The sequence below is a fragment of the Pristis pectinata genome, chromosome 4 (genome assembly GCF_009764475.1).
Source record: "Pristis pectinata isolate sPriPec2 chromosome 4, sPriPec2.1.pri, whole genome shotgun sequence".
NCBI lineage: Eukaryota > Metazoa > Chordata > Chondrichthyes > Rhinopristiformes > Pristidae > Pristis > Pristis pectinata.
The window spans coordinates 117,747,761-117,798,866 of NC_067408.1; the positions used below are offsets into that span (position 1 = coordinate 117,747,761).

At 52.9% G+C, this 51,106-nt stretch overlaps 1 protein-coding gene across 1 annotated transcript; it reads left to right on the forward strand.

The window, feature by feature from the left end:
* Nucleotides 1–22,770: 22,770 nt before the first annotated feature.
* On the forward strand, nucleotides 22,771–49,357 carry pwp2h (PWP2 small subunit processome component). Its single transcript, XM_052015241.1, has 21 exons — nucleotides 22,771–22,844; nucleotides 25,386–25,498; nucleotides 26,868–26,962; nucleotides 28,076–28,175; nucleotides 30,356–30,499; nucleotides 31,286–31,421; nucleotides 32,302–32,534; nucleotides 32,906–33,049; nucleotides 33,356–33,426; nucleotides 34,598–34,734; nucleotides 35,796–35,944; nucleotides 36,808–36,955; nucleotides 38,086–38,236; nucleotides 39,578–39,758; nucleotides 40,239–40,386; nucleotides 40,521–40,626; nucleotides 43,177–43,242; nucleotides 44,557–44,775; nucleotides 45,195–45,345; nucleotides 47,688–47,762; nucleotides 48,568–49,357. The coding sequence occupies exons 1-21, from the start codon at nucleotides 22,827–22,829 to the stop codon at nucleotides 48,713–48,715; spliced, it is 2,733 nt and encodes a 910-aa protein (XP_051871201.1). The 5' UTR covers nucleotides 22,771–22,826; the 3' UTR covers nucleotides 48,716–49,357.
* Nucleotides 49,358–51,106: the final 1,749 nt, after the last annotated feature.

A 51,106-nucleotide genomic window follows, 5' to 3' on the forward strand; every position in this document is an offset into this window, starting at 1 on the left:
AATTTCAAATTAATACACGTAACAATAGTGATTCTACACACAGTGCGAAGAGACCGGGATTACAGTAACAACAGTTGGCACACACACACACAAGGAGTCAAATATATAATCTGAACCTCCCAATCTCTTACTAAATGAACATGATACAAAAGAATTTGAAAAGAAATTCGATTATGTGAAAAGAGAACCCCAAAATTAAATAAAAACATAATAAAACAAGAAAGAAAGAAGATAATATTAGTAAACGAAAGCAGACCAAAAACTTCAAAAAAAAACTGGACCGATATTTCTTCTGTTAAAAAACACATCCTTATGTCGTCAGCTCCGCTCCTCTATGTTCAAAGGCTATTGAAAGGGATTTGAGAAAGGTCTGCTTACGTCAGATGGAAATACTGAATAAATGGACTCAAATTGAAGCGAAGGATCAACAGCACCACTCCTGATTTTTTCTAAGTTTAAACATGTTATAGTTTGAGAAAAACCATTGAAATGTTGTAGAGGGTATAGGGTCCTTCCATTTAAATAGAATGGATCCCTTGGCCACTAATGTAACAAAAGCAATCATACGACAAGCAGAAGAGGATAAATGGCCAGAATCCATCACTGGTAACCCAAAAATTGCAGTAATAGGATGGGGTTGTAAATCAATGTTCAATACAGTTGAAATAATATTAAAAATGTCTTTCCAATATTTTTCCAAAGGAGGGCAGGACCAAAACATGTGTGTCAGGGAAGCCACCTCTGAATTACATCTGTCACATCTAGGATTTATATGGTGATAAAAACAGGCTAACTTGTCCTTTGACATATGTGTCCTATGGACCACCTTAAACTGTATCAAAGAGCGTCTAGCACACATTGAAGATGTATTAACTAATTGGAGAATTTTCTTCCACGTCTCTGTAGATAAGAGTCTCTGGAGTTCTCTTTCCCATTCATTCTTAATTTTATCAAGTGTCTCTAGATGTATTTTCATAATCAGATCATGAATTATTGCTATCAAGCTCTTCTGATAAGGATTAAAGCCTAAAATTTTTCCTTTAATTTCAGTTTTATGTGGCACCAGAAAAGTAGGTAAAATAACTTTTAAAAAGTTTCTAATCTGTAAATATCGAAAAAAAAGTGATCCAGGCAAATTGTATTTATTAGACAACTGTTCAAAAGACAAAAGACAGTTATCAATGAATTGATCACGAAAGCACGTTGTTCCCTTCATTTTCCATAAAGAAAAAGCTAAACCAATTCTGGATGGTTGAAAGAAAACATTGAATTGCATAGGACTTGATAAAATGAATTTATTCAATCCAAAAAATTTACAAAATTGAAACCATATTCGTATTGCATGTTTAGTTATTGGGTTAGTTATTTGTTTACTTAATTTAGTAAGTGCAAAGGGGAGCGAGGCTCCTAAAATGGAATCTAATGAAAACCCTTGCACAGACTCATGCTCAAGATACACCCATCGGGGACGTTGAATTATACGTAAATCTTGTGTTCAAAAAATTAAATATCTAATATTAATTGCCCAATAGTAAAATCTAAAGTTAGGCAAAGCCATACCACCATCCTTTTTTAATTTCTGCAAATATTTCTTGCTTAACCTTGGGTTTTTATTCTGCCATATATATGAAAGAATTTTAGAATCAATAATATCAAAAAAGGATTTCGAGATGAAGGTTGGAACCGCCTGGAATAAATACAAAAATATAGGTAAAATAGTCACCTTAACTGCATTGATTCGACCAATCAATGATAGAGACAATGGGGACCATTTAGTAAGCAATTGTTTAACATGATTGATTAAGGGTAAAAAGTTAACTTTGAATAAGTCCTTATGCTCCTTGGTAATTTTAACACCCAAATAACCAAAATAATCAGTCACTAATCTAAATGGTGATTGCCTATAGATTGGGACTTGCATATTTAATGAGAAAAGATCGATCTTATTAAGATTTAATCTATAGCCAGAAAAAAACACTAAACTGAGCAAGCAGTGATAATGCTGCAGGGATGGATTTGTCAGGGTTAGAGGTCTAAAGTAACAGGTCATCTGCATATAGTGAGATCTTATGCGTCCCATTTCCACGAGTGATGCCAAATATGTTAGAAGAATCCCGAAAGGCAATTGCCAAGGGTTCCAAGGCAATATTAAATAGTAAGGGACTTAAAGGGCAGCCCTGTCTAGTGCCTTGAAAAAGCCTGAAAAAAGGGGGATCTCTGCTTATTAGTAAGTACTGAATCCAAAAGTGTATGATATATCAACGTAATTGTGAATATAAAATTTGGACTAGAATTAAATTTCTCAGGCGTGTTAAATAAATATTCCCATTCAACACTATCAAACGCCTTCTCGGCATCTAGTGAGATAACACATTCTGGAATTGTAGATGAAGGGGTATAGACAATATTCATTAATCTCCTAGTATTAAAATGCAAATGCCGATTTTTAATAAATCCCGTCTGGTCATCAGAAATAATTTGTGGAAGTACCTTTTCCAGTCTAGAAGCCAATATTTTGGAAAAGATTTTGGAGTCCACATTCAATGAAGAGATAGGTCTGTAAGATGCACATTCAGTGGGATCTTTATCCTTTTTAAGAATTAAATAGATAGTTGTTTCATAAAAGGATTGTGGTAATTTACCTGCTGAGAGGGCATCTTTAAAAATTTTACCTAACCAAGGAGAGAGAAGATCAGAAAAAGATTTTAAAACTTCAACTGTACACCCATTGGGACCAGGTGTTTTACCTGAATTCATTGAAGACATTGCTTTCTTTATTTCTTCCTCTGAAATGGGTGCATCTAATATTAAATGTTCATTTAGTGATAATTTTGGAATCTTCAATTTCCTTAAAAATTCACGCATTGATGTAGAATCCTCAGGAAATTCTGATTGCTATAGAGAAGTATAAAATTCTTGAAAAGATTTATTAATTTGATCATGGTCAACCGTCCAATTACCATCTTGTTTACGACCTTTAATAACCTGACGTTTAGTTGAAGCAGCTTTCAGTTGGTTGGCTAATAATTTACCAGATTTATCACCATGGACATAAAACTAACTCCTAGTTTTGAGTGGTTGATTTTCAATTGGAGAGGTTAATAATAAACTGTGTTGCAATTGAAGTTCAATTCTCTTTTTATAAAGCTCCAAATTAGGAGCAACAGAGTATTTTTTATCTATTTTTTTAATCTTATCAGCCAATATACGTAATTCATTATTAGTTCATTTTATCAATCCAGCAGAGTATGAAATAATTTGACCCCAGATATAAGCTTTAAGGGTATCCCATAATATCCCACTGGAAATTTCTTCTGTAGAATTAGTTGAGAAGAAAAAGGAAATCTGTTCTTTAATAAAATTAACAAAATTTAAATCGTGAAGTAGAGAAGAATTGAATCGCCATTGTCTGGCACCAGAGGCTCTGTCCACTAATTGGATCGATAGTTTCAATGGGGCGTGATCAGGAATGGCGATTGCAACGTACTTACAGTCAGTAACAGATGGAGCTAATCGAGAGTCGATAAAGGAGTAATCAATTCTGCAGTAGTTGTGATAAACATGAGAAAAGAATGAAAACTCTTTATCATTTGGGTGTAGAAATCTCCAAACTTCTAAAATTCCAGAATCAACTAAAAAGGAATTAATAAAAACAGCGGATTTGTTTGGAAGTACTCGATTCGATGCAGACCTGTCCGTCAAAGGGTTTAAACAACAATTGAAATCTCCACCCATAACCAACGTATAATTCGTTTAAATTAGGAAAAGATGCAAATAAATGTTTAAAGAACTCGGGATGATCGACGTGAGGGGTAGAAACATTAACCATAACAACTTTTTTGTTATGTAGTAAGCCAGTGATTAATAAAAATCTACCATTCGGGTCTGAGATTGTTTCATGATGAATATCATGATTGTGATTGGGAACTGAATGTCCAGGGGTACACAGTGTATAGGAAGGATAGGCGGGTAGGCAGAGGGGGAGGTGTGGCCATGATGGTTAGTAATGATATAAAATCAATAGAAAGGAAGGACATTGGGTCAGAGGAGGTGGAATCCTTATGGGTGGAGCTAAGAAATAGCAAGGGTAAAAGGACAATTGTAGCAGTCATATATAGGCGCCCTAAAAGCGGTCAGGAAGTGGACAATAAGTTGCAGTTCGAGATAGAAAAAGCATGCCAGAGTGACAATGTGAAGATAATTATGGGGGATTTTAACATGAAGGTGGACTGGGAAATCCAGCAAGGCGGTAGAACTCAGGAGAGTGAGTTTGTGGAATGTCTAAGGGACATTTTTCTGGAGCAACTTGTTGAAGAGCCCACCAGGGGATCGGCTGTTTTGGATTGGGTGCTGTGTAATGAACCGGAGGTGATTAGGGAACTAAAGGTAAAGGAACCACTGGGAACCAGTGATCACAATATGATTGAGATCAGTTTCCAGTTTGAGAAGGAGAGGCTGATAACTGGTGTATCGATATTTCAGTGGAACAAAGGAAATTACAATGGTACGAGAGAAGAGTTGGCCCAAATTGATTGGAAGAGTAAGCTAGCTGGAGGGACGGCGGAGGAGAAATGGAATGAATTTCTACAGGAAATAAGGAAAATGCAGGAGAGATATATTCCAAGAAAAAAGAAAGTTTTGAATGGAAAAAAGGCACAAATGTGGTTAACGAGAGAGGTGAAGGCTAAAATAAAAGCAAAAGGGGCGGCGTGCAAAGAAGCAAAAATTAGTGGGAAAACAGAAGACTGGGAAGCTTTTAAAAAGCTGCAGAGAGAAACTAAGAAGTTCATTAGGAAAGAAAAGGTGAATTATGAAAGGAAGTTGGCGGATAACATTCGAAAGGATACTAAGAGTTTTTTTAAATACATAAGAAGTAAAAGAGAGACACGGGTTGATATAGGACCAATTGATAACGGTGCAGGAGGTATTGTAATGGACGATAGAGAGATGGCAGAGGAATTGAATGAATATTTTGCATCGGTCTTCACCGTGGAGGGCATCAGCAATGTGCCGGTTAGTCAGGAGTCTCACGAAATGGAACTGAGTTCTGTTAAGATTACTAGGGAGAAGGTGCTAGGAAAACTAAATGGGCTAAAGACTGATAAGTCTCCCGGACCGGATGAGGTGCATCCCCGGGTTCTGAAGGAGGTGGCTTTAGAGATAGCGGAGGCATTGGCGATAATTTTCCAGGAATCAATAGATTCCGGCGTGGTTCTGGAGGACTGGAGGGTCGCAAATGTAGTTCCATTGTATAAGAAAGGTGGGAGGCAGCATAAAGGAAATTACAGACCTATTAGTCTGACGTCAGTGGTGGGAAAATTATTGGAATCTATCCTCAAGGATGGGGTTACGGAATACCTCGAGGCGCAAGGCAAGATAGGTCCTAGCCAACATGGTTTTGTGAAGGGAAGATCCTGCCTGACCAACCTATTGGAGTTTTTTGAAGAAATCACAGGTAGGGTGGATAAGGGAGAGGCGGTAGATGTTGTGTACTTAGACTTTCAAAAGGCCTTCCACAAAGTGCCTCACAAGAGACTGATTAATAAGATGAGAGGTGATGCAATTACGGGTAGGATGACAGAACCGGTGGAGCATTGGCTGGTTGGCAGGAAGCAAAGGGTGGAAATAAAAGGATCTTGTTCTGGTCGGTTACCGGTTACTAGTGGTGTGCCGCAGGGGTCGGTGCTGGGACCGCTCCTTTTTACCTTGTACGTCAACGATTTGGATGATGGAATAAATGGTTTCGTGGCTAAGTTTGCGGATGACACCAAGATAGGTGGAGGAGTAGGGAGTATTGAGGAGATAGGAAGGTTGCAGAGGGACCGAGACAGTTTAGGAGAATGGGCAAGGAAATGGCAGATGAGATTCAATGTTGAGAAATGTGTCGTTGTGCACTTTGGAAGCAGAAATAAGAAGGCAGATCATTATGTAGAAGGAGAGAAGATTCAAAGTACGGAAGTACAAAGGGACTTGGGGGTACTCGCGCAGGATACCTTGAAAGTTAACCACCAGGTCGGATCGGTGGTAAAGAAAGCGAATGCTATGTTGGCATTCATTTCGAGAGGTATAGTGTATAAAAGTAAGGAAGTGTTGATGAGGCTCTATGAGGCACTAGTGAGGCCTCATCTGGAATATCGTGCGCAGTTTTGGGCCCCACATCTTAGGAAGGATTTGCTGACGTTGGAGAGGGTTCAGAGGAGATTAACGAGGATGATTCCAGGAATGAAAGGGTTTACGTATGATGAGCGTTTGTCGGCTCTTGGACTGTAGTCGCTGGAGTACAGAAGAATGAGAGGGGACCTCATAGTGACATTTAAAATGTTGATAGGAAAGGACAGAGTAGATGTGGCTAGGCTGTTTCCCTTGGTGAGTGAGTCCAGGACCAGAGGGCACAATCTTAGAATTAGAGGGTACAGTTTCAAAACAGAGATGAGGAGAAATTTCTTCAGCCAGAGGGTGGTGAATTTGTGGAACTCCTTGCCACGTACAGCAGTGGAGGCCAGATCAGTGGGGGCGTCCAAGGAAGAGATAGATAGATATCTAAATAGTCAGGGTATCAAGGGATATGGGGATAGGGCCGGAAATTGGGATTAGAATAGGTTTTTTTTCCTCCCCATTCCCCATTTCTTTTTCCCTTTTCCTTGGAGCAGACTCGATGGGCCGAATGGCCTGCTTCTGCTCCCTTGTCTTGTGATCTTGTGATCTTGTGAAATGAAATCGAGGAATCTATAAAAATAGAGACTCCTTTCACCTTTGCTCATGAATTAGAATGAAACTGTTGACCCCTCCAAAATCTAAAAAAGCACTGACTATCTTCTCTCCTGAGTCTTCTGAGCAAAAATAATCTGAGCGTTCAGTCTATGAAAAACTTTAAAGATCTTCTTCTACTTAATTGTATTATTTAAACAGTTCGTATTCCATGAAAAAAAATTAATCATATTATCCATTTTAATAAACTAAAGCATAAGGTATGTAAAGGGTTAACCTTGCTGCACTGGAGGCTCATTAATAGGAAGAGGAAAAAGAGTTCAAAAAGGAGCTGAATATGACGACAATTCAGACATATTTGTACCATAGAACCATAGAAAACTACAGCACAGAAAACAGGCCATTCGGCCCTTCTAGTTTGTGCCGAAACGTTATTCTGCTAGTCCCATTTACCTGGCCCCAACCCATACCCCTCCAGACCTCTCGTCCATGTATCTATCCAATTTACTCTTAAAAGTTAAGAGTGAGCCCGCATTTACCACATCAGATGGCAGCTCGTTCCACACTCCCACCACTCTTTGAGTGAAGAAGTTCCCCCTAATGTTCCCCCTAAACCTTTCCCCTTTCACCCTAAAGCCATGTCCTCTCGTACTTATCTCTCCTAATCTAGGTGGAAAGAGCCTACTCGCATTAACTCTCTCTATACCCCTCATCATTTTGCAAACCTCTATCAAATCTCCCCTCATTCTTCTCCGCTCCAAGGAATAAAATCCTAACATGCTCAGTCTTTCCCTGTAACTCAACCCCTGAAGACCCGGCAACATTCTTTTAAATCTCCTCTGCACTCTTTCAATCTTACTGACATCCTTCCTGTAGTTCGGCGACCAGAACTGCACACAATATTCTAAATTAGGTCTCACCAATGACTTATACAACCTCACCAAAACATTCCAACTCCTATACTCAATACTTGGATTTATAAATGCCAGGATGCCAAAAGCCTTCTTTACAACCCTGTCTACCTGTGACTCTACTTTCAGGGAATTATGTATCTGATCTCCCAGATCCCTTTGTTCCTCCGCACTCTTCAGTGCCCGACCATTTACTGTGTATGTCCTACCTTGATTTGTCCTTCCAAAATGCAACACCTCACACTTGTCTGCATTAAATTCTATCTGCCATTTTCTGGACCATTTTTCCAGTTGGTCCAGATCCCTCTGCAAGCTTTGAAAGCCTTCCTCGCTGTTCACTACACCTCCAATCTTAGTGTCATCTGCAAACTTACTAATCCAATTTACCACATTACCGTCTAGATCATTGATATAGACAACAAACAACAATGGCCCCAACACAGATCCCTGAGGCACACCACTAGTCACAGACCTCCATTCTGAGAAACAATCATCCACAACCACTCTCTGTCTTCTCCCACTCAGCCAATTTCGAATCCAGTTTACAACCTTACCATGGATACCTATTGACTGAACCTTCTGAACTAATCTCCCATGTGGGACCTTGTCAAAGGCCTTACTAAAGTCCATGTAGACAACATCCACAGCCTTCCCTTCATCTACTTTCTTAGTGACCTCCTCAAAAAACTCCGCAAGATTCGTTAAACACGATCTACCACGCACAAAGCCATGCTGACTATCCTTAATCAGCCCTTGGCTGTCCAAATACTTATATGTCCTATCTCTCAGAACACCTTCCAATAATTTACCCACTACTGATGTCAGGCTCACCGGCCTGTAATTACATGGTTTACTCTTCGAGCCTTTCTTAAACAATGGAACAACATGAGCTACCCTCCAGTCCTCTGGCACTGCACCCAAATATATCTGCCAGGGCCCCTGCAATTTCTACACTAGTGTCTCTCAAGGTCTGAGAAAATATCTTATCAGGCCCTGGGGATTTATCTACCTTTATTCACTGTAAAGCATCAAGCACCTCCTCCTTCTTAATCTCTATATGTTCCATGACACTGCTGCTTGTTTCCCTTCCTTCCATATCCACTATGCCATTTACCTGAGTAAATACTGATGCAAAAAAACTGTTTAAGATCTCCCCCATCTCCTGAGGCTCCACACATATACGACCACTCTGATCTTTTAGTTCTGTAGTTTTGGATCAGTCCAGAAGGAAAAAAACTAAACTAAAAACAGCCCCACCCCCCACCCTCAAAGGCCCGAAAACTGGCCAATAGACAATGCTATTTACGAAATCCCTTAACCTCACCTCTTTTGGTGGCAAATCTCCAAGTTAAAAGGAATGCAAAACACCACCAATAGTCAAAACATGGAGATACAAGTACCAAAAGCATTTCAAAAATATAAACTTTGAGACAAAACAGCTTACTGAGAAAATTCTACGCAGTTAAAAATACTAAAAGTCGACATTTAAAAATTACAATCTTACTAATATTTCACATTAAGGGTTTTGCTTCAAAGGTTCACCTGCTGGAACTACTCAGCAGGTCAGGCAGTGTCTGTGGAAAGGAAACCACAGTTCACTAACATAATCTAATCCACCCCTCAGCCTCCTTCACTCCAGGGAAAACAAGCCCAGCCTGTCCAATCTCACACCAGTCCTCCAATCCAGATACTCCACTCTTTAAGGAGGGAGGGAGGCAAAAGACAGGAGATTATAGGCCTGTTAGCCTGACTTCAGTGCTTGGTAAGATGTTAGAGTCCATTATTAAGGATGAGGTTTCAGGGTACTTGGGAGCACATGATAAAATAGGCTGAAGTCAGCATGGTTTCCTTCAGGGGAGATCTTGCCTGAAAAATCTGTTGAAATTCTTTGAGGAAGGAACAGGCAGGATAGACAAAGGAGAGTCAGTGGATGTTGTTTACTTGGATTTTCAGAAGGCCTTTGACAAGGTGCCGCACATGAGGCTGCTGAACAAGATAGGAGCCCATGGTGTTACAGGAAAGGTACCAGCATGGATAGAAGATTGGCTGACTGGCAGAAGGCAAAGAGTGGGAATGAAGAGGGCCTTGGTAGTGTCACGGTTAGCGTGACGCTATTACAGCGCCAGTGACTCAGGTTCAATTCAGGCCGCTGTCTGTAAGGAGTTTGTACGTTCTCCCCGTGTCTGCGTGGGTTTCCTCCGAGTGCTCCGGTTTCCTCCCACATTCCAAAGACGTACGGGTTAGGAAGTTGTGGGCATGTTATGTTGGCGCCGGAAGCATGATGACACTTGCGGGCTGCCCCCAGAACACTCTACGCAAAAGATGCATTTCACCCTGTGTTTCAATGTACATGGGACTAATAAAGATATCTTATCTTTTCTGGTTGGCTGCCAGTGACTAATGGTGTTCCGCAGGGGTCGGTGTTGGGTCCGCTACTTTTCACATTATATGTTAATGATCTGGATGATGGAATTGAGGGCTTTGTGGCCAAGTTTGTGGATGATACAAAGATAGGTGGAGGGACAGGTAGTGTTGAGGAAGCAGGGAGTCTGCAGAAGGGCTTGGACGGGTTGGGAGGATGGGCAAAGCAGTGTTAGCGTTCATTTCGAAAGGACTAGAATATAAAAGCAAGGATGTACTGCTGAGGCTTCATAAGGCATTGGTCAGACCACATTTGGAGTATCGTGAGCAGTTTTGGGCCCCATGCCTGAGGAAGGATGTGCTGGCATTGGAGAGGGTCCAGAGGAGGTTTACAAGAATGATCCCGGGAATGAAAGGGTTAATGCATGAGGAGCATTTGATGGCTCTGGGCCTGTACTCAATGGAGGGGGGAATCTCATTGAAATCTATTGAATATTGAAAGGCCTGGACAGAGCGAACGTGGAGAGGATGTTTCCAGTAGTGGGAGAGTCTAGGACCAGAGGGCACAGCCTCAGAATAGAAGGACGTCCCTTTAGAACTGAGCTGAGGAGGAATTTCTTTAGCCAGAGGGCAGTGAATCTGTGGAATTCATTGGCACAGACAGCTGTGGAGGCCAAGTCATTGGGTGTATTTAAAGCGGAGGTTGATAGGCTCTTGATTAGTAAGGGCGTCATAGGTTACAGGGAGAAGGCAGGAGAGGGAAAAATAAATCAGCCATGATTGAATGGCGGAGCAGACTCGATGGGCTGAATGGCCTAATTCTGCTCCTATGTCTGATGGTCTTATGGCAACCCAACTTGCTCCACAGAGACACATCTCGATTTCCCCTCGCATGAATACACTCACTAGTCAGTAACACACCTCAGCTGTTCACAAAAATATTTCTACCTGTTAAAGTATTAAATTCAACATTGGGATGGTAAGTTACTTTGAGCAATGTCACTGTCTTAAGGCTTACTTCATTCAGACAATATTTTGGATTTTCCACTCACATCTCTACGTTAAATAAATTAATGCTCTGTTAAGACAACAAAGAAATGTCAAACGTATTTATCAAGTGTTTGCACAGGGGGCTCAGGAGTGCAGAGGGATCACGACTGTGCTAACCCCCACTCAGCCGGAATTACTCATCGGACCCAGGGCCCGAAACCTCTCTTGGGAGCTGGTCCCACACAACACGAGCCATCTCGCAAGGATATCCACTGTGCCGTGTCGAGATGAGCCCAGGCAGTTCTGGTACGGGCTGCTCCTGCGCACAGTACACGTCCCCGCCCTCCTCTGCCATCGGACACGCCGCGCCGGTTCCGTTTCACCGATGAGGGAGGTCCCCAGTGGAGGTCTCATTCTGCGGGAGGCCTCCCCCGTTACACTGGGTGCCTGGGTCGGAGGGTGTTGCACAGGTCGGTGCCGGGGAACAGATTCTTTCTTTCTTTTACAATATTTTTATTGAATCCATGAAAAAAATGCAGAATACATGCTTCAAGAAAGAGAATAAAAATACTACTGAATACGTCGTATTAAATCGTACTTAGATCACAATACTCGAAATTAATAATCACATGTAATAGTTAATAAAGGAAGAAAAAATTGAAATATTTTATTATAAAAAATAATCTACTCCCACTACCAAAACCTGAAGCTGTTAGATGGAAAAAACAACAAGGAAAAACTTTTAAAAACGTAACCGTGTCAGCCAATATCTGCGTTTTAGTCACCAAATCAGAGATTTTGAAAATAATTCAAAAAGGGTCCCCACAGGGTTTGAAAGTCTAAGTTAGATTCACAAACTGAACAGCAAATCTTCCCTAGATTCAGGTACAACATAACATCCCGTAAACATTGAGCATGAGCAGGCAGAGTAACCTCCTCCTATTTAAGCAACACAGCCCTCCTGGCTATAAGAGAAATAAAAGCCAGAATGTGTAAATCAGAAGCCTTCAAAGTTGTATCTTTATCTCCAACCATCCCAAATAATGCAGTCAAAGGATTAAGTTTCAAAGTTATTTTAAAAAGTATAGAAAAAGTTTGAAAGACCTCTGTCCAATATTTTTTAAGACTCTGACACGTCCAGAACACGTGAATTAAAGAAGCCTCTCCGTTATTACATTTGTCACAGTAAGGAGATATATCTGAATAAAAACGGGTAAATTTATCTTTAGACAAGTGAGCTCTATGGACCACTTTGAATTGAAGGAGAGAATGACGAGCACATAATGACGAAGTAGTAACCGATTTGAAAATTTCATTCCAAGTTTCCTCAGAAATTGACATCTGTAAATCTTGTTGCCAAGTGTTTTTAATTTTATCTAGTGGCACCTTACTCATTCCTAGTAATCCATCATAAACATTAGATATTGAGCCATCATGAAAGGGTTCCAAATTAAAAATTACATCTAATAAATTTTTATCAGGACTCAAAGGAAAAGAACGTCATTGAGATCGAAGAAAATCTCTAGTTTGTAAATATCGGAAAAAATGAGTTTTTGGTAAATTTTACTTGGTAGACAATTGTTCAGACAAAGAAAGGTTTCCTCCAACAAACGGATCCTGAAAACAAGTCATACCTAATTTGTCCCACTCTTTAAAAACGACATCAGTCATAGAAGGTTTAAAAAAAATAATTAGAGAAAATGGGACTGGACAAAGAAAAACTCAACAGATTCTTAAATCGGTTTATGGACTCCCCGGCTGCCTGTTGTTTCTGCGGGCGGGACGAGTCGGTGTATCATGTACACATGGGGTGTGAGAAGTTGCAGCCCCGGTGAGTATCTGAAGGGGCTGCTCCTCAGGTTCTGGCTGCACTCCAGCCTCATGCTCCGGATCTTCCGTCAGCCGGTGTGGGGTGGGGGGTGGGCGGTGTCGCTCAGGCAGGGTCTCCTGGTCGGCCTTCTCCTGGGCCTGACCAAGATGGCCACTCATGGGTCCGGATGGCAGGCAGTTGGGGGTTCTGGCCCAGCCGTCTGCCGCCCCCTCTTCCAGGGTTACGTCCGTGCCCATGTGTCCCGGGAGAAGGAGCAGGCGGTATTCGGGGTACACTGGGGGATTTCCTGGACCGGTGGGCACCTCAGGGGCTCGAGTGTGTTCTGGACAGTGATGGCCCTATTGTAATTTGAAAGAGTAAATGGTGTGTATAGTGAAGTAGTGTAATGTGGTATTAATGTGATTCTGTAATCACTGAATAAACCTCCTGTCGAAAAGGAAAACAGAAATCAAGTGTTTGAACATTGTAAGGTAGGGTAAGGTTTCTTTATTGGTCACACGTACATCGAGACACACAGTGAAATGCACCTTTTGCGTAGAGTGTTCTGGGGGCAGCCCGCAAGTGTCGCCACGCTTCCGGCCCCAACATAGCACGCCCACAACTTCCTAACCCGTACGTCTTTGGAATACGGGAGCACCCGGAGGCAACCCACGCAGACACACGGGGAGGACGTACAAACTCCTTACAGACAGCGGCCGGAATTGAACCCGAGTCTCTGGCAATGTAATAGCGTTACGCTAACCGCTACACTACTGTGCCTGTGGAATCCAACACAGAACTGGTGTCTCGGCAGTGGCGACCTTTCAATATTCCACAGACGGCACATTTAACCTTTCTCCCCCTTCATTGGCGGTTTGGACGAATCAGCGAATCCCTTCTGAATGCTGAGTGGGGGAAAAGAGTCTCTATCCATTGTGAGTCTGCTGGTGCCTCAGCAGTTGAGAAGAATCACCGAACCTTTTCCCGCACTCGGAGCAGGTGAACGGCCTCTCCCCGCTGTGGGTTGACCGGTGTGTTTCTCTCAGAAATTTGCCGGCTCTTCCCATTTCAGTCAACAATGTAGAATAGAATTGTCTACAGGAAGTGTGTTTAAAAACCCATTAGGACTACAGAGCACTGAGGATGTCTTACATAAGTGAATCATGTTCAAAAAGTAAAAAATGATCATATGTTTCCTCACCACGGCATAGACTATCAGGATGAACTAAATCCAGATGCACAACAGCTTGGTACGGCAACTGCTCTGCCCAGGACCGCAAGAAGCTGCAGAGAGTTGTGGACACAGCCCAGACTATCATCAAACCAGCCTCCCCTCCATGGACTCTGTCTACACTTCCTACTGGTTCAGGCGGCACGGTAGCATAGTGGTTAGCACAATGCTATTACAGCGCCTACGATCGGGGTTCGATTCCTGTCGCTGTGTGTAAGGAGTTTGTACGTTCTCCCCGTGTCTGCGTGGGTTTCCTCCGGGTGCTCTGGTTTCCTCCCACATTGCAAAGACGTACGGGTAGGTTAATTTGGGTTTAAAACGGGCGGTGCGGACTCGTTTGGCCGGAAGGGCCTGTTACCACGCTGTAAATAAAATTTTAAATTTTAAAAAGCAGCCAACATAACCTAAGACCCCAACCACCCCAGACATTCTCTCTTCTCCCCCTCCCATTGGGCAGAAGATACAAAAGCCTGAGAACTTGTACCACCAGGCTCAAGAACAGCTTCTATCCCGCTGTTATCAGACTCTTGAACAGACCTCTCATACGCTAAAGATGAACTCTTGATCTCCCAATCTACCTCATCATGGCCCTTGCACCTTATTGTCTGGCAGCACTGTACTTTCTCTGTAACTGCAACACTATATTCTGCATTCTGATTGCCTCTTGTGCTACCTGGATGTAATTATGTATGGAATGATCTGTCTGGATGGCACACCAACAAATGTGTTTCACTATATTTTGCTACATGTGTCAATGACACACCAATTACCAATACTACCTCAGGCTGTTGTAAGTGAGCTGTGCTTTAATGATGACACATTTGAATGCAATATATACCCAGCAAATCTGATATATTAAAAGGGAGAAATAAGTTTATGTTTGGTAATAAAATGTTAAGTATAACGTCAGGGTCTTGAATCTTAGAACACGGGATTTAATAAGGTGACCATTATTTGTCACTAAACCCAGAAAAATCAGCAAATGCTCTCTGCAATGTCATCTCAGCCACGTTATCAAGGGCGGGGACGTGAGAAGTGATTTTCTGGAGTGTAGTTGTTTGATCTGGTGACAAATTGCAAACGTATCAGTGTCTCTGCAGCGAAGATAATCAAATCATATATGACTCCTTCTGTAACCAAGAAAACAATGGAAATGACCTGGTTCTAATAACTGAATGTTTAGCTGCTAAATTCGCTGATGACTCATCGACAGACAGGAATTTACATTTCGTGATTTGCAGAAGGTGGTTACAAAGGCAACTCGATAGATTATGTGAGTGGCTGGGAAAGATCTGACAAATGGATCATTATGTTTGAATATGTGAATAAAAATATATTATCTGCATAGGAAGAGAGCACAAAGCTCTGAGATGCAGAGGTGTCTGAGTGCCCCAGTCTGTGATTCACAGAAGACTAGTATTCAGCTACGGAAAATAATTTAGGAAAGCTGACAATGTTATTATTTACCACAATGGAAATTGATTCTGAGAGTAAGGAGGTGCAGCTTCAGTTACGTAGAACATTGTTGAGTTCACATCTGGAGTGCTGTGTACAGAATTGTTCCTATTTAAGGAAGGATGTCTTGGCTGGTAGATGTGGAGAGAAGACACAAGAGATTACAGACGCTGGAACCTGGAGCAACAAACAATCTGCTGGGGGAACTCAGTGGGTCGAGCAGCATGTGGGGGAGAAAAGGAATTGTTGACCTTTGCAGTTGAAACCCTGAGATGTGGACAGGATGCTTTCCTTATGGGATAACCTACGATGAGGAGTTACTGTTTACAAATAGGTAGTCACTATTTAAGATAGCGATGAGGCGATTCTTTTTCTCTCGGAGTTGCAAGTCTTTGGAACTTTCCTTCTCAAAGCGATGGAAGCTGGGTCTTTGAATATTTTAAGACCGAGGTGGACAATTCTTAATAATGAAGGATTGGGAAGTTACAAGGGGCAGGTGGGAATGTGGGGTTGAACTTACAACAAGAGCTTGGACCTGATGGTCTGAATAGTCTCCTCTGTGGCGTCATGAGATTTGCTATGATCGTATTCAAAGGGAAGTTAGAAAAATAGAGGGTTATGGGCTGTGTAGGGGAGAAGAGTTAGATTGATCATGGAGGAGGTTTATATAGTTCGGCACAACATCGTGGGCCGGAGGGCCTGTACTGTTCTATTTATATGTCCCCTTTAAATCTTTCCTCTCTCACCTTAAATGCATCACTTTGACATCTCTGAGAACACACTCCAGTCCACATTGAGGGGTCAGCGGCGGAAAGGGTGAGCAGCTTCAAGTTCCTGGGCGTCAACATCTCAGAGGATCTATCCTGGGCCCAACACATTGATGCAATCACGAAGAAGGCACACCAGTGGCTCTACTTCATTGGGAGTTTCAGAAGATTTGGTACGTCACCAAAGACTCTTGCAAATTACTACAGATGTAGGGTGGAGAGCCTTCTGATTGGCTGCATCATCGCCTGGTACGGAGGCTCCAATGCACAGGATCACAAGAGGCTGCAGAGGGTTGTGGACTCAGCCGGCTCCATCACGGGCACAACCCTCCCCACCATCGAGGACATCTTCAAGGGGTGGTGCCTCAAGAAGGTGGCATCCATCATTAAGGACCCTCACCATCTGGGACATGCCCTCTTCTCGTTACAACCAGCGGGGAGGAGGTACAGGAGCCTGAAGACCCACGCTCAACGATTCAGGAACAGCTTCTTCCCCTCCGCCACCTGACCATCGCTGAGACCCTCATTGTCAACATCCTGGGTCACTACTGAGTTTTTAAAAACTCAGCTAGACCAGCAATACAGATAGTGGTTACAGGAGCAGGTCAGAGGCTGGGTGTCCTGTGGGGAGTGACTCACCACCTGTCATCCCAAAGCCTTTCCACCGACTACAAGGCACAAGTCCAGAACGTGACAGAACTCTCTCCACTTGCCTGGATGAGTGCGGCGCCAATAATTTGCGAGAAGCTGATCGCTATCACCAGGATGTTGCCTGGGATGCAGCAGCTCAGTGATGAGGAGAGACTGGAGAGGTTGGGTCCGTTCTCCCCGGAGCGGAGAAGGTTAAGAGTCGACATGATTGAGGTGGATAAAACTATGCTGGGTGTAGATAGGGGAGACTGCAGGAGACTTTCCTTTTACCCTGTACTACCTCAATGCACTGTGTAATGAATTGATGTATACAAATGGTGTGCAGGACAAGTTTTTCATTGTACCTCAGTATAATAAACCAATACCAATACCAATATCAGAGGTAGATAAAACTAGAGGACACAGGTACAGGGGAAGAGATTCAGTGGGGATCTGAGGGGTGAGTACCTGGAGCACACTTTCGGACAGAGTGGTGGAAGCTGGGTCACTGACAGCATTTAAGGAATGTCTAGATAAGCACTTGAATCGCCACAGCATAGAGGACAATGGGCCAAGTGCTGGGCAATGGGGTTAGTACAGAAACGTGCCTACTGGTCGGCATGGACGAGTTGGGCTGAATGGCCTGTTTCATGCTGTATGATTCTATGACTCTATTTCTAACCGGTCCATGAACACTACCTCGTTATTCCTTTTTTATTGCACTATTTATTTTGTAATTTATAATAATTTGATGTCTTTGCCCTGCACTGCTGCCGCAAAACAACACATTTCATGTCACCTATGCCAGCGATAATAAACTTGGTTTTGATTCTGATTTAACGGTGGTGACTCCTCCCAGGTCAGATCTGCTAGATGCTCTACGGAGGCCCAGTGAGATAAGTTTTCAAAACTTTGCAAAGTTTCCTTGTAGATTGGGGAGCGTCTCTGGGCTCCACGGGAAACTTTGGTTTTCGCTGGGCATTGGAATCCTGTTCCTCCTCTATGATCACCTTGCCCCAAAACATAAGAGGAGCAGTTTCCATAGTGACTTGGCATCCTCAGCACATGAGAGTACAGAACACCAAACATTCACAACTCCCTGAAAAAAGTTTTGCATTATCTTGGTGCTGATTTGTATTGAAATGATGCCCCCTGGCTGTAGATTCCTTATTCTCCAGTACCAACCCTCTCAACACTTCTCCATACCGGATACGTTTCAACGAGATCACCTCTCATTCATCCAAACTCCAGAGGGTATTGGCTCAATCAAACCTCATATGTCAACCACTTCATTCCAGGAATCAAGTCAGTAAACCTTCATCGCACTGCCTCCAAGACAAATATATTTTTTAAAATAAGGGGACCAAAACTGTATGTAATCCTCCAAGTGTGGTCTCACAAAAACTTTGTAAAGTTACAGCAAGACTGACTTAACACACACAAAGTGCTGGAGGAACTCAGCAGGTCAGGCAGCGTCCACGGAGGGAAATAAACAGTCGACGTTTGGGGCCGGGACCCTTCATCAGGACTGGAAAGGAAGAGGGCAGAAGCCAGAATAAAAGGGTGGGGGGAGGAGTACACGCAGGCAGGTGACAGGTGAGTTCCAGGTGAGGGGGGAGGGTAGGTGGGTGGGGGAGGGGGGTGAAAGGGAACGGCGTGAGGAGCTGGGAGGTGATGGGTGGAAGAGACAAAGGGCTGAAGGAGAAGGAATCTGATAGGAGAGGCCAGTGACCATGGAATAACGGGAAGAAGGTGGGCAGGTTGTGAGGGTGGGAGGGGGGAAAGAGAAGAGGTGAAGGGGCCACAGGAATGAGGGAAAACAAAGCGGGGGGGGGAAGGAAACCAGAGGGGAGGGGTTACTGGAAGTTAGAGAAACTGCGGTGTGATTTGGTGTAAGTACTTTTTCAAGTTATATTTGGACCAGTATATCACAAACAAAACCATGCTGGAACTTTGATCTGCTCAGTGTATCATCTTGATCTGGATTCACTACGAGCACCACCAATAATGGAACCTACAGTAACATACATTTCACCCAGAGCTCAAAATGCTCCATGCAAAAATGACCCACTGCAATTCACCTATCGGCGAAACAGGTCTACGGCGGATGCCATCTCCCTGGCCCTACACTCAGCTCTGGAGCTTCTGAACAGTAAAGACACCTGAGTTAGACTATTGTTTATTGACTACAGCTCTGCCTTCAATACTGTAATCCCAAGCAAACTTGTCACCAAACTGCAAGACCTAGGACTCAACACCTCCCTCTGTAACTGGATCCTTGACTTTCTAACCAACAGACCGCAATCAGTGAGGATAGGCAGCAATACCTCCGGCACGATTGTACATGGGCTACAGGCAGGCATGGACTGTGTGGTGGTTAGCGTGACGCTATTACAGCGCCAGCGACCCCGGATCAATTCTGGCCGCTGTCTGTAAGGAGTTTGTACGTTCTCCCCGTGTCTGCGTGGGTTTCCTCCGGGTGCTCCGGTTTCCTCCCACATTGCAAAGCTGTACGGGTTAGGAAGTTGTGGGCGTGCTATGTTGGCGCTGGAAGCGTGGTGACACTTGCGGGCTGCCCCCAGAACACCCTGCGCAAAAGGTACATTTCACTGTGTGTTTCGATGTACATGTGGGTAATGAAGAAATCTTTCAGTGCCCTGTGCAATGAATGGACCTGTACGATCCGTTTGTAGGAGAAGATCTTCACTGTACCTCTGTACAAGTGACAATAATAAATGCGCCCCCTCTCCTGCACACCCCTGCCCCCCTCTCCTGCCCCCGCCCCCCTCTCCTGCACACCCCTGCCCCCCTGCACCCCTCTCCTGCCCCCTGCACCCCTCTCCTGCACACCCTTGCCCCCCTGCACCCCTCTCCTGCCCCCCGCCCCCCTGCACACCCCTGCCCCCCTGCACCCCTCTCCTGCACACCCCTGCCCCCCTCTCCTGCCCCCCGCCCCCCTCTCCTGCACACCCCTGCCCCCCTGCACCCCTCTCCTGCCCCCTGCACCCCTCTCCTGCACACCCTTGCCCCCCTGCACCCCTCTCCTGCACACCCCTGCCCCCTCTCCTGCCCCCCGCCCCCCTCTCCTGCACACCCCTGCCCCCCTGCACCCCTCTCCTGCCCCCTGCACCCCTCTCCTGCACACCCTTGCCCCCCTGCACCCCTCTCCTGCACACCCTTGCCCCCCTGCACCCCTCTCCTGCCCCCCGCCCCCCTGCACCCCTCTCCTGCACACCCCTGCCCCCCTCTCCTGCCCCCCGCCCCCCTCTCCTGCACACCCCTGCCCCCCTGCACCCCTCTCCTGCCCCCTGCACCCCTCTCCTGCACACCCTTGCCCCCCTGCCCCCCTCTCCTGCACACCCCTGCCCCCTCTCCTGCCCCCCGCCCCCCTCTCCTGCACACCCCTGCCCCCCTGCACCCCTCTCCTGCACACCCTTGCCCCCCTGCACCCCTCTCCTGCCCCCCGCCCCCTGCACACCCCTGCCCCCCTGCACCCCTCTCCTGCACACCCCTGCCCCCCTCTCCTGCCCCCCCCTCTCCTGCCCCCCGCCCCCCTCTCCTGCCCTCCTGCCCCCCCCTCTCCTGCCCCCCTGCCCCCCTGCACACCCCTGCCCCCCTCTCCTGCCCCCCGCCCCCCTCTCCTGCCCCCCTGCCCCCCCCTCTCCTGCCCCCCGCCCCCCTCTCCTGCCCCCCGCCCCCCTCTCCTGCACACCCCTGCCCCCCTGCACCCCTCTCCTGCCCCCTGCACCCCTCTCCTGCACACCCTTGCCCCCCTGCACCCCTCTCCTGCACACCCCTGCCCCCTCTCCTGCCCCCCGCCCCCCTCTCCTGCACACCCCTGCCCCCCTCTCCTGCCCCCTGCACCCCTCTCCTGCACACCCTTGCCCCCCTGCACCCCTCTCCTGCACACCCTTGCCCCCCTGCACCCCTCTCCTGCCCCCCGCCCCCCTGCACACCCCTGCACCCCTCTCCTGCACACCCCTGCCCCCCTCCCCCCTCTCCTGCACACCCCTGCCCCCCTGCACCCCTCTCCTGCCCCCTGCACCCCTCTCCTGCACACCCTTGCCCCCCTGCACCCCTCTCCTGCACACCCCTGCCCCCTCTCCTGCCCCCCGCCCCCCTCTCCTGCACACCCCTGCCCCCCTGCACCCCTCTCCTGCACACCCTTGCCCCCCTGCACCCCTCTCCTGCCCCCCGCCCCCTGCACACCCCTGCCCCCCTGCACCCCTCTCCTGCACACCCCTGCCCCCCTCTCCTGCCCCCCCCTCTCCTGCCCCCCTGCCCCCCTGCACACCCCTGCCCCCCTCTCCTGCCCCCCGCCCCCCTCTCCTGCCCCCCTGCCCCCCCTCTCCTGCCCCCCGCCCCCCTCTCCTGCCCCCCTGCCCCCCCTGCACACCCCTGCCCCCCTCTCCTGCCCCCCGCCCCCCTCTCCTGCACACCCCTGCCCCCCTCTCCTGCCCCCCGCCCCCCTCTCCTGCCCCCCTGCCCCCCCCTGCACACCCCTGCCCCCCTCTCCTGCCCCCCGCCCCCCTCTCCTGCCCCCCCCTGCACACCCCTGCCCCCCTCTCCTGCCCCCCGCCCCCCTCTCCTGCCCCCCTGCCCCCCCCTGCACACCCCTGCCCCCTCTCCTGCCCCCCGCCCCCCTCTCCTGCACACCCCTGCCCCCCTGCACCCCTCTCCTGCCCCCTGCACCCCTCTCCTGCACACCCTTGCCCCCCTGCACCCCTCTCCTGCACACCCTTGCCCCCCTGCACCCCTCTCCTGCCCCCCGCCCCCCTGCACACCCCTGCCCCCCTGCACCCCTCTCCTGCACACACCTGCCCCCCTCTCCTGCCCCCCGCCCCCCTCTCCTGCACACCCCTGCCCCCCTGCACCCCTCTCCTGCACACCCTTGCCCCCCTGCACCCCTCTCCTGCACACCCCTGCCCCCTCTCCTGCCCCCCGCCCCCCTCTCCTGCACACCCCTGCCCCCCTGCACCCCTCTCCTGCACACCCTTGCCCCCCTGCACCCCTCTCCTGCACACCCCTGCACCCCTCTCCTGCCCCCTGCACCCCTCTCCTGCACACCCTTGCCCCCCTGCACCCCTCTCCTGCACACCCCTGCCCCCTCTCCTGCACACCCCTGCCCCCCTCTCCTGCCCCCCGCCCCCCTCTCCTGCACACCCCTGCCCCCCTGCACCCCTCTCCTGCACACCCTTGCCCCCCTGCACCCCTCTCCTGCACACCCCTGCCCCCTCTCCTGCCCCCCGCCCCCCTCTCCTGCACACCCCTGCCCCCCTGCACCCCTCTCCTGCACACCCTTGCCCCCCTGCACCCCTCTCCTGCACACCCCTGCACCCCTCTCCTGCCCCCTGCACCCCTCTCCTGCACACCCTTGCCCCCCTGCACCCCTCTCCTGCACACCCCTGCCCCCCTCTCCTGCACACCCCTGCCCCCCTCTCCTGCCCCCCGCCCCCCCTCTCCTGCACACCCCTGCCCCCCTGCACCCCTCTCCTGCACACCCTTGCCCCCCTGCACCCCTCTCCTGCACACCCCTGCCCCCTCTCCTGCCCCCCGCCCCCCTCTCCTGCACACCCCTGCCCCCCTCTCCTGCACACCCTTGCCCCCCTGCACCCCTCTCCTGCACACCCCTGCACCCCTCTCCTGCCCCCTGCACCCCTCTCCTGCACACCCTTGCCCCCCTGCACCCCTCTCCTGCACACCCCTGCCCCCCTCTCCTGCCCCCCGCCCCCCTCTCCTGCCCCCTGCACCCCTCTCCTGCACACCCCTGCCCCCTCCTCCTGCCCGACCAGGAGTTTTCCCAGAACTTTAATCGTTTCTGTTTCCGGTCCAGGTTCCTGCGCCCTCTGACCCCAGGAAGTGGGGAAGGAGCGGGGCGGAAGTGCCGGCGGGGAGAGCGGGGCGGAAGTGGGTCTCTGGGACCGGAAGTGCGGGTGTCGGAGCGGCGCGTGTGTGGAGCCGGGATGAAGTTCGGTTATCGGGTGAGGGGTCACCGGGGGTCACCGGGGCACCGGGGGGGTCACCGGGGGTCACAGTCAGAGAAGGGGAACGGGTGGTTGAGGGGGAACCGGGGTCGGGGGGGAGCTCAGTCTGCGCTAAACCCCCTCCCCCTCCCCCCCTCCCCCCTCCCCCTCCCCCTCCCCCCTCCCCCCTCCCCCTCCCCCCCTCCCCCCCTCCCCCCCTCCCCCCTCCCCCTCCCCCCTCCCCCCTCCCCCCTCCCCCTCCCCCTCCCCCCTCCCCCCTCCCCCTCCCCCTCCCCCTCCCCCTCCCTCCCTCCCTCCCTCCCCCCCTCCCCCCTCCCCCTCCCCCTCCCCCCCTCCCCCCTCCCCCCCTCCCCCCCTCCCCCTCCTCCCCCTCCCCCTCGCCCCTCCCCCTCCCTCCCTCCCCCCTCCCCCTCCCCCTCCCCCCTCCCCCCTCCCCCCTCCCCCTCCCCCCTCCCCCTCCCCCTCCCCCTATCCCCTCCCCTCCCCCCTCCCCCCTCCCCCTCCCCCTCCCCCCCTCCCCCTCCCCCTCCCCCCCTCCCCCTCCCCCTCCCCCTCCCCTCCCTCCCTCCCCCCTCCCCCTCCCCCCTCCCCCTCCCCCCTCCCTCCCCCTCCCCCCATCCCCCTCCCCCCTCCCCCCTCCCCCCCTCCCTCCCCCCTCCCCCCTCCCCCCATCCCCCTCCCCCCTCCCCCCCTCCCCCTCCCCCTATCCCCTCCCCCTCCCCCCTCCCCCCTCCCCCTCCCCCCATCCCCCTCCCCTATCCCCTCCCCCCCTCCCCCCTCCCCCTCCCCCCTCCCCCCTCCCCCTCCCCCCATCCCCCTCCCCTCCCCCTCCCCCCCTCCCCCCTCCCCCTCCCCCATCCCCCTCCCCCCCTCCCCCCTCCCCCTATCCCCCCTCCCCCCTCCCCCCCTCCCCCCTCCCCCTCCCCCCTCCCCCCTCCCTCCCTCCCCCATCCCCCTCCCCCCCTCCCCCTCCCCTATCCCCTCCCCTCCCCCCTCCCCCCTCCCCCTCCCCCCATCCCCCTCCCCTATCCCCTCCCCCTCCCCCCCTCCCCCCTCCCCCTCCCCCATCCCCCTCCCCCCTCCCCCTATCCCCTCCCCCTCCCCCTCCCCCCTCCCCCCTCCCCCTCCCCCCTCCCCCTCCCCCTCCCCCTATCCCCTCCCCTCCCCCTCCCCCCTCCCCCCTCCCCCTCCCCCCATCCCCCTCCCCTATCCCCTCCCCCTCCCCCTCCCCCCATCCCCCTCCCCTATCCCCTCCCCCTCCCCCCTCCCCCTCCCCCCCTCCCCCCTCCCCCTCCCCCATCCCCCTCCCCCCCTCCCCCCTCCCCCTATCCCCTCCCCCCTCCCCCTCCCCCTCCCCCCCTCCCCCTCCCCCCATCCCCCTCCCCCTCCCCCCCTCCCCCCTCCCCCCTCCCCCTCCCCCTATCCCCTCCCCCTCCCCCTCCCCCTCCCCCTCCCCCTCCCCCCATCCCCCTCCCTCTCCCCCTCCCCCCTCCCTCTCCCCCTCCCCCCTCTTCCTCCCCCCTCCCCCCTCTTCCTCCCCCCATCCCCCTCCCCCTCTCCCTCCCCCCATCCCCCCTCCTCCCCCCTCCCCCCTCCCCCTCCCCCCCTCCCCCCCTCCTCCCCCTCTCCCCCTCCCCCTCCCCCCCCTCCTCCCCCCCTCCTCCCCCCCTCCCCCCCTCCTCCCCCCCTCCTCCCCCTCCCCCCCTCCTCCCCCCCTCCTCCCCCTCCCCCCCGCCTCCTCCCCCTCCTCCCGCTCCCCCCTCCCTCTCCTCCTCCTCCCGCTCCCCCCTCCCTCGCCTCCTCCCGCTCCCCCCCTCCCTCTCCTCCTCCCGCTCCCCCCTCCCTCTCCTCCCCCTCCCCCCTCCCTCTCCTCCTCCTCCCGCTCCCCCCTCCCTCTCCTCCTCCTCCCGCTCCCCCCTCCCTCTCCTCCTCCTCCCGCTCCCCCTTCCCCTCCCCATCCCCTCCCCCTCCCCATCCCCTCCCCATCCCCAACCCCATCCCCTCCCATCCCCTCCACCCCCTCCCTCCCCCACCCCCCTCCTCCCCCTCCCCTTCCCCTCCCCATCCCCTCCCCCTCCCCATCCCCAACCCCTCCCCCTCCCCATCCCCAACCCCATCCCCTCCCATCCCCTCCACCCCCTCCCTCCCCCACCCCCCTCCTCATCCACCCCCTCCCTCTCCCCATCCCATCCCTGAAGAAGGGTCCTGACCCGAAACGTTGACCACCTGCTTTTCCCCACGGACGCTGCCTGACTGCAGTCCTTTGTTTCTCCATCCCATCCCATCGCTTAACTCTCACCCCTGCTCCAACCTCTCACCCTGCCCCGACCCCCCTGTGCTGCCCTCTCACCCTACACCGACCTCCCTGTGCTGCCCTCTTACCCTACCCCGACCCCCCCTGTGCTGCCCTCTCACCCTGCCCCGACCCCCTGTGCTGCCCTCTCACCCTGCCCCGACCCCCCGTGTCCCTGCCCCGACACCGTGCTGCCCCCTCACCCTACCCCACGCTGAGTGACGGTGTTGTGTTTGCCCCCACAGTTCTCCAACCTCCTGGGGACGGTTTACCGGCGCGGGAACCTGAGCTACTCGCCGGACGGGAGCTCGGTGCTCAGCCCGGTGGGGAACCGTCTCTCCATCTTTGACCTGAAGAAGTGAGTGTGAGCAAGCTGAGCCCGTCACTGCCTTGGGACGAGGGGAGGACGGTGTCTTCAGCACTGTAGCCGGTGATCTAACGCAGGGAGTCTGCCCAATGGGGTGGGGGGGTGGTGGTGGTGGTGGGAGGGGTGAGGGGGATGCAGGCACAACGGATGAGCCAAGACGTACTCATCTACTGGCCAAGTGCTGCTAAATGGGACTTGTGTACCTGGTGGTTAGCATAGGCACGATGGGCCAAAGGGCCTGTTTCTATGGCATTTGTTCTGTGTGCTATATGAGTCCACCATCAGTACCCTGACAATGCCCAGGTAATCTGTGCTCAGCTTCACTGCAGGATAAACATTGTCCCCACTCGGGAGTGAACTCTGTGCTCTTCAAAACCCAGAAGACTGGGCCCCCTGTGTGATACTGCCCCTCTGACAGCTTAACTCAGACAAGGGCAAGGCGTTGAACGTTGGGGAGTTAGTCCAGGGCAGGACATACACAGTAAGTGGCAGGGCTGTGGGGAGTGCTGGGAGACCTAGGGGTGCAGGTACATGGTTCCCTGAAAGTGGAGTCACAGGAAGACAGGGCACACTGGCCTTCGTCAGTCAGGGCACTGAGTACAGGAGTTGGGACGTCATGTTACAGCTGTCTGAGAGGTTGGTGAGACTGCACCTGGAATATTGTGTGCGGCTCTGGTCACCCAGCTGCAGGAAGGATGATTCAGCTGGAGAGGGTGCAGAAAAGATTCACGGGGATGTTGCCGGGACTGGAGGGCTTGAGGTATAAGGAGAGACTGGACAGGCTGCGACTGTTTCCCTGGAGCAACGAGCTGCCAGAGGCAGTGGTAGAGGCGGGGACAATTACAACATTTAAAAGACATTTGGACAGGTATGTTATTAGAAAAGGTTACGGGCCAAACGCTGGCAAATGGGGCCAGCTTAGATGGGCATCTTGGTCAGCATGGACCAGTTGGGCCGAAAGGTCTGTTTCTATGCTGTGTGACTCCGTGAATATTTTCTGCCCTTCCACCGGATCCGTACTGTAGGAGCGTCCCTGCGGTAAACCCGGGCATTGTCCAGGGATGGGTCTGCGTGGTGGATCCGTACTGTCAGAGCGTCCCTGCGGTAAACCCGGGCATTGTCCAGGGATGGGTCTGCATGGTGGATCCATACTGTCAGAGCGTCCCTGCGGTAAACCCGGGCATTGTCCAGGGATGGGTCTGCGTGGTGGATCCGTACTGTCAGAGCGTCCCTGTGGTAAACCCGGGCATTGTCCAGGGATGGGTCTGCGTGGTGGGGGACTGAGGGGAGGGAAGGGTGGGGACCTTGGAGAGGTTGGAACCATCCGGAACATTCTTTGATCCCCTTTTGTTTCCTGCAGCAACAAAGCAGAGACCTTGCCATTCGCTTTGAGCCGGAACATCGTGTGCGTGGGGCAGTCTCCCGATGGGCACCTGGCAATCCTCATCGATGAAGGTAGGTCTTCTGCAACAGCACACAGCCGGGTGCAGGAACTCAGCGGGTCGAGCAGCATCTGTGGGGGGGGGGGGGGGGGGGGGGGGGGGGGAGAGGAACCGCGACGTTTTGGGTCGAAATTCTGCATCAGGACTGAGAGGGAAGATTGACCGTGTAAAGAGGGGGAGGGGTGAGACAGGGGACTGGGGTGATTGGTGGACTGGGGAGGGGTGTAAGATGAGCCAGATAGGGGGGGTGAGAGGGGGTGGAACTGGGAGACAGTGGCTGGTGATAGATGCAGGCAGATGGAGCGAGGTGGTGGGAGGGGAGTATGAAGACAGGAGACAGCTGCTGGTGGGAGACGCCAGACTGCACACAGTTTCAGGTCGGAAACACAGGTCAGGTGTTCAGGGAGGAACGTCGACTGCCCATTCCCCTCCACGGATGCTGCCTGATCTGCTGAGTCCCTCCACGGATGCTGCCTGACCTGCTGAGTCCCTCCACGGATGCTGCCTGATCTGCTGAGTCCTTTCACGGATGCTGCCTGACCTGCTGAGTCCCTCCACGGATGCTGCCTGATCTGCTGAGTCCCTCCACGGATGCTGCCTGATCTGCTGAGTCCCTTCACGGATGCTGCCTGACCTGCTGAGTCCCTTCACGGATGCTGCCTGACCTGCTGAGTCCCTTCACGGATGCTGCCTGACCTGCTGAGTCCCTCCACGGATGCTGCCTGATCTGCTGAGTCCCTCCACGGATGCTGCCTGATCTGCTGAGTCCCTCCACGGATGCTGCCTGATCTGCTGAGTCCCTCCACGGATGCTGCCTGATCTGCTGAGTCCCTCCACGGATGCTGCCTGACCTGCTGAGTCCCTCCAGCACTTTGTGTGTTGCTGGACAGAGATGAGCAGGAACACAAGGGGTCACTGGTGCCGGACCGTGATAAGTAAATGAGGTGAGAACGGGAACCGTTAGGGGAGAGGCGTAGGACAGTTGGAACCAGAACCCGATGGGGGTAGTCTGGGTGAACCGGGTGGGTGGAACCAGGAGGTGATCTCCTCCCTGCCTCCCCTCCCCCATGTCAGACTGTAACCCCCACCCATCCTATTGAGTCTAACTGGTCTCTGTTCTCCACAGAGGGTGCGGCCGTGCTGGTCAGTCTGCTGCGGAAGGCAGTGCTGCATCACTTCCATTTCCACACTCCGGTGCACAGTGTCTCCTTCTCCCCCGACGGCAGGTAAGGATCCTGACTCCTCCAACCTCCCTGTCACACTCGTCCAGCAGGAGAGCTCGAGACCCAGGCCCCAGCAGCTGAGGAGGGATTGAACCCCCCCCCCCCCCACCGTGAGGCAGGCCGGTCCCTGTGTACTCTGACTTGCCCGTGGTGTCGGACCTGAGGCAGTCAACCACCCCCTTTCTGTCTGCAGTTGGTACAAGAGTTGGGAGGTCATGTTGCAGCTGTACGATACACTGGTGAGCGCACAGCTGGAGCACTGTGTACAGTTCTGGATGCCGCACTACGGGAAGGATGTGGGACCAACAGAGAGAGTGCAGAAGGGATTCACCAGGACGTAGCCTGGAATGGAAGGCTGCAGTTACAAGGAGGGATTGGATGGGTTGGGTTTGCTCTCACTGGAATGTAGGAGGATGAGGGGTGATCTTGGAGAGGTTTGAAAAGTTATGAGGGGCATTGATATGAGAGTCTTTTTCCGAGGGTAGGCGAATCTAAAACCAGTGGCACAGGTTTAAAGTGAGAGGGGAAAGATTTAAAGGTGATCTGAGGGGCAGGTATTTCACACACAGGGCGGTGGGTGTGTGGAACGAGCTGCCAGAAGAAGTGGTTGAGGTGGGTGAAATTTCAACTTTTTAAGAAGGTTGGGCAGGTACAGGGATAGGAACAGCGTGGAGGGGTATGGACTAGCGTAGGTAGGCAACATGCTGGGCTGAAGGGCCGGTTTCTGTGCTGTACGATTCTATGATCACTGACCCCTCACTTCGAGGGGAATGGGTCACAGTGGACGTACAGTTGGGGTGGGGACGTACAGTTAAGTACAGAAACCCAAGTTCAGTAAATAAGATCAGATCTCTTTATTAGTCACATTAACGTCGAAACACACAGTGAAATGCATCCTTTGCGCAGAGTGTTCTGGGGGCAGCCCGCAAGTGTCGCCACGCTTCCGGCGCCAACATAGCACGCCCACAACTTCCTAACCCGTACGTCTTTGGAATGTGGGAGGAAACCGGAGCACCCGGAGGAAACCCACGGAGACACGGGGAGAACGTACAAACTCCTTACAGACAGCGGCCAGATTTGAACCCGGGTCGCTGGCTCTGTAATAGCGTTACCCTAACCGCTACGCTACCGTGCCTGCACTGCAGGGCAGTGGTGGGTGTAGTGAGGCAGACCGGAAGGATGCAAGGCTAAACTCTCTCTGTTTCAAGTCGAGGAATCTGATGGGTAAGGCGGGTGAACTGAGAGCGTTGAGTAGGGTGTGGAGATGTGCTGCTGTCACACAAGTGTGGGCAGGACTGGTTTCTCAACATCAGGCGTAATGGGGGATGTGGAGAGGAGGGGGTATTGCAGTGATTCAGATGCCCACAACAGGGCAGAACCTTTAGACCAGTCTTTGAAGCCCAATAAGCAGTGATAGGTGGAAGGGGGGGGTGGGGATTACCAAAAGTAAGTACTTTAGGTAACCTCCACCCCCCCTTTCCCCACAACACCCTCCACCCCCCCCCACCACCACCACCACCACCACCCCCCACCACCACCACCCTCCCCCCCCCCCCCCCACCACCCTCCCCCCCCCCCACCACCACCACCACCACCACCACGCTTCTTCTCTTCTTCCCTGTCCTAGCCTTCTTCCCCTCTCTCTCCTTACCTTTGCCCCATCCCCCGGTGGATCTGCTCTCCCCTCCTCCCCCGCACCTGCCCATCACTGTCTCTTACCTTCATCTCCCTATCACCACCCTGTGCCCACCTCACCTCCCCTCTTTTGTCCACCTATCACTGCTCTGCTTTTCCCTCCTATATATTGGGCTTCCCCTTTTCCTATCTTCAGTCCTGAAGAAGGGTCCTGACCCGAAACGTTGACCGGCTGCTTTTCCCCACGGATGCTGCCTGGCCTGCTGAGTTCCTCCAGCATCATAGTGGTTTTCCATCAGCTGAAGGGACTCAGTGGGTCGAGCAGCATCTGTGGGGGAAGGAACTGTCGATGTTTCAGGGTGAGGCCCCGCATCGTGACGGTTAGTAGAGATGGGGACTTGATAGCCAGTGTGGAAACGGTGTGTCGAATGGCCTGTCCTCACTCTGTGTGACTCGTATCACACCCGCTCCCCTGGTGAGCTCCCAGCCCCTCCAGGCCGAGGAACCTTCCACTGACACATCACCAGCTGTGATTCCTTGTTTGACAGGAAGTTTGTGGTGACGAAGGAGAACGTTGTGCTGATGTACCACGCTCCTGGGAAGTCCCGACAGTTCAACCCCTTCGTCCTGGACAAGTCCTACTTCGGACCCTACGACGAGACCACCTGCATCGACTGGACCGACGACTCCAAGTAAGGCGAGACTGGAGTCGTTCGGCAGCTCCCTCCAGTGCGGCTCCTGTCGCACACTCAGAACCGGTCAGTGTGTGAGGCCCTGCAGGCAACGGTCACCAGAGACAACTCCCGGCAGTGCTGCGTGGGTGGTCGATACACCCCCGAGGGAGAATCCCACCAACGTCTGAGAAGTAGCACCTTGAGAAGCTGCCCCTACCCCGGCACCGCCCCTTTTTTTTCGTTTTTTATATATAACGTTTATTAGCTAAAAGCACTACAGAAGGCTGCAAATACCAAATATATATGTCCAATACAGAAAGGACCAGCTAGTCAACGGCAGAACTTCAGAGAGTACCATAAACTAACACCGGTGAAAACACACATACGTCATTATGCCCGCCACCGCAACACCCAATACTTCACATCAAAATCGTATTGGTGTCGTCCACGACGCACGCGATCCCCTGAGGGGCCCACCGAGCGCGGAACTCGGCCACCGGCACCGCCCCTCCCGCGATGCAGCGCTCCCCCGGTGCCACCCCTCCCCCAGTGCTGCCCCTCCCACGGTGCGCCGCTACCCCGGTACCACCCCTCCCGCGGTGCAGCGCTCCCCTGGTGCCACCCCTCCCGTAGTGCAGCGCTCCCTCAGTCGGGACTTTAGTGCCGGTGTGTTTATGCAGCGTCCTTCCTTGCGGGGAGCAGGGTCTGTGGGAGTTGGCCTGCGGTTTCCCTGCATCGCCGTGTGAGCCGAGCGTTGCCGGGTGTTGTGCGGCTCTGTGGTTCTGACTGTGCCGTGTGTCACAGGTGTATTGCAGTGGGCAGCAAGGATAGCAGTACCTGGGTGTTCGGAGCCGAGCGCTGGCACAACCTCATCTACTACTCACTGGGGGGACACAAGGATGCCATCGTCGGCTGCTTCTTCGAAGGCGACAGCCTTGACGTGAGTAGCTGTGGTTCTGTACTCCCTCAGTGACCCTCCCTGAGCCCCGTGCCCTCGCTATCCCTCTGTCCACCTCCAAGCACATTGGGTTGTTTTCTCTGGAGCGCTGGAGGCTGAGGGGAGACCCGATCGAAGTTTATAAGATTACGAGAGACTTGGATAGGGTAGAGAGTCTTTTTCCCAGGGTAGAAATGTCACATACTAGAGGACATGCTTTTAAGGTGAGAGGGGGAAAGTTTAAAGGAGATCTATGTGAAGTTTTTTTTTACACAGAGAGTGGTGTGTGCCTAGAATGGGCTGCCAGGGGAGGTGGGAGATAACATAGCGACTTTTAAGAGGCATTTAGACAGGCACATGAACGCAAACTCTCTCAGTTATTATGTTATTGTCACTTAAGCATTTCTTTCTGCACTGCTTTGGATTGCAGTGCAGTCTCTGCCCCATTCTGTTGTTCTGTGCTTGTCACTATTTATTGCTGTGTTATTGCCGTGTACACTGTTTACTCTGAGTTCTACACAAGCAAGGAACTTCATTGCACTGTGACAATAAGCTAATCTGAACAGGCAGGGAATGGAGGAATATGGACCATGGGCAGGCAGAGGGGATTAGTTTAAATTCGCATCATGGTCAGCACAGACGTGGTGGGCCGAAGGGCCTGTTCCTGTGCTGTACTCTTCTATGTTCACACACACTTGCACCCTCGCGTCCTTCCCCGGTGCTACCCTCTCTGAATCTCTGCCTGTCCTGTTGTCCACCCTCTTGTCCCCTCCCTGCTCTCCTCCCGGAGTCCCACCCCATCCCTCTCCCTCCTGGTGTCTCCCAGTGGGTGGGTGGTGATCCTCTGCTGGCGCGGACAGTTACTGGGGTTTTCCTGCCACAGATCTACACCCTGAGCCAGGATGCCACGCTGTGCGTGTGGCAGTGTGACACGGAACCCGAGGGACTCCTGGCGCCCATTCCCAAGGCCAAGGGAGATCGCAGAGACACCGACCAGGACCAGGACCAGGACCAGGACCAGGACCAGGACCAGGAACAGAAGGCTGACGTCATCCGTGGGAAATCGGAATCCGAGCAGGAGAGGGGCGGCAAAGTGAAGTATTCCCGGGTTGGGAAGTAAGAGATCATCGGACACGGAGTGTGGTTCTCTGCGCGGTCCCCTTGGTCCATCCTGGGATCCCTCTATCCCTGTCATTGTAATTCCCCCTCCCCACCCCCTCTCCCCCCTCCCTCTCCCCCCTCCCTCTCCCCCTCCCTCTCCCCCCTCCCTCTCCCCCCTCCCTCTCCCCCCTCCCTCTCCCCCCTCCCTCCATCTGCCTTTGCCCCTCCTTCCCCCTGCCCATCTCACGAGCCCCTCTTGCTCCCACTCTCCTGCTCTCCCCCCCTTCTGTTCCCTTCCCCCCCCTTCCACCCACTCACCCCAGCCCCTCCCGCTCTAGCTGCCTCCCCTCTGATTTATCCCACAGTGTCTCCTGTTGTGTTTGAAGGTATTTCTTCAACAAAGAGAATGACTTCAATGACCTGACGGCTGCCGCCTACCACAAGAAAACTCACCTACTGGTCACTGGCTTTGCCTCGGGCATTTTCCACCTTCACGAACTGCCTGAGTTCAACCTCATCCACTCCCTCAGGTAGGGTGCAGGCTGAGTGGTGGGAGAGGCCTGGGGGTGGGTGGGCTGGTGGGAGTAGCCTGGGGGGGTGGGGTGGTGGGTGGGGTGGGAGTAGCCCGGGGGGAGGGGGGGGGGAGTAGCCCTGGGGTGGGAGTAGCCCGGGGGGGGTGGTTTGGGTGCCGAGGTGGGGTGGCCAGGGTTGGGAGTCGAGGCTCCGTCCTGAGGCTGGGTGCTGAAGGAGCTCCCTCCTGTGGGGAGGGGCGAAGGAGCTCTTCCTTGGGTGGGTCAGGGCACCGAGCCGCCTCCTCACCCCCGCCTTCTCTCCAGTATTTCAGACCAGAGGATCGAGACCATTGCCATCAACAGCTCCGGGGACTGGATCGCGTTCGGGAGTGGAGGTGAGACGTTTCTGCAGGTTTCCCATCCACCTCTCTCTGCTCCCGCTGTCCCCACGGTTACTGAGCTGCGCCTGCCGATCCTGTGCTCAGGGCCGGGGTTGTGGGGGCTGGGAATGTTGTGAGCGTGTGAGGCGATGGGCACTCCATCAATTCCTTGTGGGAATTCTGTTGGTTGAGGAATGTGCTGCTGTGTGGGTGGGGCTGACATCTACGTGGGTGGGATGCTTAGAGTCACAGAGTCATGCAGCACGGAAACAGGCCCTTCAGCCCAACTGGTTTGTGCCGACCAAGGCGCCCTCCTGAGCTGGTCCCATTTGCCGTATTAGGCTCATATCCCTTGAATGTAGTTTAATCTAGGCAAGTGCGAGGTGCTTAACTTTGGGAGATCAAACACAAAGGGAAGGTATACTGTTAGTGGCAGGACCCTTAACAGTGTTGATGTGCAGAGGGATCTTAGGGTCCGAGTCCATAGCTCCCTGAAAGTGGCTGCACAGGTTGATAGGCTGGTAAAGCAGGCGTATGGAATGTTTGCCTTTATTAGTCGAGGCACTGAGTTCAAGAGTCAGGAAGTTATGTTGCAGCTTTATAAAACTATAGTTTGGCTGTATCTGAAGTATTGCATTCAGTTCTGGTCACCCCATTACAGGAAGGATGGGGAGGCCTTGGAGAGGGTGCAGACGAGGTTCACCAGGATGCTGCCTGGATTAGAGGGCATGTGCTATGAGGGGAGGTTGGACAAACCAGGGTTGTTTTTTCTGGAGTGGCAGAGGCTGAGGGGAGACCTGATGGAGGTTTATAACATTATGAGAGGTGTAGATAGACCGAATCTTTTTCTTAGGGTGGAAATGCCAAATTCGAAAGGGCACAGCCTTAAAGTGAGAAGAGGTAACTTCAAAGGAGATGTGCAGGGTAGGTGCTCTAACAGGGAGTGGTGGGTGCCTGGAATGCATTGCCTGGGATGGTGGTGGAAATAAATACGACAGAGGCGTTTAAGAGGCTCTTAGAGAGACACACAAATGTGCAGAGACTGGAGGGATGTAGACCGCGTAGAAGAGAATTAGTTTAATTAGGTGTCATTACCTGAATTAGTTTGATATACTATGGTGGGCCGAAGGGCCTGTTCCTATGCTGTACCTGCATTGCCTCAAGCACACTGTTTTGTGTGTTCCAGGTCTGGGGCAGCTGCTGGTGTGGGAGTGGCAGAGTGAGAGCTATGTGCTGAAGCAGCAAGGGCATTTCAACAACATGGTCACACTGTCCTACTCCCCCGACGCCCAGTACATCGTCACGGGGGGAGACGACGGGAAGGTGAGTCTGCCTGCACACTCGCGCACCTTCGTTGGATCCCCGAGCGCCCTCGGTCGAACGCTAATGTGGGGTGGATCTGTCCAAGTTCACCGGGCACAGCTGCACACCCTGCACCCCTGGGAGTTAGGGGGAGTTCCTCAATGGAGAGTGTGTCTGAACACCTTGGAAACTGGTCCCTTGCTTCGTGGGGCACTCCTGGGTAGCAGGCCCTTGGGATAATTAATCCAAAACATCTTAGTCACTGAGTCATACCACATGAAACAGGCCCTTCTGCCCAACTCATCCATGCTGACCAAGTTGTCTACCTGAGCTAGTCCCATTTACTTGTGTTTGGCCCATATCTCTCTTTCCTATCCGTGTACCTGACCAAAAGTTGTAACTGAACCCACCTCTACTACTTCCTCTGGCAGCTCGTTCCTCACACTCACCACCCTGTGTGTGAAAAACTTGTCCCTCAGGTCCCCTTTAAATCTTTCCCCTCTAACCTTAAACCTGTGTCCTCCAGTTTTAGACTCCCCTACCCTGGGGAAAAGACTGTGACCATCTACCCTGTCTATGCTCCTCGTGATTTTATAACCCTCTATAAGGTCACCCCTCAGCCTCTTACACTCCAGGGAAAACAGTCCCTGCCTGTCCAGTCTCTCCTTATAGCTCAAGCCCTCCAGTGCTGGTAACATCCTCGTGAATATTTTCTGCGGCCTCTCCAGGTTGATGACATCCTTCCTATAGCTGGGGGACACAAAGCTCGAGTCCGATCTCACCAATGTCTTGCGCATCTTCCAGCTTTCCTGCACTGATCTCAGAGGTGATGTCATGTCTTGTCACGTGGGTCCAGGGTGTCAGTGGGGCGGGGTGGGGGGTGGTAGGAGCAGAAGGTAGGTTGATGGGGTCGGGGGGCTGGTGGGGGGAAGTGGATGAGAGGTAGGTCAGTAGGGTGGGGGTTATGGAGAGAACGTGGTGTGTCAGCCTCCTGCCTGTGGCTGCTGTGGTTTCTTGTCCAAAAGCTGCGTCGGTGATGTGGGGCCAGTGTTTGGTGACTGAGCTGAGCTCTCTCCTGTTAGGTGAAGGTCTGGAACACCAGCAGTGGCTTCTGCATCGTGACGTTTACTGAACACACGAGCTCTGTTACCGCGGTTACCTTCAACTCCACGGGCTTCGTAGTGGTCAGCGCCTCTCTGGACGGCACGGTGCGAGCATTTGATCTTCACAGGTCAGTTGTGGGCACGTTTGGCTCATCCCCACGCCGCTCAGCTCCCTCACTCTGTGTGGGGTTAGTTCCTGAGACAGTGTGTTTTACCGTGCACAGGACGTGCATTTAACCTGATCTTCCGTTACAATAACCTATCCTCAACTCCTGAGAGTCCAAGCACATCGTCACTGGAACATACAACAGTACAGCACAGGAACAGGCCCTTCGGCCCACCGTGTCTGTGTCGACCACGATGCCAATTTAAACTAATCCCATCTTCCTGGACCCGATCCATATCCGTGCATTCCCTGCACGTTCATGTGTCTAAATGCCTCTTAAACATCACTGTCGTATCTGCCCCCGCCACCTCCCCAGCAGCCCGTTCCAGGCACCCACCACGCTCTGTATTTGCCTCGTAAATCTCCGTTAAACTTTTCTCTCACACCGTAAACCTATATCCTTTATATTTGGTTATTCGGTATTTCACATTTCCATCTTGGGAAAAAGACTCTATTTCCCCTATTTATGTCTTCCATAATTTTATAAACTTCTATCAGGTCTCCCCTCACCCTCCGCCGCTCCAGAGAAAACAACCCACGTTTGTCCAGCCTTTCCTTATAGCTCATACCCTCTAATCCAGGCAGCATCCTGGTGAATGTTCTTCCTTATCTTTTCTGCTTGATACAATCTCAAAATATTCCAGCAGATATTCCAAACATGGTAAATATCATGAAAGTATTGAATCTATCCAAACACTGTTTTCCTTTCATAAATCCTTGTTGATTTTGCCGAGGCCAGTTGTTATTTTCCAAGCGCCCTGTTCTGCCTCCCTAAGTAACAGATCCCAGCATTTTCCCTACCGACCACTTGTCCTCCTGTTACAGGTATCGGAACTTCCGCACGTTCACATCCCCACAGCTCACTCAGTTCTTCTGCCTGGCCCTGGACTCGAGCGGAGAGATTGTGTGCGCCGGCTCGCAGGATTCCTTCGAAGTGTTTGTCTGGTCCATGCAGAGTGGTCGGCTGCTCGACGTAAGTGTGGAATCTTTCCCTTGCTGGTGCACGTGGCGCCGTGGTTTCTGTGCCTGTGAAAAGGAGGCTGTAGTGACAAGAAAACGCACCGCTCTCCGAGCTCCTCCGGGCAGGATCAGAATCGGGTTGTTATCACTGACTTATGCCATGAAATTTGTTGTTCCCCGGCAGCAGTACTGTAAATTACAGTAAATAAATAGTGCAAAAAAGAGGAGTAACGAGGCAGTGTTCATGGGTTCGTGGACCGTTCAGAAATCTGATGGCGGAGGGGAAGAAGCTGTTCCTGAATCGTTGAGTGTGGGTCTTCAGGCTCCTGTACCTCCTCCCGGATGGTAGTAACGAGAAGAGGGCATGTCCCGGGTGGTGAGGGCCCTTAGTGATGGATGCCGCCTTCTTGAGGCAGCACCTCTTGAAGATGTCCTCGAAGGTGGGGAGGGTTGTGCTCGTGATGGAGCCGGCTGAGTCTACAACCCTTTGCAGCCTCTTTTGATCCTGTGCACTGGAGCCTCCATACCAGGCGGTGATGCAACCAGTCAGAATGCTCTCCACCGTACATCTGTAGAAATTTGCAAGAGTCTTTGGTGACGTACCAAATCTCCTGAAACTCCTAATGAAGTGGAGCCGCTGGTGTGCCTTCTTCGTGATTGCATCATTGTGTTGGGCCCAGGATAGATCCTCTGAGATGTTGACGCCCAGGAACTTGAAGCTGCTCACCCTTTCCGCCGCTGATCCCTCAGTGAGGACTGGTGTGTGTTCTCCCGACTTCCCCTTCCTGAAGTCCACAATCAGTTCCTTGGTCTTGCTGATGTTGAGTGCGAGGTTATTATGATCTACCTCACTCCTGTACGCCTCCTCATCGCCAACTGAGATTCTGCCAACAGTGGTGCCATCTGCAAATTTATAGATGGCGTCTGAGCTGTGCCTAGCCTCACGGTCATGGGTGTAGAGAGATCTGGCAGCAACTGACAGGCAGAGAGAAGCAGGAGGATTGGGGTGCCAGAAACCAGCAGCATGTCTGGGTGGAGTGGGGATGGAGCTGCAGATCATCTGTTAGCCTGTGTGTGTGTGTGTGTGTGTGTGTGTGTTTTTTCAGTGAGCCCCCTCACCCCTTGTTACCTGTTGGTTTACAGGTGTTGGCAGGACACGAGGGACCCGTGAGCAGCCTGAGCTTCTGCCCCACACAAGCCATCCTGGCCAGTGCTTCCTGGGATAAGACGGTGAAGCTGTGGGATATGGTGGACAGCTGGAAGACCAAGGAAACTCTCCGCCTGACTTCTGATGGTGAGCAACCCCCGTCTCATCTACACACACTGTTGTTTAGTCATGGATTGAGAGACACCGGTCAGTGTACAGATAACCCTCTGAGAGAGGACATGAACTTGAGGAGTGGACCATTCATTTAGTCCTGATCTGCCGTTCAATTGAGATCAGGACTGACTCAGTATTATTTTCCTGCAGCATCCTCAGATCCACAGATTTCCTTGACACCCACAGATTGGCCGAAAGGCCTGTTTCTGTGCTCTACTGCTCTATGACTCTGACCCATAAATCAGTCTCTGTTTTAAACGAACTGAATGTTTGAACTTCCACTGCCCTCTGTGGTTGAAAATTCCAAAGATTTGCTACCCGCTCAGTGAAGAAATTTCCCTTCCTTAGTTCGAAATGCCCGACCCTTATTCTGAGACTGTGCCCTCTGGTTCTGGACCTTGGGCAGCAGAATGTCGTTGGGGTATCAAAAACAAGAGGGCAGAAGTTTAATGTGAGACGGAGGAGGTTTAGAGGGGATCTGAGGGGTAGGTTTTGCACACACAGAGTGGTTGATATCTGGAACTCGCTGCCAGAAGTGGTGGTGGAGTCAGGTACACGCACTGCGTTTGAGAGGCATTTAGACAGACGCTTAAATAGGCAAGGTGTAGAAGGATACGGTGCTAATGCAGGCAAGTGGATCAGTGTAGATGGGCAAAAAGGTCAGCATGGACGTGTGGGGCCGAAGGGCCTGTTTCTGTGCTGTCCTGCTCTGTGACTTGCTTTAACGCTTGGGGTGTGCTCCCAGAAATGAGGATTGATGAAATCAGAGCTAAATGAGGTGAGAACATTCTCAATAGCGTGATGTGTGACTGACGGTGCTGTTGTTCTGGGAAGCTGTGTGAAGCCAGCCGCGAACTGCCCTACTGCGCAGTGTAGAGAGGCTGCCTGTGGCCACTGGTGTTCGGTGGCCGGGGTGAGTGATGCAGCCTCTCAGCTCTGAGATGTGGGGCTCAGGGCTGCACGTACCCGGCAGGGTGAGTGTGTCCATGGCTGGGGCAGGTCACACCTCTACCCTGTGTGGACGGACCACACAGATCCTGCCGTCTCTCCCATCCCCTCCTGCTGGGTGTGATGGAGCCTGCCCTCTCCCCAGCCCAGAGATCTCTCCATGGTGACGAGCTCGGAGGTGGACAAGGGAGACGGCAGTTTCCACCCAGTCCAGTTTCTGAAGGTTCAGGGCATCTGCTGTCTGTCTGTGGTGGGGGGGCGGAGGGGTGGGGGGCGGTGTGGGGGAGAGCAGTGTACGTCCGTCTGTGAGGGGGGAGCTGCTGTCCGTCTGCATGGCATCTCTGACACTCTGGCCCTGTCCCTCAGCACTGGCGGTCACCTTCCGGCCAGACGGGGCGGAGCTGGCGGTGGTCACCCTGGATGGTCAGATCACCTTCTGGGACCCCCATCAAGCTGTGCAGACCGGCTCCATCGAGGGGCGGCACGACCTGCAGATTGGACGCAAGGAGCTGGACAAGATCACGGCCAAGCATTCCGCCAAGGGCAGGTACTGGCGGGGGTGGGGGGTGTGGAGGGGTCACCCATGGGTGGGGGTGAAGGGTGGGTAGGGTGGTGGGGTTGCCTGCGGGTGTGAAGGGGCATAGAGGAGGGAGGGTCTCCCATGGGTGAGGGGGTGTGGAAGGGGAGGGTCCCCTAGGCATTTGGAGGGGGGAGGTTCTCCTATGGATGGGAGGGTGGTGGAGGGAGGGTCTCCCACTAGTGAGGGAGGTGGAGGGAGCCCTGTGGGCGGGAACATTTGTAGACACTGCCTGGGGGGCGGCTGTGTGTGACGGACACTCCCCGGGGAGGGGGCGGCTGTGTGTGACGGACACTCCCCAGGGAGGGGGCGGCTGTGTGTGACAGGCACTCCCTGGGGAGGAAGGCTGTGTGTGACGGACACACTCTCTGGGGAGGGGGCGGCTGTGTGTGACGGACACTCCCCGGGGAGGGGGCGGCTGTGTGTGACGGACACTCTCCCTGCCCACAGGTCATTCTCCACGCTGTGTTACTCTGCTGACGGGAGCTCGGTGCTGGCCGGGGGACAGGCGCGCTTCGTCTGTATCTACAATGTCAGGGAGCAGATCCTGGTGAAGAAGTTCGAAATTTCCTGCAACTTGTCTCTAGATGCCATGGAGGTGAGAGGGAACTGTAGGATGGGTCTTGCGCATGTGCACGTACACACACACTCGCTCTCTCACACTGTGTTTACATTGAGTGACGCACATTCCTCACTGACTGGCTGTCCTCTGTAACACATGGTCTGTTGCAGGAGTTTCTAGATCGCAGGAAAATGACAGAGTTTGGGAGTGTGGCGCTGATCGATGAAGGTGCTGGTGACGAGGGAGTGGCCATCCGTCTGCCTGGAGTGAAGAAGGGTAAGGCAGGGAGGGGTCGGCAGTGCTGGGGTTGGTCTGCGGTGTCACACTGTGAATGCTGCCTTCAGCCGTACTGAGCGGTTCAGTGAGCTGATGCACCTTTCAGTTTAGGGGAATGCAGACAGTGCACCACAGTCTTTTTCCCAGTGTTGGGAACCAAAGACTAGAGGGCACAAGTTTAAGGTGAGAGAGGAAAGATTAAAAGGGGATCTGAGAACGTAGAACACTACAGCACAGGACAGGACTTCAGCCCACGATGTTGTGCCAACCTTTAACCTATTCTAAGATCAATCTAACTACTTCCTCACACATACCCCTCAATCTCTCTGCCATCCATGTGTCTAAGAGTCTCTTAAATGTCCCTAATGTATCTGCCTCTACCAGCAACCCTGGCAGTGTAAAAAAAACTTACCCCTGACATCCCCCTTATATCTTCCTCCAATCACCTTAAAATTATGTCCCCTCATGTTAGCCATTTTCGCCCTGGTAAAAAGTCTCTGACTGTCCACTTGATTTATGCCTCTTATCATCTTGTACACCTCTGTCAAGTCACCTCTCATCCTCCTTCTCTCCAAAGAGAAAAGCCCTAGCTTGCTCAACCTATCCTCATAATTCATGCTCTCCAATGTCCCGTTGTAACCCACAGCACCCTTCTACACTATCCACAACACCACCAACCTTTGTATCATCAGCAAACTTACTAACCCACCCTTCCACATCCTCATCCAAGTCATTTATAAAAATCACATAGAGCAGGGGTCCCAGAACAGATCCCTGCGGAACACCACTGGTCACCAACCTCCAGGCAGAATACGCTCCATCTACCACCACCCTCTGTCTTCTATGAGTGAGCCAATTCTGAATCCACACAGCCAAGTTTCCCTGGATCCCATGCCTCCTGACTTTCTGAATGAGCCTTCCATGAGGAACCTTATCAAACACCTTACTAAAATCCATCTACACCACATCCACAGCTCTACCATCATCAATGTGCTTTGTCACATCCTCAAAGAATTCAATCAGGCTCGTGAGGCACAACCTGCCCCTCACAAAGCCATGCTGACTGTCCCTAATCAGATGATGCTTCTCCAAATGCTCATAAATCCTGTCCCTGAGGATTTGCCCACCACTGAAGTAAAACTCACTGGTCTGTAATTCCCAGGGTTATCCCTACTCCCTTAAAGAAACAACATTTGCCACCCTCCAATCATCTGGCACTACTCCTGTGGCCAGTGAGGATGCAAAGATTGTGGCCAAAGATGTAGCAATCTCTTCCCTAGCTTCCCGTAATAACCTTGGATCTATCCCGTCCAGCACCAGTGACTTATCTATCCTAATGTTTTTCAATAGTTCCAGCACATTCTCTTTCCTCACGTTGACATGCCCTAGCACATCAGTCTGTTGCACGCAATCTTCACAAACGTCAAGGTCTCTCTCTGGTGAATACTGAAGCAAAGTATTCATTAAGGACCTCCCCTACCTCTTCCGACTCCAGGCACATGTTTCCTCTTTTATCCCTGATCGGTCCTACCCTCACTCTAGTCATCCTCCTATTCTTCACAGACGTGTGGAACGCCTTGGGGTTTTCCTTGATCCTACTCGCCAAGGACCTCATGCCCCTTTCTAGCTCTCCTATGTCCATTCTGAAGCTCCCTCCTGGCTACCTTGTAACTCTCCAGAGCCCTGTCCGATCCTTGCTTCCTAAATCTTAAGTAAGCTTTTTCCTTCCTCTTCACTAGATAATCCACATCTCTTGTCAACCATGGTTCCTTCACTCTACCATCCTTTTCCTGCCTCAATGGGACAAACCTATCCAGAACCCCCTGTAAATGATCTCTGAACAACCTCCACATTTCCATTGTGCGTTTCCCTGAGTACATCTGCTCCCAATTTACACTCCCAAGTTCCTGCCTAATAGCATCATAGTTCCCCCTCCCCCAATTAACTACTTTCCCATACTGTCTGCTCCTATCCCTCTCCAAGGCAAGGGAGTTGTGGTCACTGTCTCTGAAATGCTCACCCACCAAGAGATCTGAAACCTGACCAGGTTCACTGCCTAGTACCAGATCCAGAATGGCCTCTCCTCTTGTCGGGGGAGAGGCCACTTCTTCAAACAGAAGGTGGTGAGTATATGGAACGAGCTGCCAGAGGGAGTGGTTGAGGCAGGTACATTAACATTTTAGAAGACAGTTGGACAGGTACCTGGATAGGAAAGGCTTAGAGGGATACGGGCCAAACGCGGGCAAATGGGACTAGCTTAGATGGGAATCTTGGTTGGCAAGTGTCTCGGTCAGCCCTGCAAATCAAGTGTGTGAGCCATGGCCTGAACTGCCCTCAGTTGCATCAAACATTTAAACCCACTGAGGGTTCCTTCAGCAGAGGAACCAGGTGCTGAGCAAGGGCATTGGTGTCCTGGGCTGGGGCAGTTTCTCTGAACGTGACCCTGTTTGGTGTTTGATGCGTGGTTCTGGAGACGGTGTAGTGATGCTGGGAGGTGTACATCTCTGTGGCCACACTGAACTGACACCCACCTGTGTTCTTGCCTTTCAGGTGACATGAGCTTGCGTCACTTTAAGCCGGAAATTCGTGTGACGTGCCTTCGCTTCTCTCCAACAGGTAAGGAGCACAATGTCAGAAACACAGCCATTCAGCCCAGGTGTCTGTGCTGGAAACTCCTCCCCAGCCCTCCCAGCACAGAGTCTGCAGCCCTGCAAATGACCGGTCTTCCATGCACACCTGACTACGGTTCAGACATGCTGAGGGGGCAGGAGCAGTCACAGTTCCAGCATTGTACGTCAGGTTTATGTCCGTTCAGTCCCAGCAGTCGAGCTGCAATCAGCAGTGACCGTGTCAGCCGCAGTGACCCGTCATCCACGGGCTGTAACACCTCTTGTGTGCAGGTTACAAGGATCCTGCTTGTCCCATCTATCCAAGGCTAACCAAATAAATGTATAAGGAGTTGCAGCTAATTGCAACTGGTTTGGTTTAGCTGAAACGCACATTTGGATTTCTATCACTATCATGAGTCCTGATGCAGGGTTTCAGTCTGAAACGTCGACATTTCCTCTCCCCCCACAGATGCTGCTCGACCCGCTGAGTTCCTCCAGTAGATTGTGTGTTGTTCCAGATTCCAGTGTCTGGTGTCTCTGTCTGAATTCCTATCACTGTCCACCACTGAAAGCACATTATTTATGCTACATGTTGGTATAGACAAGTTGGGCCGAAGGGCCTGTTTCTGTGCTGTATGCCTTTGACTCTGACTATGACATTCTGTGGAACAGCGAACAGACATAAACAAAGCGAGCAGTCCTCGTACAGAGGGAACTCCAGACACGGCAGCTGCTGGAATCTGGAGCAACAAAAATCTGCTGGAGGAGTCAGCAGGTCGAGCAACATCTGTGTCGACAATGGTCCTAGTGCAGGGTTCCGACCCGAAGCATCGACAATTCCTCTCTTCCCACAGATGCTGCTCGACCCGCTGAGTTCCTCCAGCAGAATGTTTGTAGCCCTCAGACAGGGGCTGGCTTGCTGCTACAGAGCCAGAACTGTTGGGAATGAGCTCCTTCACTGACCTGTCCCCATCTCTGTGTCTGAGGCTTTGCTGAGATTTGGTTTGTGGGCTGCTGGAAACTGCCTATGGCCGGATTTAGATGGCAATCCCATAATAGATATGGCGGGTCAGATGGATGTCCAACGTTACAGTGGTGGTCAGATGGGTGTCCAACATTACAGGGAAAATGTCAGAAGTTAACGAAAGATATTACAGTCTGTCACAGAAACATTCAAAGTCTTCACGAAGTTCAGCACCGTCCCATCACACACTCCCAGGGCAGGGACAGTTAGATACAGAGTGAAGCTCCCTCTACACCGTCCCGTCACACACTCCCAGGGCAGGGGTCAGATACTGAGTGAAACTCCTCTTTCCTGCAGGACAGAGCTGGGCAGCCACGAGCACGGAAGGACTGCTGATCTTCTCCCTGGATGGTGGTGTGGTGTTCGACCCCTTTGATCTGGATGAGGAGGTGACCCCCAGCAGTGTGCGCCGAGTGCTGCGACAGAAGGAGTTCACCGTTGCCATTGTGATGGCTTTCCGTCTGAACGAGGAGAAGCTGACCCTGGAGGTGCTGGAGAGCGTTCCTCACACAGAGAGTGAGTGTGCAGTAACCTGGGGGCCACTCCGATGCAGTGAAGGAGCTCAGTGCCGGCTGTTCCTCAGGTCACCCAGGCTTGGGCTGCCCCAGGTTGTCTGTGTTCCGCCAGGGAATCACTGCTGGGGTTGGTGGTGTGTGCATCTTCCACATGGGGCACTCTGAACCTCCCCGAACTCAGGGATTTAGGCAAAGCTCCAAAACCAGGGGCGGTACTGAGAGAGGGTCACTGTGGGAGGGGCAGTACTGAGGGAGGGTCACACTGTGGGAGGGGGTACTGAGGGAGGGTCACTGTGGGGGGGGGGGTGGTACTGAGGGAGGGTCACACTGTGGGAGGGGTCACGCTGTCAAGGGTGGCAGTGAATCTCGTCTGAACGGGCTCATCATTGGTGCAGTGACATGAATCTCCCGTCTCTGCAGTTAACGTTGTGTGCTCGACCCTTCCTCCGTTGTACGTGGAGAAGATGCTTCAGTTCATCGCCTCGACGCTGGAGACATCCCGTCACCTGGAGTTCTTCCTGACCTGGGCTGAGCAGCTGCTGAGTCTGCATGGACAGAAACTGAAGTCCCGGTGAGTGAGGGGCTGGTTCTGGTGTCTGACGTGTCGTCTCGAGCCCAGCTTGTCCCTCTGGTAGAACCGTTGCCTCACAGCTCCAGTGACCCGGCTTCGATCCCGACCTCCGGTGCAGACTGTGTGGAGTTTGCACGTTCTCCCTGTGACAGTGTGGGTTACCCCCGGGTGCTCCGGGTCCCTCCCACGTCCCAGAGACGTGCGGGTTGGTGGGTTAACTGGCCACTGTAAATTGTCCCCCGTGTGTACGTAGAACACAGAACAGCACAGCACAGGAACAGGCCCTTCGGCCCACCGTGTCGCTGCTGACCATCTAAACTGCATATTGTCTATATTGTCCATATCCTCCATTCCCTGCCTGTCCATGTGACTGTCTGAATGCCTCTTAAACGCTGCTGTCGTATCTGCCTCCACCCCCACCCCAGGCAATGCAGTCCAGGCACCCACCACTCTCTGTGTAAAAAGAAACCTGCCCCGCACATCTCCTTTAAACTTATCCCCTCTCACCTTAAACCTGTGCCCTCCAGTATTAGGCATTTCAACCCTGGGGAAAAGATACCAGCTGTCTACTCTATCTGTGCCTCTCATAATCTTATGAACCTCGATCAGGTCTCCCCTCAGCCTCTGCCGCTCCAGAGAAAACAACCCAAGTTTGTCCATCCTCAGTGTCGGTGTGTGGTGCAATCCGGGGTGCTGATGGGAATATGGGGATAATTGCACAAACAATGGGATGATGTTGGGTGGGTAGGAGGGTGGCCCATGGCCGGCACACACCAAAGGGCCTGTTTCCGTGCGGCAAGTATCTATCACTCTGACAATGGTTAACGTGTGATTGGAGTGTTGCGAGGAAGGGTTTGTTCAGTGCAGAGCAAACGCAGACACAATCGGCAGTCCTCATTGCTAGGGCTCAACGAATCTACAGAGGTGGCTGAGTTAGATGGGAGGAGGTTGTCGACAGACTGTGAAGGAACTCAGGCAGGTTAATGAGTGAACAGCAAGGCAGCAGATGGCAGTCAGTCACTGCCTGGGAGGGATGCAGAGACGGGTGTACAGATCTGATGTCCCAAGATCACATGCCCTTGTACACTAATTACAGAAGGTAAGCACGCAGGAGTGTCAACAGGTCCTTGATCATCCCTCACTGATGGTGTTGAAAATTGGTGGACAGTGAGGAAGGTTGTCAGATGATACAGCAGGGTGTGGGCAGGGAAGTGGCAGATGGAGTTTAATCGGGACAAGTGTGAGGTGTTGCACTTTGGGAAATCAAATGTAAGGGGAAAGTCTACAGGAACCCTAGTAGCACTGATGTACAGAAGGATCTTGGGGTGGGAAAGAAGGCGTACACATGCTTGCCTTCATTGGTCAGGGATAGTGCAAGAGTCAGGAAGTCATACTGCAGCTGTATAAAGCTTTGGTCAGACCGCACGTGGAGCACTGTGTGCAGGTCCGGTCACCCTGTTACAGGAATGATGTGGGGGCTTTGGAGAGGGTGCAGAAGAGGTTCACCAGGATGCTGCCTGGATTAGAGGGCATGAGCTATAAGGAGAGGTTGGACAAACTTGGGTTGTTTTGGATTATTTGACGGGTGTGACCGGTGTTTGGGGAGGGGGGGGGCGACCGACCGGTGTCAGAGTGTGTGATGGTGTCGGGGTGTGTGACGGTGGGGGCGGGGAGTGTGTGACAGTGTCGGGGTGTATGCTGGTGGGGGTGGGGAGTGTGTGACGGTGGGGGTGGGGAGTGTGTGATGGTGTCGGGGTGTGTGACGGTGGGGAGTGTGTGACGGTGGGGAGTGTGTGACGGTGTCGGGGGACGCGACCGGTGTCGGGGTGTGTGACGGTGGGGAGTGTGTGACGGTGTCGGGGGACGCGACCGGTGTCGGGGTGTGTGACGGTGGGGAGTGTGTGTCGGTGTCGGGGGACGCGACCGGTGTCGGGGTGTGTGACGGTGGGGAGTGTGTGACGGTGTCGGGGGACGCGACCGGTGTCGGGGTGTGTGACGGTGGGGTGTGTGTGACGGTGTCGGGGGACGCGACCGGTGTCGGGGTGTGTGACGGTGGGGAGTGTGTGACGGTGTCGGGGGACGCGACCGGTGTCGGGGTGTGTGACGGTGGGGAGTGTGTGACGGTGTCGGGGGACGCGACCGGTGTCGGGGTGTGTGACGGTGGGGAGTGTGTGACGGTGTCGGGGGACGCGACCGGTGTCGGGGTGTGTGACGGTGGGGAGTGTGTGACGGTGTCGGGGGACGCGACCGGTGTCGGGGTGTGTGACGGTGGGGAGTGTGTGACGGTGTCGGGGGATGCGACCGGTGTCGGGGTGTGTGACAGTGTCAGTTTGTTCCCACAGCTCGGTGGACCTGCTGCCTGTGATCCAGTCTCTGCAGAGGAGCATCCAACGTCACTTCGACACGGTGGCCAAGCTGTGAGTCAGTGCCAGCACCCCCTCTCTGTGAGGCAGGCCCCCTGCGCGCCCCTCCCCGTGGGGCAGACCCTCTGTGTGCCCCCTCAGCTGGGACTGGCCCTGACACCAGTCTGTCTGCTGCCTGTTTCACAGGGTGGGAGCAGAGGGTGGGGGGTGAGGGTGCGGTGAGGACAGGCGCCTGTCTCCATCGGACAGGACTTGTCACCAGCTGCACCCTGACTATTGTGGGGGTGGGGGGAGAAAGAGGTGCATTTCTATAGCACCTGTGGTGTCTCAGGGTTTCCCAGCAGTGACCCGCTTGTTCTAAGGGTAGTTCAGTGTGGAACACGGGAGTTGATTGGAGCACAGCAAGCTCCCAGAAACATGCAGCATTGGTTGGATATCAGTCACCGATCGAGGGTTGACCGCCCCCCCCCCGAAAGTAGTGTTCCTCACAGCACAGGTCTCCTGACGGTACTGCCCCTCCCACAGTGTGATCCTCCCACAGTACCCCCCCTCCCACAGTGCAAGATTCTCACTGTTTCCTGTCATCATGATGCCCCATCAGTAGTGTCCCCTCCTGCAGTGCTGTTCTCTGCACTGAATTACTGGGCTGACTTGTTCTGTGGAGTGGTTTGAAACCTGTCCTGCTGTGAGCCGTATGCACTGAGACTGTGTGCTGGGGGGCCCGGTGGTGTCCCAAGCACCCACCGGCTGTACGCCAGCTCTCTCCGAGCTGTGGGGATATGTGCGGGCTGGGTTTGTCTCCCGGTACTGTGTGAGGAGGTTCCACTGACCCTGTCCTTGTTGGTTCACTGGCCTGCAGGTGTGACTGGAACTGCTACAACATGAAGTACGCTCTCGCACTGTCCCAGCAGCGGGGCATGAAACGTCCCGCAGAGGTGGAGGAGAGTGACAGAGAGTCTGACGCATGCGAGAGCACAGAGGACGATCCCATGGAGGGAAGTGATTGAGAGCTGGGATTACCCACCCTGCGGTCTTCTAGCTGCTGTTATCTCCCGCCTCCCCGATCCAACAGACAGGCTCCAGGTGGTGCGTGCAGTTAGCGAGGTGAATGGTGCAGCAGGTCAAGAGTGAGGAGTCGGTACATTCCACCACTGGAGTTAACACGGCCAGCTGCTGGGACTGGATCCCGTGCTGAGGAACGACCTGTCCTGGGAGTGTGTGATGGGACGGTGTAGAGGGAGCTTCACTCTGTATCTAATTGTCCCTGCCCTGGGAGTGTGTGACGGGACGGTGTAGAGGGAGCTTCACTCTGTATCTAACTGTCCCTGCCCTGGGAGTGTGTGACGGGACGGTGTAGAGGGAGCTTCACTCTGTATCTAACTGCCCCTGCCCTGGGAGTGTGTGACGGGACGGTGTAGAGGGAGCTTCACTCTGTGTCTGACCCGTGCTGTTCCTGCCCTGGGATTGCACAGGGAACTTTACCTGTAATTTGTTCCCCAAGAGTATTTTGTGGGATCTGATTCCTCCCCAGCACTGAATTCCTTCCTGAATTAGATGATTTACTGCAACTCTTCACCTGTGGGAGCCTGTTCTGTTGAATTGAGACTGTTCTGGATGTAAATGATGTACAATAAATTTGTGATACAGAGGAGGATGTTTTTCTGTGAACATTGTTGGTTTGGCCATGTTTAGTGCCGTGTCTGGTCAGGTTGATAGGGAGAGGGTTTCATCCAAAGGAGGGGAATGTGGAGCTGTGACTCGGGGTTGGAGTGAGCTCTGTGAAGCCTGTCTGTCGCTGAGGGGAGGAAGAGGCAGAGTTTGTTCAGAGACAGTGAATGAACATAGAACAGAACAGCACAGGAACAGGTCCTTCAGCCCCGATGTCTGTGCCAACCATGATGATAAATCGAATGAACCCCATCTGCCTGCACATCATCCCCTGTCCCTCCATTCCCTGCCTGTTCCTGTGTCTAACAGCCTCCTAAACATTGCTGTCGTATCTGCTTCCACCCCCACCCCTGGCAGCGTGTTCCAGGCACCCACCGCTCTCTGTGTAAAAACAAAACCTGCCCCACATATCTCCTTTAAACTTACCCCCCTCACTTTAAATAAGATTTCTTCATTAGTCACACGTATATCGAAACACAGTGAAATGCATCTTTTGCGTAGAGTGTTCTGGGGGCAGCCCGCAAGTGTCACCACGCTTCCAGCGCCAACATAGCATGTCCACAACTACCTAACCCGTACGTCTTTGGAATGTGGGAGGAAACCGGAGCACCCGGAGGAAACCCACGCAGACACGGGGAGAACGTACAAACTCCTTACAGACAGCGGCTGGAATTGAACCCGGGTCACTGGCGCTGTAAAGCATTACACTAACCGCTACACTGCGTGCATCGACTGATCGATATCACGCTGTATCCATGGACAACCACCTTCACTGTATGCAACCCCACCAATGTTTGCACCATCAGCAACTTACTAATCAATCCTCCTGCATTCTACATGTAATACAAACCACGGAGGTCCCAGCACCGATCCCTGTGGAACACCACTGGTCACAGACCTCCACCACTACCCTCTGTGGGCAAACCAATTCTGAATCTACCAATTCACAGTGGATCCCATGCATCTTAATCTTCTAGACTGCAGTTCTACTCACTGGTCCCCACTCTGAGAGGCACCAGGGGACGAGGGATGCAGGTTTGAGAGATGTGTTCCTGGTCTCAGCCTGAGAAACCCCAATGAGCAGGCAGGTTGGTGCGTGAGGGCTGAGGGAAGCTTGGCGCGAGGCATGGGGGAAGCTCAGTGGTATGTGGGCCTCACCTATTGCAGCTCAGCACTTCGTCGGCCTCGAGCGAGATGGTGGTCTGGGTTTGACCAATTCACCAGGAAGGGTAAATAGGTAATTGGATCCAAGACCAAATGTAGCTAGTGGCAGACACCGGCAGTCTATCACAGTCCGACTTGCAAACTAACTGGGTGAATCATTTTGTTCAAGATATAAATGTCTGCTGCTATAAAAAATGGAGATGGCAGTGGCGCGATGCGCTGGGCCGCAGTGTGTGGGAGTTGGTGGGGACTCCCCGACAATGCAGCCACCAGTCAAGGTTGTCCTCTCCCTGTGGGAGTGAGCCCCACATTCCCACCCCTCCCTGTGGGGGTGAGATCCACGTTCCCTGCTCTCCCTGTGGGAGTGAGCTCCACGTTCCCACCCCTCCCTGTGGGAGTGATCCCCACGTTCCCACCCCTCCCTGTGGGAGTGAGCCCCCCGTTCCCACCCCTCCCTGTGGGAGTGATCCCCACGTTCCCACCCCTCCCTGTGGGAGTGATCCCCACGTTCCCACCCCTCCCTGTGGGAGTGAGCCCCCCGTTCCCACCCCTCCCTGTGGGAGTGA

Excerpts from the sequence above, each read along its gene's own strand:
- pwp2h (XM_052015241.1), top strand. Across the intron at positions 26,963-28,075 it reads GGCAATCCTCATCGATGAAG|AGGGTGCGGCCGTGCTGGTC; the intron begins GTAGGTCTTCTG and ends TGTTCTCCACAG. Across the intron at positions 43,243-44,556 it reads CCTTCGCTTCTCTCCAACAG|GACAGAGCTGGGCAGCCACG; the intron begins GTAAGGAGCACA and ends TCTTTCCTGCAG.